Consider the following 72,089-nt stretch of genomic DNA (forward strand, 5'->3'; position numbering starts at 1 on the left):
AAATGTTAAGTTTGAACTTTTGCACCTGCTCATTGCTTTCAGTTTAGCAAAAATTGTTTTTTCTGCAATTTCGCGCGTTTTTTGGGGCGCGAATCCGTGCGAGATCGATTTCGGAAGCCGCGAATGCTTGCGAATACACTAATTTTTTTTGCGACGTGTATGTTCGCGTGCTTTTGCGCGTGTTCGCGAGGCGCTTGTAGCTATACATTTGCCAAGTTACCCTAGCGGTCGTTCACGGGCGCGGCCATCTTGTTTGCGTGACGTAATTCCGTTTCCAGCCGCTATGTGTAATCTCGCAAACTGTGCTGCTCGCTAGTACAATTTCGCGCGTGCTCGCGAGGAAAATCTCGCGCGAACTTACCCACGCGGTTGTGAACGGGCGCGGCCATCTTGTTTCTCATTCATTGCTATGGTTCTGGGCATGCTTTCTGTATCCTCTCTGAATCTCTGCCATCCTTTGCTTGTTTGAAGTTTATTTAATCTATTTTACTTATTATCTATCCCTCTATTTTTCTAGCTGTATATTTTTGTGTTTTCTGCTACTTTTAGTTACGTTTAAACTACTTTTTTAAACTCTTTTCTTTTCTTCTTCACTATTCTATTTCTTCTTTATCATTTAAGTTTATTTCTGCCCAGACCATGGTAAAGGGAGCCGGGAAGCACCCTGAGAAGGGGAAGGGTCCCGCACCCCGTGCCCGGCTCCCGTGCGGGCGTTTGAGGGGGGAGCAAGTGGTGCCACGGGAGATCTTCAGCGCGGAGGAGGTGGTCGCGCTCATCTTCCACGTCCAGCGCCGCCTCCCCAAGACGATCCTGGGAGGCGGCAAGATCGCAACTGGCTATGGCATCCGGGAGCGCCGGAAGCGGTGGGAGAAGGTGTGCCGGGCCATGTATAAGCTCTCTGGGGTCCGGCGCACATATAACCAGGCCACCCACCGCTGGACCGATGTCATGGACCGGGAACGGGACTTGCTGGACGCGCTCGGCGTAGAGGTCCCCGGGCTTGGTGAGTAGTAGTAGCTATTCATCACTACTCTGTTTTATCCGGCTCTGTTATTTGCAAATCTTTGTTCTTTACCAAGAGCAATAATGCTGCCGATTACATTGTAGGTAAATTATATTTCAAAATCTTCTATGCATTTCAGGTGCACTGCTCTCCTTCTCAGTAGCCTTGCTTGCTACTATGCTTATTTGTTTTGTAAATTGTGTTCATTTCATTGGCCTGAGAAATTATGTATGAGTGTAGTGTAAAGATAAGAACTGCGTAATGCTAGACACTAAGGGTCATATTTTCAATTACCGGCGCATCCCTGCAAAGTAGCAGGGATGCGGCAGTAATTGTGTGCCATGCCACCACCACCCATTGGCCCAAAACGTCACAGAAGCCTTACGCATCTGTGCCGTAAAGGCGGCGCATTGCTGGAGTTGCGTGCCAACGATGGCGCAGCTCCAACAATGCTCTGGGGTACCCTATCTCCCCAATGCTGCATCAAGCCGTACGTCGGCTTCAAGCTCGCAGGGTTTGACTCATGCATCATTGTCTTAAAAGTGACTGATTGACATCTTGTAGATTTCCCTCAGCCACTTTTAGGATTCGTTCCTGCGCAGGTACGCCCTCCCTTGCGCCGGAACGCCCCCTGATGGCGCAGGGCTTTACAACGTGATGCATCGCCCATATTTTTTTTTTTAATATATACGCTGCACCAACACCATGGCGAGTCTTTTGTTCTGCCGCTGCGTCACAAAAGTCACGCAACAATGGAGGAAAATGAGCCGCAAGGGACTTCTAAATCAGCCCCAACAGACTGAAGTCCAGTCCTTCCTTTAGACACATGGCTATAAGAAGAAATAGTGGTGGTGGTGGGTGGATTGATAGTTTGAGTATTCACTGATCTGCAAGCAGGATGGACTTTGTCTGTCACTTCGCGTGCTGCGGACTGCTGCCTGCAGTGCCAGGCCTAGGCAAACCTCTTTAGTAGTCTGTTTATTGAGTTACATAGGAACTTTCTAAGTCAACGGTCCGCAAATCAGGCAATACGAATAACGTAGTATACCACATGAGATAGATCCCGTGGAATAGTTGTCTATCTATTTGCTATTTCTCCAAAAAATGTTGTTATTGTTCTTTTGAAATGGTTGATTTGGTTGACAAATCTCATCCATGTTTTCTGGTCTTTCTTTCTTTCATGTTGTACATCAGCTCCCCCCAAGGGCAAGAGGACACAGGAGGAGGAGGGTGCTGTTCAGGATGTAGGCCAGGATCGGGCAGGCGAGGGCTCCTTTGCTGGCCCCAGTAAGTTTTAATTGTAATAAAGAGTACCTATTTTTTCCTAGCGTTCCTCATTCGATTTTTTCTAAATCGTCTTTGATCTTCTTGTAGACTGGATATAACTTCTTATCCTGGCTCGAATATGACTCCCTGTGGTATTAGTAGATTATTCTTATTAGTCTGTCTGTGTAGCTAACTAAGATTGGACATTTGGCAATTCCATTGGACTCCCATTCTATTCAGCAATAGCTCTATGCACTGTCTCCTTAGTGACTAGATAGTGTGGCAGAGTCATTCAGCTCCCGAGTCCCGAAGTCACCGATGATTGATCCCCAATGATCTCTAGATTATCGTACGCAGGACAAGAGAGTACGGAGTCACAGCACAGTCAAGAAGTGTCAGAGGCACTCATGCTTGCAAAAATTCCAAAACCTTTAGCTCATCCACTCTAGTCTGGAGGACCAAAAACCACAGAGTCTATTTAAGTTTAAAAGCTTTATTAAAAGTAAACACATTTATTAAAATCTACTTTGTCATAAAACTATTTAACTGAAAACGGAAAAGTGCTTAGTGCTGACGATTAATTGGACACATTTCTTGTGGTCGAGCCGAGCTCTCACCTGGTTTGAACTTGATCCTGGTCGTGTTCTTAGGAGTCAAGCTTCTGTCTGTTAGGAGAAAAAGTGGTGCGTGTTAAAAATAAAAAGCAAGCATTCATCAGTTGTGCATAAAAGTGCAGCAAGACAACAGCCTTCCCTGGAAAAAGGGACATTTTTACTTTAGAGTAGACAGTCACAAATTATTACATTGTATTCTGTTTTTTTAACATTTCTCCTAGACCAAATATTATATAGTAGTGAGTGGTGTATTCTAACATTCTTAAATGTACTTTGTAGGTGTAACATCTGGTGACGGGGCCAGCGCGGAGGTGGCGGTGTTGGGCGAGGACTCGGAGGACTCTGGGGAGGAGGCGGTGCAAGAGCCGGCGGACGGTCCTGTGGGGGTTCGCACGGTGGTGGCGGGAACAGGTAAGCTATATATTCCTTACTTATTGAGATTGAAGACTGCATAGTGTGCTTTCTGCACGGGTGTATTACAAATCAACGGGGTAGTAGCCTCCTCGAAATGTACTTCGACTTAGCTGTGAAGTTTTTGGTGAGAAGAATCCCAATAAGTTCTTAGACGAACGTGATGGATGGGATGAACGAAAAGCGAAAGAAGGGTGTAAGTAAGTGGGACGCGAAATTGTATGATGGCTGGCAAAGAAGAACGATATGTGTTTGCTTGGCCCCCGAGGTGGCTGGGAAGGAAAGAATATGGTATGGTGCATGGCTGGGTCAATGATGAAGCAAGGATGGGTGGAAGGACATCAGCCTGGGTGGGTGAAACAGAAACTGTATGTGTGCGTATACTTTGAATGAATGGATGCCTGGAGCATGGTATTCTCTGACTCTTAGATAGCACATGTGTATCTATAGAGAGTAGATGGTCGCTGGATGAACTAAGTGTTACCTTGAAGAGCATGTACCACCGCACCCGCACGTCCGTTCCAGTGTAGGGAAGGCAAGGAAAAGAAATTGTAAATGTGTCCAATACTACCATGAATAGTAGCAGTACTTTGTATTGCAACTGCAAGCACAGCATATATCTGGTTATTACGGTGGACACTCCGTACCTCTCTTAATAACTTTAGTTTAGTTGTAGTGCGTCATTCATGTGTGGGTGTATCACTGTTCACTCAATATTAAGCAAAGCACCTAAAGTCATCCCATATGTCATCAAATACGTCCCATGTGAAGTGATAGATAATCAAATTATTTAGCTTCTTCATTTTCCTTTTCTAGTACTCATTTGCACTGTAGGGTGAAAGGTAAATTAATTAAGCAGTAGCCCTTGTAACAGAGTATTCTCAGTGCCACCCGTAATAGAAAAGTAATAGCTTCACCACCCGCATGTACTGGACGGGTACAGTAACGCAAGTCTGTCTCACTCATCATGGTGTGCAACTGTTTTTCTCGGGTGCAAGTTCACTGTGCTGCCATTCTGCCGGCTTGCATAAGATAACGTACCAATTTTCCTAAACAAGAGAGAAGAAGAAGAATAAGACTGGTGTACTGTCATAGTCGACTGTAATGGAAGTCCATAGTGGTCGTAGAATTTGTTCATTAAACTACCACTAATGTTAGAGCAAGGATGCAGAAGTGGGAGGTTACATAGATACTGTCCTCAATAGTTATGTACTGTGCTTTCAATTTGCTACTTGTACTGTGACCCAACTTTCGGCTCAATCACTTTGTGTTATTAATGCTAAGGAGCATTGGTTACAGACTATGTCTTTCTTTCTTCATATAGTTGCTCCTTCCAAATCAACATCACGGAGGGAGCAGGCGCGAATGGCCCGGCAATGGAGGCTGGATGCCACTGTCGCCGAATATCGGCGGCTGGTGGCCCTGGAGGAGGAGGAGGACACGCAGTCGACCGGTGCAACAACAACATCCTCGACTGGGACCGCTGCATCCTCCTCCGTGACCCCACGGGACGCCAGCAGCATGCGCAGTGCTCCAGCGGGACCGAGCCGGGCTAACAAAGACAACCGCCACCGCCAAGCCACAGAAAGACCAGCTGCCCCCCACAGGAGCTGCAAGGCACGCCAACGCCGCCTAGGAGTCTGAATGTCCTACCTGGAGCAGGAGGTCCTGAACTATAAGAACTTGGTAGAGGGCCTCCGCTGCGAGCTTGCCACCCTCCGCAAGGAGTATGATGCCCATGCCGCAAAATGCACCAGGTCCAGCACCCTCCAGTAGTGGAGTGTCCCTTGCCCTTTTTTTATTGACTTTTGGGGGGTGGGATTTGGGAGTTGGGATCGTTTTGGGACTTTTCAAAGACAATCGTTGGGGTTAGGGTGGGTGAGGGAGATTATTTTGTTAGGGCTACATAAATATACATTTTTAAACTTTATCTGACCATACCTGTTTTTTACTGCTTTTCAGTCTGGTGGGTGGGGGACGGGGGTGTAACAGTAAGTTTGTTTTCCTGAACAGTCGTAGGACTTTAGTAGTACTACCGTCAATCTCTCGTCTAGTCCTAAATAATACTCCATTATACTACCTCCCACCAAACGCTTATCTTACCTGTAATTTGTGTTAGAAATTAGGGCTAGGCCCAGGGCTGGCTCCACGTGAAATGGGGATTAACGTTGGCAATCCTGGGCGGGTGAAATTTCCTCATTGCGGTGGTACTAGTGGTGTGACCCAGTGGCAGTTGCATGCCTATGGAAAAAAAGAAAACGAAACCTGTTTTGTCCTTACTGTAGCATTACAACGGTTACGGTACCATCGAGAATATAGCAGGTGACAGTACACTAGAACAGTGCCATAATGTAGCCTAACAAATGGTAAAGTATTTGCTTGCAAGTATAACTAGTACTTGCGTAGAATTTATTTGACATTGGCTCCTACTACTAGAAGATATAGTACTGAAGCTGAGTAAGTCTAGAAGATATCCTCGTATTCCTTCACCAGCCTGTTGCTATGACCTTATCCTCCCCAGCAAGTGTGTGGAATTATTGATGTCATTTTAGTCAGACATCAAGCAAAACAACACAGCCCGGGGGAAGAGGGTTAGGGTTTGGAAAATGGATGGGAATGGGGGTTTCTTTTTGGGTAGGTTTTGTTGAGAGAAGAAAAAAAAAGCAAAGCATGGACAAACAATAATTGAAGATAAAGAGAATCTTTGGGTACAAACTAAAGCTAAGCACATGCAGTCACACTCATAGAATAAAACAATGGATACTGTATCTGTATTGCGTATGTTGTTGGAGTTGTCCTGTTGAATTTGGTAAGTAAGTTGCATGCAGCAAACAATTCCTCTTATTGGCGGCACTCCTCCATTCCAGCTGACGCTTCGTCCATCAATGTTGGTGACCACTGACAGAAGACACCCTGTCCACTGCCTGCCTGGCGGATGTTGACTGAAACCCGGCCTGTAATTATTGAACGGAAAACAGGAAGTGCTATTACAATACCACTGATAAATAAATGAAAGGTATGTACGCTGTGTGGTGCAAAAAGTGACACTTTGATTTCCCTAATAGACAGTACAATATTTTTGAAATTGCGTGCTCTGTCTGAGTCACCTTTTTAAGGATAAATAAGTATGGCCAAAATATTATAGCGGATCTTTCCCCTCAAGGTAGGTGTACTGTAAACTGTGTTTTAGAACAAAATTTGACCTTTCCAGCAATGCTCCCACCAAGACCCTTACTAAAGCCAGTCGCAAAAATGTAGAAGACCCCCAATCAGATCTCCAAAAACGATGCCTAGCAGAAAAATGGTGACAAAACGTACTTTGAAAGTAACAGTAGGCCCAAATACAGACCGTGGATTGTATTCTAACCACTTGCAAGCAAGCAAAAGTATCCATAGCCAGCATCGCTCCAACAGTGCTCTAAAACCCCAGAACTGCGTTGCAATAGAACCCCCCGAAACACATGCAATCCTGCTGCTAGGGCGAACCCTAACGAACCCTAACTTACAAAAAGTGCCAAAACTGGTGTTTCCTTATGGATTTTGTCCAAAACACTTCTATCCGGTATTAGGCCTTCCCAGGAATGCCCCAGGCAAGACCCGCCAACCCACCTGCAAAAAACCACCCGACAACACCCCCAAACAGCGAAAAAGCTAAATCTCATACTTACAATATCTCTCGGCCTTCGGTCCAAACACGGCGCTGTGCAGCTAGGTCATCAGATTCATCACATCAATCATCATAACTCCTGTTTTCCACCACGGATTTCCTGAAAAGCAAATGCAATCAAGATTAGACTGTCGCAGCAGTGCTTCGACAGAGACCCCGGCCGCAACCCACCCACGAACAGCAGGAAGCCCCCAAAACGCTACATTGAACAAGATGTCAGAAGAAATAGCAAAAAAAAGGCTGTTCCTTAAGGATTTTGTCCAAAACACTTCTATCCGGTATTAGGCCTTCCCAGGAATGCCCCAGGCAAGACCCGCCAACCCACCTGCAAAAAACCACCCGACAACACCCCCAAACAGCGAAAAAGCTAAATCTCATACTTACAATATCTCTCGGCCTTCGGTCCAAACGCGGCGCTGTGCAGCTAGGTCATCAGATTCATCACATCAATCATCATAACTCCTGTTTTCCACCACGGATTTCCTGAAAAGCAAATGCAATCAAGATTAGACTGTCGCAGCAGTGCTTCGACAGAGACCCCGGCCGCAACCCACCCACGAACAGCAGGAAGCCCCCCAAAACGCTACATTGAACAAGATGTCAGAAGAAATAGCAAAAAAAAGGCTGTTCCTTAAGGATTTTGTCCAAAACACTTCTATCCGGTATTAGGCCTTCCCAGGAATGCCCCAGGCAAGACCCGCCAACCCACCTGCAAAAAACCACCCGACAACACCCCCAAACAGCGAAAAAGCTAAATCTCATACTTACAATATCTCTCGGCCTTCGGTCCAAACGCGGCGCTGTGCAGCTAGGTCATCAGATTCATCACATCAATCATCATAACTCCTGTTTTCCACCACGGATTTCCTGAAAAGCAAATGCAATCAAGATTAGACTGTCGCAGCAGTGCTTCGACAGAGACCCCGGCCGCAACGCACCCACGAACAGCAGGAAGCCCCCAAAACGCTACATTGAACAAGATGTCAGAAGAAATAGCAAAAAAAAGGCTGTTCCTTAAGGATTTTGTCCAAAACACTTCTATCCGGTATTAGGCCTTCCCAGGAATGCCCCAGGCAAGACCCGCCAACCCACCTGCAAAAAACCACCCGACAACACCCCCAAACAGCTAAAAAGCTAAATCTCATACTTACAATATCTCTCGGCCTTCGGTCCAAACGCGGCGCTGTGCAGCTTGGTCATCATCAATCATCATAACTCCTGTTTTCCACCACGGATTTCCTGAAAAGCAAATGCAATCAAGATTAGACTGTCGCAGCAGTGCTTCGACAGAGACGCCGGCCGCAACCCACCCACGAACAGCAGGAAGCCCCCCAAAACGCTACATTGAACAAGATGTCAGAAGAAATAGCAAAAAAAAGGCTGTTCCTTAAGGATTTTGTCCAAAACACTTCTATCCGGTATTAGGCCTTCCCAGGAATGCCCCAGGCAAGACTCGCCAACCCACCTGCAAAAAACCACCCGACAACACCCCCAAACAGCAAAAAAGCTAAATCTCATACTTAAAATATCTCTCGGCCTTCGGTCCAAACGTGGCGCTGTGCAGCTAGGTCATCATCAATCATCATAACTCCTGTTTTCCACCACGGATTTCCTGAAAAGCAAATGCAATCAAGATTAGACTATCGCAGCAGTGCTCCCAGACACCAAAAATCACCCACAAACACCCGGAACCCCACCAAAGAGCACCTCAAAGGCAAGCAAGTCAGCAAAAACGGCAAGAAATTTCCAGCTCATGGTCCAAAACACTTTTGTCCATTATTAGAGCTTCACAGCAATGGGCCCAAATCCGTCAACTCACCCGCAAAGAAGTACAACACCCCCACAAGTGCTGAGTCTTTCTTCATTGGGCGTAATCCAGCACTCTGCTTTGAGGGAAATCGCAGTCTGGAGGAGGAGGATAGAGGAGCATGTTCTTCAGAACTTGTGAACCTGAGGAATGTAGACTGCGGCACCTTCAAATCAATAAGCAAACAAGTGAAGACAGTTCTGCTGATGGTCTTGTTTTTGGGATTAGGTGATTAAAGTTTGAATTAAATTAACTGTGCAAAACAAAGAAAGAGAGACACACAGGAATAAAAGTGAATAAGGACGAAAAAGAAAGTTCTTTATTCATTGTCTCATTTTCAGGGCTCGGTGTCAGGGAATAAGAAGAAGATTTCGTCATCATACTCTGCGAATTCAGGCAGGATGAGGTCAGTGCCACCGAACAGAGAACAAATCCCCTCATCTACGTTGCCGTCCTCCTCGTCTTCATGCGGCATGCTTTCTCGTACTTTGTAATCTGGTGGTATGAGGTGCTGATTCATCTTGATCATTGTCAGCCGCTCCACATTTTTGGGCGAGAGGCGGCTCCGTTTGGGAGTTACAATGCCACCAGCAGCACTGAAAACACGTTCAGAAGACACACTTGCGAGTGGGCAAGACAAATAGTTTATAGCCAGGTTGGAGAGCTGTGGCCACAATTGTGTTTTGCCATGCCAATACTGCAATGGCTCATCATTAAGAAAGACCTCTGTTGAGTCATTCATATAGTCCTGCACCATCGACTCAAGGTCATCAACGGTTCCTCCACTTTGCTTACTTTTTGCTGTGCCTTTGACATTTTTTCGAGAACCATACCCAAGCAAACTTAGCCAATCCTCCTCAGCAGCCACTGTTAGTGTTGTGTGTGGTGCAGATGATCCAGTTGCCGGTGTCTTTAACGGCTGAGAGGTCACTTGTGCCCCAGCCACAGGTGCAGAAGTGGATTCTTGTGACTGGGGATGGCCTGCTGATGCTGATGTACTGTCTTCTCCTTCAATAACCTGCCGTTCTTTTTCAAACCTCTTGGCTGACCAGGCTAACCAATGTTTGTACTTTTAAACATCTGCATCAGCAAAAGGAAAGAATGCTTCGCCTGCCAGCGCCTTTTTGTAGCGTGGATCCAGAATAGTAGCACAAATGTAATGCTGATCTGACTTGATCTTTTGAAGACGTTCATCACCACGTAGGCGCTCTAATAATTTCTCAGACAAAATAAAATGGTCTTTTTTTTGTACATCTTTTTGAAACTCAGAAGACACCGCCATCAGTTGGTGCTCCAGCATGCACAACAATGGGATAGCTTTTCCCAAATTACAGTCCTCCTGACTGACTGCACGCGTGAAGAACTCAAAAGGACGAAGCATGTCTGTCAGGCTTTTAACTATGTCCCATTGCGCCGCAGCCATCCGCAGGTCCTCCTTCTGACTTGTACCCTCTGTTAAGAAATAGTGATCGAGTACCGTATACTGCTCATACAGACGCTCACGCATGTAGAAGGTTGAGTTCCAACGTGTTGCCACCTCCTGGATGAGTGCTTTCACTGGTATTCGACTTTGAAGTAGCAGCCTCCTCAGATGCTTCCGGGCCTTAAAGGAATGGCTGAAATGGTTGCACATTTTGCGGCAGGTGGCCATTACCGCGAACGCTGCACTGTCTCTATCACTCAAGAATTTTTGAACGACCAGGTTGATACAGTGCACCAAACACGGCACTCTAACATAGTTACCCAGCGACATGGCCTTAACTACATTGGCGCCATTATCCGTGGAAACATAACCAATCTTGCGTTTTATTGGAGATAGCATTTTCAAGACCTTTTTGTCAAACTCTTCCAAAATGTTTTCTGCTGTGTGACTTTTCTCCAAGCCAAACATGGCTAGTGTTGCATGTTTCCGAGCAGCTTTGAAAACTTTGTCCGGGTCAACACCTGCGATTAGCTTTGCTTTAACACCTGAAAAAGAGACCCAGTGTGCAGTGATGCACATGTAATCAGCGCCTGCGCCACTGGTCCACATGTCTGTTGTCAGATGTATTGTGTGAACAGCACTCTTCTGCAAAGCTGCCACAATCGCCTCCAGCACATCTTCATGTAGTGCTGGAACCGCAACTCTGGCAAAATAGAACCGGCTAGGAACCTTCCATTTAGGGCAGAGCGTTGCCACTAATTCTAGAAAACCTACCGCTTCTACAAAAGAAAAAGGGAGAAGGTCCACAGCTACCATTTTAGCCAGCTTAGTGTTATACAGACGCGTCAGTGGGTGGTTGCGTTCATATGGCACGTCTGAAGTAAGCATTGTTCTAATGTTGCCCCGGACCAAGCATTTACGGGCTGATAATGACTTCGTTGACCCAATTTTGCTCGCTGGTGAACTTTTGTGCGTTGGTGTCTCACTCGCTCCAACACTCTTAGTGTTCCTCACATTGGGTGTGCTGCTGACAGGGGTACTGGGTGTAAGGGAAGTGTTTGACACGTCTTCTTCCTCCTCGTCATCATCAGATGCAACATCAACGTTTCCTTGAATTCGGCCTTTCTTGATCGCATCTAGGTGCGCAAACCATTGGACAGTGTGCTGTCTCCTAAGATGACCTCTCTGGCCTCCGGTACCATAGTTGGTACCTGGCTTACCACGACTAACTGCAACCTTACAAAGGGTACAAATGGCAAACTTTGGATTTTTTTGACAAACAGTAAAGAAGTCCCAAACTGGGGACTTGAAGTGTCTGTGGGACCTGGAGGAGGCGGCGATACTGGTGGTGGTGGTCATGAAGCTAATGCCAGATGAAGTGGAGGATCTGGATTGCCCAACTTTTGTACGTTGTGCACTTTCACCGCCACTAATTAAGGTCGAGGTGGATGGAGGTCTCTTCTTGCCAGAAAGAAATATGGAAGCGGGACGAGTTGGTGTACTACTTAACTCCAATGATTGTGGTGTTTCCACTGCCTCCTCATCGACAACATCATCATCATCATGCTCAGCAGCTCTTCGGGCTAGGGTCAAAATGTCTGTTTGCTGCATGCCCGCTGGGGCTGCAGTGACCTTTATGATGACTGGGTCGTCGTTGGCAGAGTCTTCATCAGCAGCAGTATCCGCCACTTCTTGTTGAGCCTCATCACACTCCATAACTCTGAGACTTTGGACGAGCTTCCTTTTACGCTTAACTACCTTTGTCGGATCATGGTGTGCCTCACTCTCAGACGGCAGTGGTGCTGCTGGTTCCCAAGTTTGATCCGTATCATCAGAAGGAGGTGTGCTTGAAGAAGATGTAGACACCACCCTTGATCTCTTCCTTGCTAGGGGGGTGGAAGACAATGAAGGATCATCAGGAGGAGTGGCTTCCTCAAATGATACCTCGCCTTGATTGTCGATTTCCTGATGTGCCCCTACTTCGGGAGGAACAACTATTGTGGGCACTTGTGACCCTCCATGCACCTCTGCTTGCGCATCTCCTTGCGCTGCCTCTCCTTCCACATGTACTTGGGCTTGTACTTGCACATGTGATTGTTGTTGCGGCTGTGGTTGTTCAACACTCGTCAGATGAGCTACAACAACCTGTGTTGATTGAGGGACATTGCTGCTGCTTTCTTGCGATGAGCCAACATCACTGGTCGATGGTGATTGAAGAACTATACTGGCTGCCTCTGCAGCACTCAAGGGCTTGGACTTAAGTTGGTGTGGTGGTGGCACTGAGCCCAATGGAGCGGGGGTGCTGCTGCCAGCTTGGTCCCCAGCAGATCCCGCTGCTGCCGCAGGCATACTTTTTTTTTTACTCCCAAAAAAAGGGGCGGGTGGCACACCAGTCTCCTTGGTAACTTGCTTCTTCTGCTCCTTACTGGCACCTTTCTTGCTAGAGGAGCTACGGGTTACTTTTTTTGGGGCCATCTTCTTCAGAGCAGGTCAGAACAGCAGGCAGCAGTTGCACGAGTTGCAGAGTTGTCTGTGTCCAGACGTGACGTCGCGTGACGTTATGCTGCACACACACACCGCTGCAGGACTTCTTCCTGGCACTGGTGGTTCTCTTGAGTCTTGTGCACCTAAAAGAAATGGAAGACAGAGGAACATCAGTTCAGTTATACACCCCAAAAAATCGACAAAACACAGAAAAATCAGCACAATCCCATGCCATCCATGATGTTTACATTGAAGACACCCCACAGAAAGACTAGGGCCATGCAAGTATGCAACACTCACTACCCCTGGGCATAATGGATGAAAAGTAGGCAAAATAAGTGCAGGCCTCAGACACTGCCTCTCTTCAAAATGGCCCCTTACACCCCAAGCACATGTTGCCTGTACCAGCCAGCACTCAAGATGGCCACCACCACCACCCACATGGCCAGTCCACATCAACAGTACACCCCCAAAAACAGAAAAACAGCCAGAAATCACCACAATCCAATGCCATCCATGATGTTTACATTAAAGAGAGTGAGACCACACTACAGGCACACTCAGTCCATGCACCACTACCCCTGGGCAAAGGGCCCCACCAGCAGCCCCAAAAAAACGACAAAAAACAATAAAATCAGCACAATCCCAGCCCATCCATGGCCTCAATGGTGTTTAAATTCAAGAAGACACCCCTCAGAAACACTAGGCCCATGCAACACTCACTACCCCTGGGCATAATGGATGAAAAGTAGGCAAAATAAGTGCAGGCCTCAGACACTGCCTCTCCTCAAAATGGCCCCTTACACCCCAAGCACATGTTGCCTGTACCAGCCAGCACTCAAGATGGCCACCACCACCACCCACATGGCCAGTCCACATCAACAGTACACCCCCAAAAAACAGAAAAACAGCCAGAAATCACCACAATCCAATGCCATCCATGATGTTTACATTAAAGAGAGTGAGACCACACTACAGGCACACTCAGTCCATGCACCACTACCCCTGGGCAAAGGGCCCCACCAGCAGCCCCAAAAAAACAACAAAAAACAATAAAATCAGCACAATCCCAGCCCATCCATGGCCTCAATGGTGTTTAAATTCAAGAAGACACCCCTCAGAAACACTAGGCCCATGCAACACTCACTACCCCTGGGCATAATGGATGAAAAGTAGGCAAAATAAGTGCAGGCCTCAGACACTGCCTCTCTTCAAAATGGCCCCTTACACCCCAAGCACATGTTGCCTGTACCAGCCAGGACTCAAGATGGCCACCACCACCACCCACATGGCCACAGTCCACATCAACAGTACACCCCCAAAAAACAGAAAAACAGCCAGAAATCACCACAATCCAATGCCATCCATGATGTTTACATTAAAGAGAGTGAGACCACACTACAGGCACACTCAGTCCATGCACCACTACCCCTTGGCAAAAGGCCCCACCAGCAGCCCCAAAAAAACGACAAAAAACAATAAAATCAGCACAATCCCAGCCCATCCATGGCCTCAATGGTGTTTAAATTCAAGAAGACACCCCTCAGAAACACTAGGCCCATGCAACAGTCACTACCCCTGGGCATAATGGATGAAAAGTAGGCAAAATAAGTGCAGGCCTCAGACACTGCCTCTCCTCAAAATGGCCCCTTACACCCCAAGCACATGTTGCCTATACCAGCCAGCACTCAAGATGGCCACCACCACCACCCACATGGCCAGTCCACATCAACAGTACACCCCCAAAAAACACAAAAACAGCCAGAAATCACCACAATCCAATGCCATCCATGATGTTTACATTAAAGAGAGTGAGACCACACTACAGGCACACTCAGTCCATGCACCACTACCCCTGGGCAAAGGGCCCCACCAGCAGCCCCAAAAAAACGACAAAAAACAATAAAATCAGCACAATCCCAGCCCATCCATGGCCTCAATGGTGTTTAAATTCAAGAAGACACCCCTCAGAAACACTAGGCCCATGCAACACTCACTACCCCTGGGCATAATGGATGAAAAGTAGGCAAAATAAGTGCAGGCCTCAGACACTGCCTCTCCTCAAAATGGCCCCTTACACCCCAAGCACATGTTGCCTGTACCAGCCAGCACTCAAGATGGCCACCACCACCACTCACATGGCCAGTCCACATCAACAGTACACCCCCAAAAAACAGAAAAACAGCCAGAAATCACCACAATCCAATGCCATCCATGATGTTTACATTAAAGAGAGTGAGACCACACTACAGGCACACTCAGTCCATGCACCACTACCCCTGGGCAAAGGGCCCCACCAGCAGCCCCAAAAAAACGACAAAAAACAATAAAATCAGCACAATCCCAGCCCATCCATGGCCTCAATGGTGTTTAAATTCAAGAAGACACCCCTCAGAAACACTAGGCCCATGCAACACTCACTACCCCTGGGCATAATGGATGAAAAGTAGGCAAAATAAGTGCAGGCCTCAGACACTGCCTCTCCTCAAAATGGCCCCTTACACCCCAAGCACATGTTGCCTGTACCAGCCAGCACTCAAGATGGCCACCACCACCACCCACATGGCCAGTCCACATCAACAGTACACCCCCAAAAAACAGAAAAACAGCCAGAAATCACCACAATCCAATGCCATCCATGATGTTTACATTAAAGAGAGTGAGACCACACCACAGGCACACTCAGTCCATGCACCACCACCCCTGGGCAAAAGGCCACACCAGCAGCCCCCAAAAAACGACAAAAAACAATAAAATCAGCACAATCCCAGCCCATCCATGGCCTCAATGGTGTTTAAATTCAACAAAACAGTTGTATCATGCACCCCTAACCAACCCTGGTCCTACTGGATACTGTGGCTACCCACAATATAATTTATTTAATGTTCTGAAAAAGTTCCAAAATTGTACTTGCAGCAACTGTAATGCCCCAAACAAACTTACTTGTGAAAGTTGATTTCTAATCCAAAAGTGATCCAAAGACAGTCAAAAAGGCCTCAAATCCAAATATCCAGCAGCACCCACAAAAAGTAATCCTTCCAGCTCCAGATCCAAATGAAAGTGACCAGGAGATGGACAAAGCACTGGGAGGAGCCTGCTGGACAGGAACAGGAAGTTCGAGACTGTGGGGCACTTCCTTCCTCCCCCCCCCAAAAAAATGGACTCCTTGCAAAAAAAAAAGGCCATGCAAATGTCAACCTGAGGAGTGATTCTGATAAAAATCATAATTTTCTGAAGGTTTATCCTGTTCGCTGGTGATTTTCTTGTGCAGAATTGCAAAATCTCTATTTCGCGAGTGCGAGATTGTTCCTTTCCGCCGCAACTACGTGTTCGCAATTGCGAACTCTCGCGAGGTGTGCTGTGCAAGGTGGCAAGCCGCGATTACGTATTCGCGGGCGCCAAACTCCCGCGGGATCACGCAGCAAGATCCAAAATGGCGCGGCACTCGCAAAGAAAAACAACTCGGCAAAGGCTAAATGACGGAAAGTGAACGCCGTGCACCACGCCGCGCGCCGCAACCAAGCAAAAAATCCGCCGCGAGCGGATTCACGGATTTTCGACAAATTCGCGAGAGTTCGCGGATTGCGAATTTGCCGAAAATCCGAAAAATCCGCGATCGGAGCGGATTTTACGCCCATGCTTACTGATTTCCCTTCAGAGCACCTGTGCCAGGAAGTGCCTGTCCATGCTGAGGAAAAGTGTTTTTCTGATCGGCATAATTTGTACCAGGACTCCATTGTTTTTTCATTGCCATCTCGTGTCAAGCACTTCCACACGACCCACCTGGTCATTTCTGCTGATGCCTGAGGAAAATCTAAACTGACACGACAGACACCATCTTGCAGCCTGCATTTCTGCCCAGGAACTGTCGCACACCCAACCCCCTGTTCTTTGCAGTTCAACAGAAAGCCATGAGACACCCACGCCCTGTGTAAACAAGCTTGTTTTCCATCTCCTGCTCCCAGCCTGGTAAACATCCTTGACACCGTGATCAGGTTATCTGGACAATGGTCTGACTGTTGGGCCCTGATCAGGCTGATTAAACAATGACTTGAAAGAACGGCTTTGATCAAGCCGAGTGAACAATGATCTGTGTACCAAGCCTTGACCAGGTCACCAACTACAAACATCGTCTGGATCTGGTTATCAACTGCAAACACTGCCCTGATTGAACAATGGACTAACAACCAAAAGACTGGGACAAAAAATGTATAAATGGCTTGTAAGCTACAGAGTGAAGTAGCAGCCTCCTCTGTCTTGTCTCAGACTAGCTGAGGACTCTGTTCCATAGCCTGGGCTATTGAAATAAATCTGGGTTCCTCCTGCAGACGAAGGATCCTGTGTCTCCTTTTACTAAGTATGGAAGGTATGGAAGACTAGTGCGGTTCCCCCGCCGCCGAGACCCAGTAAGTGGGTTTAACCGGTTCTTCAAATGGCGCCTGAACAGGGACTCCACGAGCACGAAGGTCAGGCCCGGTGGATGTGAGGAGGTGCATGGAGAGACTCTGATGGAGGCGCCCTACCCGAGGGATTCTTGTATTCCGGTAGACCGAACGACTCGCCCGCTGTCCCTCCACACCCGGTCTGGGCCACATGACCGCGTTCTCGCTGGAGTCCCCTAGCAAATAATTTCTGGAGAAGGACACAGCCCTACGTCTGCAGAAGAGAACTATGTTATGTTATGTTATGTTAAAATGAATTTATATAGCGCACGGCTACTCCGACAGAGTGTCCCGGCGCTTTCCACAAACAACTCAGTGTGTAATAACATAACACGAAACAAGAAACAGAAAAGAAAGACCCACCCAAAGAGCAACTAGACATTAAAAAGCCATGTCTTCAAGCTCTTCCTAAATTGAAGCAGATTAGGAATACTGCGTAGTGCCAGTGGTAGGGAATTCCACAACTGAGGTGCCTTAAAGCCGAAGGAGCGGCCCCCAGTGCGGGCCTTCCGTACGCGAGGAACCACGGCGGTAAAGAGAGATTCAGAACGCAGTGAGCGAGCAGGGCGGTAAAAGATCAGCCTGCGCCGTAAATACCCGGCCCCGGAGCCAAACAGTGCCTTGTGCATCAACGTAAGGGATTTAAACATAATCCGCTTACGGATAGGCAGCCAATGGAGCTTCTGTAGCAGCCCCGAAGCTCGCGATCGCCTATGCAGGCCAAAAATCGCACGGGCAGCAGAATTTTGCGCCACCTGTAAACGCTGGACCAGGTAGTCTGGAAGGCCAAGGAAGAGGGCATTGGCATAATCCAGCCTGGACCCAATGAGCGCCTGCACGGTAATCCGCCTATGCTCCGCAGAGAGCAATGGAAGAAACTTGCGGAGCATCTTCAGAATACCGAAGCAGGTACCCACCAGACCAAGTACATGGGCTCTTAATGACAACTTATTGTCAAGTTTAACCCCGAGATTTTTGGCAACCAAGGATGACTGTGCCGGAGGGCTCATTTCAGCCGGCCACCATTGCCGCCACTCAGTTGTCAGTGGCACATCCAAAAAATAGAACCTCCGATTTACTGGAGTTGGCCTTCAGGTTGTTGTGCTGGAACCAATCGAATACCATGGCCAAGCAGGCCCGAATACCCTCTCCATCAAATGGCTGATCTTTGCCACATGTGAAGAGGAGTTGCGTATCATCGGCGTAGGACACGATCTGGGCCCCGTAAGCCTCCACCGCCGCCGCCAAAGGGGACATAAAGATGTTAAACAACGATGGGCTCAACACAGAGCCCTGTGGAACCCCGACCCCCAGAGGCGGCATCTCGGCGGAGCTCCGCGAGACCCAGATCGTCTGGCGGCGGCCTTCCAAAAAAGATGTAAACCATTTGAACACCGTCCCCCTAATGCCGATGTCATGAAGCCTGGCGAGAAGCGCCGCATGAGGGACGGTGTCAAAGGCCGCCGACAGATCCAACATGACTAACATGGCCTTGCCACCAACATCCAAAGTCTCCCTGATGATCTCCGAGACCTCCAACAGCGCCGTTTCCGTACTAAGATTAGGACGGAATCCGGATTGGGAAGGATGGAGCAGATGGTTAGTTTCTAAAAAGCTCGACAAGACGCCATGAACATGTTTCTCGGTGATCTTAGCCAACGCCGGCAGAAGTGAAATTGGCTTGTAATTGGCCAGGACCTCAGCATCAAGACCCGGCTTTTTCAAGAGGGGGATGACCATCGCCCTCTTCCAGGTGCAAGGCACCCTCCCCTCCCTCAGGGAAGCGTTGAGGATAGGATTAACCAGAGGATTCACCACCGCCGCCATCTCAGCCAAAAATTTGGCGGGGCAGGGGTCAAGTGGCGAACTCGATTTAAGGCTGGCAAGCAGCACCCGCGACGCCTCGCTCGTGACAGCAGGGAAGTCTGTCAAGACAGCGACAGGCGTGGGCGGTAGCTCACATCCCGCCCCGGGGCCGCAACCACTCTCCACAACGCTCTCCGAGAAAGAGGCTTGAATCGCCTTGATCTTGTGGGTGAAAAAGCTGGCAAGATCACATGCCCACGCCTCCGATGATACTAGCGGGGGTGCCTGGGAACTGGGGGTCGTGAACTCCTTCACCACAGTGAAGATCTCCTTACAGGAGTTCGCCGCCGCCTCAATCCTCCTAGCAAGGTATTCTTTCTTGGCCCCAAGGATGTCCCGGTGATAGGCCTTAATAGCCGCCCTGTAGGCAAGTTTGGCCTCCCCATTATACTGAAGGCGCCAGGCCCGCTCAGCAACCTTGCACTGGCTGCGAGCCACCCTCAGCGCCTCTGTGAACCACTGCGCAGATTGCCGTGCTACCGTGGACCGAGGGACTACTTGTGGGGCCAGATCGTCCAGCCTTTCGATCAACCACGACTGCAAGGCCTCCGTGTCTCTTTCCAGAACACCCGAGAGCTGACAAGGGTGTTCCACGAGCGCCTGCTCTAGCATATCAGCTGTCACTCTATGCAGCGCTCTCGAGGCTGGTCTGGGTAGCACGGGAGCAATGTTGTCCGGCCGCCCATTCTCCGACACAGAAAACTTGATCAGCCTGTGGTCCGTCCAGAGCACAGGCAAAGTTTCTACATCAGCAATCGGAACTGATGAGAATACTTGATCAAGGGTGTGCCCTCTCTCATGCGTGGGACCAGACACATATGGGACGAGACCCAGTGGGGATGTTATATCCAACAGTTTAATCGTGTCCGGGTCGCCTGTCACATCAAGATGGAAGTTGAAGTCGCCCGCCACTATACAATGCTGAGTGGTCAGCGCCAACTCGGAGGTGGCTATCTGCAGATCCTCCAGGAAGGAACCCATAGGGCCTGGCGTCCTATAGACCAGCAGCACCTTAAGTGCTTGGGCCGGGGACAGTCTAAGCGTGAAGGCAATGGATTCCGAACTCCCAATGGGGTTCGGAGGGAGAACCGAACAGAAGACTTTCTTCCTCACCACCACCGCCACTCCGCCGCCCCTACCCTTCTCTCTGTCCTGCCGGAAGATGTTATAAGCCGGAGGAATAGCAGAGAAAATATCCGGGTTCGACGCTTCTCCTAGCCAAGTTTCGGTAAGGAGAAGACACAGAGGGTTTTCCCTCACAAGAAGATCAAATAAATGCAGAGCGTGGAAGCCCAGCGACCTCGTGTTCAGCAACAAGCAAAGGTGTTTAACCTGAGCCTCTGGAGGTCTATGCACGTTGACCGGTGTCCAAATGGGCGACCAGCCACAGGCCGGGCAGCGCCGTTTACCATTAAAGCGCCCAGGGAAGACCGAGCGGCAAGAGCATGAGAAAGTCTGCATGGCACGCAACATCGCCGAGGTGTAGGTAAGAATCCTCCCTCCTCAGCCGGCCGGGCCGCAGTCCACCGCCGCCCCGACGCCTCCGGGACGCTGACGGGCGCAGACGGGCAGGACTCCGGCACGACTCAGGCTAAGCGAGGGCGTCCCCCTGCGCGTACCGCTGCGCGTAGGGGAGCGACTTTAAATAGGCTCTCCAGCAAGCCCTTGGCGCGCGAGTCCGCTCAAAGATGGCGGCCGCCTCCGAATCCCAAGCCCCAAACAAAGATGGCGCCCGAAATGGAGACCCGGACCCGGACCCACCAAAGTAGTGGTGCTTTGGAGGCACAGAGGTGCCCTTTTTACATGCAGTGAGGGGAGCAGGGCATAAGCTGAAGGCAGCAAGTTTAAAAGCAGGGGTAAGTTGAACACAGAAAAAACCCAAATACAAAATGAGGCAAAGTTAAAATTTACACAGCGCTAGTCCAGCGCGCTTACAGCAGTGTGGTAGGTGGTAGAGACCCCAGCCACACGAAGGACCGCCTTAAATAGGCTCTCCAGCAAGCCCTTGGCGCGCGAGTCCGCTCAAAGATGGCGGCCGCCGCCGAATCCCAAGCCCCAAACAAAGATGGCGCCCGAAATGGAGACCCGGACCCGGACCCACCAAAGTAGTGGTGCTTTGGAGGCACAGAGGTGCCCTTTTTACATGCAGTGAGGGGAGCGGGGCATAAGCTGAAGGCAGCAAGTTTAAAAGCAGGGGTAAGTTGAACACAGAAAAAACCCAAATACAAAACGAGGCAAAGTTAAAATTTACACAGCGCTAGTACAGCGCGCTTACAGCAGTGTGGTAGGTGGTAGAGACCCCAGCCACACGAAGGACCGCCTTAAATAGGCTCTCCAGCAAGCCCTTGGCGCGCGAGTCCGCTCAAAGATGGCGGCCGCCGCCGAATCCCAAGCCCCAAACAAAGATGGCGCCCGAAATGGAGACCCGGACCCGGACCCACCAAAGTAGTGGTGCTTTGGAGGCACAGAGGTGCCCTTTTTACATGCAGTGAGGGGAGCGGGGCATAAGCTGAAGGCAGCAAGTTTAAAAGCAGGGGTAAGTTGAACACAGAAAAAACCCAAATACAAAACGAGGCAAAGTTAAAATTTACAGAGCGCTAGTCCAGCGCGCTTACAGCAGTGTGGTAGGTGGTAGAGACCCCAGCCACACGAAGGACCGCCTTAAATAGGCTCTCCAGCAAGCCCTTGGCGCGCGAGTCCGCTCAAAGATGGCGGCCGCCGCCGAATCCCAAGCCCCAAACAAAGATGGCGCCCGAAATGGAGACCCGGACCCGGACCCACCAAAGTAGTGGTGCTTTGGAGGCACAGAGGTGCCCTTTTTACATGCAGTGAGGGGAGCGGGGCATAAGCTGAAGGCAGCAAGTTTAAAAGCAGGGGTAAGTTGAACACAGAAAAAACCCAAATACAAAACGAGGCAAAGTTAAAATTTACACAGCGCTAGTACAGCGCGCTTACAGCAGTGTGGTGGTGGTAGAGACCCCAGCCACACGAAGGACCGCCTTAAATAGGCTCTCCAGCAAGCCCTTGGCGCGCGAGTCCGCTCAAAGATGGCGGCCGCCGCCGAATCCCAAGCCCCAAACAAAGATGGCGCCCGAAATGGAGACCCGGACCCGGACCCACCAAAGTAGTGGTGCTTTGGAGGCACAGAGGTGCCCTTTTTACATGCAGTGAGGGGAGCGGGGCATAAGCTGAAGGCAGCAAGTTTAAAAGCAGGGGTAAGTTGAACACAGAAAAAACCCAAATACAAAACGAGGCAAAGTTAAAATTTACAGAGCGCTAGTCCAGCGCGCTTACAGCAGTGTGGTAGGTGGTAGAGACCCCAGCCACACGAAGGACCGCCTTAAATAGGCTCTCCAGCAAGCCCTTGGCGCGCGAGTCCGCTCAAAGATGGCGGCCGCCGCCGAATCCCAAGCCCCAAACAAAGATGGCGCCCGAAATGGAGACCCGGACCCGGACCCACCAAAGTAGTGGTGCTTTGGAGGCACAGAGGTGCCCTTTTTACATGCAGTGAGGGGAGTGGGGCATAAGCTGAAGGCAGCAAGTTTAAAAGCAGGGGTAAGTTGAACACTGAAAAAACCCAAATACAAAACGAGGCAAAGTTAAAATTTACACAGCGCTAGTCCAGCGCGCTTACAGCAGTGTGGTAGGTGGTAGAGACCCCAGCCACACGAAGGACCGCCTTAAATAGGCTCTCCAGCAAGCCCTTGGCACGCGAGTCCGCTCAAAGATGGCGGCCGCCGCCGAATCCCAAGCCCCAAACAAAGATGGCGCCCGAAATGGAGACCCGGACCCGGACCCACCAAAGTAGTGGTGCTTTGGAGGCACAGAGGTGCCCTTTTTACATGCAGTGAGGGGAGCGGGGCATAAGCTGAAGGCAGCAAGTTTAAAAGCAGGGGTAAGTTGAACACAGAAAAAACCCAAATACAAAACGAGGCAAAGTTAAAATTTACACAGCGCTAGTCCAGCGCGCTTACAGCAGTGTGGTAGGTGGTAACTACCCCTGTAAGGTAAGGGTGGACCGATCATCCTCCAAGTCTGTATGATTCTGTTATTGACTTTTGCAAAAGCCAAGTTGTTATTGACTTTTGCCAAAGCCAAGCAAGCGAGGTGTCTGTTCTGTATGATTCTGCTGTTATTGACTTTTGTAAAAGCCAAGCAAGCGAGGTGAGTTTTAAAAAACCCTTTGGTGTCTGTTATCTGTTTTTAAGCATGCCAGTCAGTAGTAAGTTCAAGAGATTATGTTGTTGTATGTGTACGCAGGACTCCCAGCTGGAGGCGGCCTGTCCGCTTCCTCTAGAAGGGACCCCTGGCCATATGATGTATGTTAAACATGGCCCTTCTGCCATAATGTTTTCCTCATTCTGGGTAAAATATACCAAATAAAAGTAACACGGAATTACAGTGGCCACTTTATGGCTCCTTTAATTCCCAAGTTCTCTCCAACTTAGAGGAACAATTAATGAAAAGAAAAACGCGCCCGTCTATGTTTGAATATGTCCGATTTCGGAGGAAATAGATAGAGCAGAGAGCTAGAAAACAGAAGGCTCAAGAAAGAAAACAGGAACGTATGTCAATGGCCGACCACGCCAGAGAAAATTTACAAAAATCAAATGACAAAATCAGTAGAAATAGCTGATAGGGAGCATGGGGCCCGTGTACAAAAATGTTATCCAGCCCATGAGGAGAAAGGAAAGGGCCATATGGAAGGGGGAGAAGAAAGTGATTCCTTGCTGGATATCATGCTAGAAAGCCCTCCTGCATATGCCCCAATGTGCCCTGACGCCTCACAACCCGCATGCCCCCCTCCACCGCCCACTCCTGTCCCCACTGCCCCTCCTACTGTTGTCCCTGTCACACCGACCCTCCCGACTTTTCCTATGACACCAACCACGCGCATTAACCCTGTCCTCGCTGCGGGAATAACACCAAGTCTCCATCCGCCCAACCCCTGCGGCCTTACCCCTACCCGCCCTTTTCCTACTTCCCCGTGGTCTACAGTTAAGCAGGATTTATATAAATTGTTGAATTCCCCCCGACTGGCCTCCCTGCGCCCTGCAGTCAGCTTTTCGTCCCTTCGAGAAAATGACCTACAGAAGCAACAGTGGGAATGTTGGATAAATAACGGGAATATTTATACCTTTAAAGAAATATGGTCCCCCTTTAATCAATGGACGATTATGGAACAGACCACCTGGGCTGAATATATGTGTACTTTGGTCATACAAAAATTTGAGAATGCGCTTATGCAGATACCCGCCGGATTAATGGACCTTAGGTCACAAATAAAAAGAGGTGATGTTCTGGGATGTTTGGCGCTATATCTGCTTTAATGGCTTACCGTGATATGACAGCCTTCCTTAACACTCCTCTGGAAACAGCTATGCCAATAAGAGAGGCGGCTCCTGTCTTTGTTAACGCACTTACCGATGCCCAAAATAATGGCCGAGGGGCTATTGAAGCACATTGGTGCAGGCTTTGGGTTCATGTTCCTTGGAAAAGGTCAGAAGTAATGCAGTTAAAGGGACAATTACCAGATCCCCGGAAGAATCCGGCTGCCTTTTACAGGGAATTAGGTCAGATTATATCTGCAGGTACTCTTGTTCTTGAGGATATAGATTTACTTTTTGGTACCGTTGTCCCCACTGAAATTTGGGACAAAATTCGACATGCTGACCATGAAGTAGCGTTGGGAGGTAAATGGGCTGACCTAGAGGCTATGGAAGAAGCAAGGGTAGGAGGGACTAAACCAGAAGCTGCCATCCTGACTTTGCCTGGTAAAATAATGAAGTTTATGAAAACACTTTTCCTGGAAACTGTCATTAACTGGGATCAAATAAACGCCTGTAGGCAGCGAAAAGATGAGAATGTGGCTGACTTCTTTACCCATTTTGAGACAGAATACAAGGGACACAGTGGTTTGGATTCCCGGACCCCAGGTTCTGGCCCAGTATTTGTCGATAAGTTTGTCAGCAACTTGCTTCCTGATATCTCCGCCAGGCTTAAGAAAGTTGAAAGTACGTGGTCTGCCCAAACTATGACTGGTATCTTGGCTATGACACAAAATCACGAGAATAGGGAGAATGAAGATAGAGACAGGGAAAGTAAGAAGGTTAGGGATCTTAAGACTAAGGCACTTCTGCAGCAGACTTACCCTCCCCGAGGTCCCGATGCCCACAGGAATTTTAGACCCCAACCCCCTCCGAGGGCTCGCCAGTCTACACCCTCCAGCCCTCAATGTACGGGAGCCCTCCAAACAGATCAGTGTGGGTATTGTAAGGGGTACGGCCATTGGATAGATGAGTGTCTCGTGTTAGCTGAAAACATAAGAACAGGGAAGACTCTGCCTTGCGCTCCTAGGGAAGCGAGGCCGACTAGGGACCATGGCCCACCCCATCCACAGGATAAAGAACGTACGCCCAGGGATGATGCTCCCATCCGGCCACGCCCGGCCAATAGGTTTGATGGGTACGAAGCAACATGCACTTATTACAATGATGATTATGACAAAGTTGATGAGACAGGATCCTATCAAGCATAGGACAGCCAGGAAAGGGGTATTACCAGAGTGCAAATTCCAGTGGATCAAAGGGGCCCATATGTTCAAATGTCAGTTGTGGGGAACGATAAGAATTTTCTTTTGGATACTGGGGCCACCAGGTCTTCTATTGCACGTCTGTCAGTCCCAGAGGCACCCCTTTCTGGCAATATGAATGTCTCCGTGGGTTTTGCAGGAACACCTGTAACCAGCCCTGTCTCTGAACCCCTCCCTCTCGATAATGGCCCTGCACATGTTGACGATCCCTTGAACCTTACTACAGGTTGCAGTGAAAACTTGTTAGGCATGGATTTACTGAAAGCTCTGTATGCGACCATATCAGGTAGTCCCCAAGGTGTATCCCTAACAATTTCCTCCACCGCTGCTTCCTATATGTATCTATCAGGTCCCCTCCCACCAGAGTTGCAGTCTTTACCTTCCTCCCTCTGGGCATCATCAGACACTGATGTGGGGTGTCCCAACATACCCCCTCATGTGGTACGCATCCAGCCAGGTGCACATCTCCCCCGCCTCCGGCAGTATCGACTGCCCACGGAAGGAGAAGTAGCCCTTTTAACAATAATATCTGAATTGATGGACAAGGGCGTAGTGGAGGAAACATGGGGCAATATCTGTAACAGTCCCATTATTCCTGTTCTTAAAAAGACCAATAGAAATGCTCTCTCCCCTAAAATATACCGATTTGTGATCGACCTGAGAGCCCTTAACAAAATAACAATCTCCCAATATCTTATTGTCCCCGACATTACAGCCCTCTTAACGATGGTCCCTTCTGACGCCACGCACTTCTCTGTCATAGACCTGAAGAATGCTTTTTTCAGCATTCCTATACATCCTGACAGCAGAAATGTTTTTGGTTTCTCCCTTGGTGGGCGGAGCTTTAGATTCTGCCACGCCCCTCAAGGTTTCACCAAGAGCCCCAGTATCTATAGTCAAGCACTAAAAAGTCAACTAGATTCCTTGGAACTCGCTGATAATTCCACACTATTACAATATGTAGATGACCTCCTCATTGCTGCAAATTCTGCCCAACATGTAAAGAAGCTACTCTCTGTCTGTTACGCCACCTTGCCCTCCATAACCACAAAGTCTCTTTGAAAAAGCTTCAGTTTTGTCAAGAGAAGGTGACCTACTTAGGTCATCTCCTCTCGAAGGAGGGAAGGCAGCTCATCACTGATCGTGTAGCCATTATCAATGCTATGACGGCCCCACAAACACAAAAGCAGGTGCGAGCCTTCATAGGCCTAACCTCGTATTGTGGACAGTGGATTTCCAATTTTTTGGCCATGGTCAAACCTCTTCTTGCCCTCACCACTAAAGACATATCAGACAGTTCCTTTCCATGGGCTACAAAGCATGCGCAGGCCTTCCAAGATTTGAAGAGCGCCCTGTGTACTGCTCCAGTACTCCTGACTATAGAAAACAATTTTTTTTTTTTTGTACATGAGACAAATGGCTGTGCATGCACTGTCCTGACCCAGATGTTTGGAGGTCACCAACGGCCATGTGCCTATTTTTCAGCCACCTTAGATCCTGTTGCAAGGGCTCTTCCAGGATACCTACGGGCGACAGCTGCGGCCGCTCTCATGGTCCGTCAGAGTGCAGGAATCGTCATGAACTCCCCCCTGACTCTGATGGTCCCCCATTCTGTAGATACCCTCCTTAATAACACCAAGACACAGTACCTCACTAGCGCATGACTTACAGGATTTGAACTGACACTCTTTGCCAGCCATATTAACATCAAAAGATGCACTGCACTAAACCCCGCCACATTACTCCCACTGGATACTCAGGATGCCCGCTTAGACCCACATCACTGTATATTGAGGACAGAGGAGGAGACGAAGGGACGGGTTGACTTACAGGATACCCCGATAGCAGAACCAGAAGGTACACTGTATGTGGACGGATCATGTCTCAGAAGGCCAGATGGTAACACCTCAGCCGCCTATGCCCTCACGACATTGGGGCAAGTAGTAGAAACAGCTCTGATTCCGCAGTGCTCTGCTCAGGCAGCAGAATTAGTGGCCCTCACTAGAGCCTGTGAGTTAAGCAAGGGAATAACAGTAAATATCTATACTGACAGTCAGTATGCCTTTGGGGTGGCCCACAACTTCGGGAGGTTGTGTAAAGAAATGAATTTCCTTACTTCTCATGGGACCAAGATTCAACATGGCCCCCTAATTCACCGACTGTTAGACTCCCAGACACTCCCCAGAAAGGTGGCCATTATAAAATGTAAGACCCATAAGAAAGTGACAGATGATGTTGGGAAAGGCAATGCTCTGGCTGATCAGATGGCCAGACAAATAGCTCTTAGGAAAAGGGAAGGAATGTATGTAGGAGGTCCCGCGAGGTGGGTGGCAGATGAGGGCATGGTTGAAAGCACAGTACAGAGTGTGATTGATATTCTGTCCCATACTACTCCTGAGGAACTAAGGGTGTGGAAGAACCAATTAGCAAAGAAGGGAATTGATGGTTGCTGGGTCCGTACGACTATGGAAAGACAATGGATGTTACCTGACAGTCATGTGCTAGCAGTAGTTACGATGGCCTATGGTCCTGCCCACATTAGTGCAAAAGGGATTTGTAAACTGTTGGAACCTACATGGTGCAACTCTAAGATACCATCATATGCTGACAAACTGGTTAAAACATGCATGATTTGCCTAATGTATAACCCAGGAAAAGGCACAGTTACTCCTAAGGGAGAATTCTCTCCTCCTACCTTCCCTTTTGAAGTCCTCCAAATGGATTACATCCAGATGGACAGATGTAACTATCTAAAATATGTCCTGGTGGTGGTCTGTACCTTCAGCCGATGGGGTGGAGGCCTACCCTGTCAAAGACTGCACCGCTATCACGACCGCCAAAGTACTATTAAAGGAGTACCTCCCACGATTTGGTTTGCCCCGCTTGTTCTGGAGTGACAATGGGACACACTTTACAGCCCAAATTATGGAATATGTCTGTACAGCATTGGGTATAAAACAAACATTTCATGCAGCTAACCACCCCCAGTCAGCAGGTCTAGTAGAGGTGTACAATGGCATCCTAAAAACGAAAATGGCCAAAATAGTAGCCGAGACAGGTGTCACTTGGGTTGATGCTCTGCCCTTAGCCCTACTGTCGACAAGAACAACGGCTCACACCAGGATAGGACTATCCCCCCATGAGATCGTGTTCGGGAGGCCTGCCAAAATATGGGGTGTCCCACGGCCTAAGAAACTGTCTGATGTTGAATACCCTGTATTAACTGATTATCTGAACAGTCTAACTAATACCTTTCATACTGTTTATCACCAGGTGCACAAGGCCATACCTGACAAAAGCGAGGGCCCAGGACACGTTATCCAACCTGGAGAATATGTCCTAATAAGAAATTTTCAATGGACCAAGAGCCTCTAGCCTCAAGCCCCACTGGACACAGCGCCGTCAGGTGTTGGAAGTAGAAGGTCGTAAGAATTGGGTGCATGCGTCGCATTGCAGGCGTGTGCTTCTGCCCCTCCCCTATGATCAGTGGGTAAGGGAAGGACAAGGAGACGCAGAAACAGAAACAGTCCCGATGTTTGTCCCGTTCAGCGATGCCAGACTGCATTCTACATCTACGGAAGCAGAGAGTGACAGCATACTTAAAGGAAGGGTGGAACCCTCCCTTAACTCTGCTCAACACCAAGAACAATTGTTTCCCGACCATACTGTCCCTACTTCCAACCAATATAACTTGCGCCCCCGAGGGAAGGCTTGCCCTTGACTTCGCCACGTACCGATAGGCTGTAGGGCTGTGATCTTTCCAGACGAGAGTAGTGCTGGTGTGTCAGACTAAGGTATGCCATAGGGCTCCTTGGCAACTGCGCCCAGTGAAGCAACCACCAATCACAGACAGCCACTAGAGGTCCCTGGCTTAGCACAATGGCAGCCGTCCAAAACACCCGAATTCAGAAACAAGATTTCAGCCTCCGACATAGTAGATGCTTCATGGTCACCGTGGTGACGCTGTTTGTCTTCCTCATCTTCCTTGCCTTGGGAGTAGCTGTCCTGGTCTCCTGCTGTTTGTGCTTTCAGTGCCTGCCAGTACTGAGTACAATGTGTGTCCAGACCATCAAGCCTCCGCCCTCTAACATTCACAACACCAATATGATGATGATGCTCCAACAAGAAACAGATGGTCTTATGAACATTGACAATTCTTAAAGTATTTCCCACTCAATGGCAAAAGGAGGGCCTGAGGAAAAGTGTTTTTCTGATTGGCATCATTTGTACCAGAACTCCATTGTTTTTTCATTGCCATCTCGTGTCAAACACTTCCACACACCCACCTGGTCGTTTCTGCTGATGCCTGAGGAAAATCTAAACTGACACGACAGAGACCATCTTGCAGCCTGCATTTCTGCCCAGTAACTGTCGCACACCCAACCCCCTGTTCTTTGCAGTTCAACAGAAAGCCATGAGACATCCATGCCCTGTGTAAACAAGCTTGTTTTTGGGGGGCGTGGCTTGAGGCTCGGCAAAAATGGGCGCACTGTAGTGCAGCTCTGCCCGCCACTTTAAGACATCCTGTAATTATCCTTCCCCAGCTTTAAGAACTCGGTGTTTTTCAGATGGGACTGCACTCCTGACTCAAGGAGCTGCCTGACGAGGTGCGACGAAGTGGTGGCCGTGCTGGAGATCATACTGCCACACAGAGCGTAACCGCGGAGTGACATCGACTAATGGCGGCCCAAGCCTGAAGACTGTGGCGATACTTCGCTCTGCCGGGAGCTCCCGGGTCACAAGAAGCAAGTTCATACGTGCGGAGAACGGCGAGGGGCGGTAGGGCGTGCATGAAGCGCTTAAAATGGTGGGGGCATACATCGAAGCGGCCTCGAGGCGACTGCGGGGGACGTCGGAACGCGTCCGCCGGGCGCGCAAACTATGGCAGCGCCCGGCTGCGAGGTGAGGAACAGGCCGACGTGCGCCACATTAACCGCAGCCACAGACATCAGCGCCCTAGCCGACGCTATTTGAGATAGCGCGACACCGTTGGCACACGAGACAGTGCCAGAGACCACTGCCCCGTACGAGAAGCCACGCCACTCTTGGGGGGCCCGTGGGCAGTGAATCTAACAGAGACAAAGGAGGTGCGCGTTCAGAGTCCACGACGGGACCGGATAGCGCGCTGAATGCCACCCTGGGACCATGAGACAGCTGACTGCGACTAATGGGGGTCCAGAGGAACTGGGTTTTTTTCTTTTTTGGACAACTGCATCTCTTGGCGCCCTAACGAACCCATATGCAGAGATAACATTACGGCCGCCATTTTGTCTCAAGGAGGCGCCAGCAAGGAGATAGTCACCCCCCTGTCTGCGCATCCACCACGGTGACACCAAGCCCGCAAGAGGCCCTACTAACTACGCAGCAAAGCCCACGTTTAAGGCCCCGCCGCCTACAGCACCCTGGTTGCTGTTTATAACGACCCGGAGCCTCGTGTACAGCGCCGCTACATACACTATCTGGACTTCGGGCGCCATTTCGCACTACACTGAACTCCAATCCCGGGACGCTTGGTGCCGAGACCGCAGCCTACCCTACAGGTACTAGGGGACACTACATACCAGGGCGAGCACAGCCTAATCATAGGACCGCTGGGACTGCACCGCTGACCAACGCCAGTCGCCGAGTGCTTGGCCTTGTGCGGAACCTTTTACAGTGTGCATTGCAGACATAAGCTATTGAGGACTGTGACATTCATCTCCGAGGACATGGGCAAGCCCGATAAGTCGCAGCCCAGGCTGACATTTGAACTGCGGAAGGGGTCTAAGCCTGGCCAAACAGCAGCATCAGATTCTGAATCGGATGCGTCGGAAAACCCTCCCACGGCCCTTGAGAAATCTCTGGCGGCCATTCAGGCGAGTCTGCAGGCCATAGATGGCAAAATAGAAGCGCTGAACGGCAGAATGGACCACTTTTCAAATAAACTTGACAAACAAGCGACGCGGATTGGAGAGGCCAAACAGCGTATATCGGATGCGGAGGAAGGGCTGCAACAGGTGGCAGAGAAAACCACAGACATTACCAAGTTATTGGTGGTGATTCAGGCCAAAAACGAGGACATTGAAGCGCGCTCGCGCCGGAATAATATGCATTTTGGGCCTACCAGAATCCACAAACGTGGGGCGCCTGGAGGAATACGTAGAAGGGATGCTCCGTGACATCTGTGGAAAGGACGAACTCTCCCCCCTATTTGCAATAGAACACGCGCACAGTTCACTTGCAACACGTCCGCCGCCTGGGACACCCATGAGACCCATAATTGCGCGGCTGCTGAACTTTCAAGATCGGGACACAGTTCTTCGCATCACCAGAATGAAGGGCTCCATCACTTTCCAAGGTAATGCCTTATCCGTCTATCCGGATTTCACGGTGACCGTGCAGGCAGCTCGTAAGGAATTCCAGGGCGTAAAGAAGGTCCTACAGAATGAACAGATCCAGTATTCGATGCTGTATCCAGCGCGACTGCAAATTGGCACCATGGAACACGGCAAGATATTCACCAGCCCCAAACTTGCGATGGACCATGCACGAACACTCCGGTGTAAGAAGCAGCTCTCACCCACATCCCAGACATCGGACGTTGAGGACTGAACAGTAAGATGGGTAAAGCGTGACCTTCGCACTGGTCCGCGAAGGCCCGCACGCGAGGGTGGGGGCTGGATGGAAATGTTATATATGCTATGCATTTGCCATATGTAGTCTCATCTACTTGTCCAAATTGTAATGTGTACATATGGCACCGAAGGATGAGCTGGGGGACACATTAACACCGAGGTGGCACCTTTCCCTGTTTCAACTGGGAAGGGATTGAGCCGCCGCGACCCTCGATGGGTGAACCCCGATGGGACTTGAGTTCACTGTTGTTGAGATTATTAAGGGAGTTACATGAGGGACACGGCTTTAGCAGGTTGGGAAAGGTGAAGTGGGAGGGGGGAGGGATAGATATGTTTGTTTCTTATATGCCAATGTCATATTCTGCGTGATTCATAATGATGCACGATTGCGACAGCTGGAGGTACTCCCGAGAACCTCAGACTTTATTATCTGATGCATGGCTGGGTCTACATATAATTGTGTCACAAGGAATGTCAGGGGGCTTAACACACCGAAAAAAATCAGACAGGTATTGGCACAGCTTGACAGGCACCATGTGCACATTGTGCTTCTGCAGGAAACGCAACTTACAGGGACGTTGGAGGGCAGAGTGGCAACCCGCTGGGCGTCCTATCACCTGGCCTCATCATATTCCACCTACGCTAGGGGGGGTATTATACTAGTAAAAAAAGGGGTGGCCTTCACGGCACTACGCACTCACACGGATCAGGAGGGCCGCTGGGCGATGGTTATGGGGTAACTGGGTCAGGTATTGGTCACAATTGTAAATTTATATGGCCCGGTCACCGATGACACGACGACCTATTCAAATATGTTCGGGGTATTGCGCGACTGGCCTGAAACTGATATTCTTATAGGCGGGGACCTTAATACATATCTTGATCCAAACGCTGATAAGTCAAACCCGCAGAGAGTACGAATGGTAAAAGTTGCTAAATGTGTGAATGATGGCATGCTAGAATGTGGACTGATTGACGCTTGGCGCCACAGGAACGCGGGGATTTTAGAGGGGATGCACATAACACCCGCGACAAAGGGTTGGTCCCGCCTGGACTACTTGCTGCTGAGTGAAGGAGCACACAACTGGGTCACAGACGTCCGCAACCTTCCCAGAACATTGTCAGATCTTAACAGTACATATCCCCCACAATCCACATAAGCCGTTTACATGGCGTTTTCGCGCAGACTCACTCCTAGATCCTGTATATGCAGACACCATAAAATCCGCCATAGTGCAATACTTTGAGAACAACACGGGATCGGTGGACAGCCAGGAAACACTGTGGGAGGCCTTCCAGGTCACAATTCGGGGCACGTGCATCAGCTCATCTGCTGGGATACTGAGGGACATAAGGGGCCGTCTTACCACTATAGAGGCAAAACTGCGGGAGCTTGAAACACAGTATGACCTCAGCCCATCGACCGCCCTGCTCACAGAAATACATGGACAGGTGGATGAGTACAACACGCTCGCAGAAACAGAGGCGAAATACCTCTCCCGGAGACACGCAGCCCGACGCTACGGTGAGGGGGGAAGGCCAGGAAGAACACTCGCGGGACGTTTACAGAGCCGGGGTTGTCAGCCCCCTATTGACAACATCACAGGCGCAGATGGGCAGTCACACTCTTCTCCCAATGCCATGGTGGAGCAGTTTCGCGATTTCTACTCCACCTTGTACACCTCCACCGGCAGGATGGATGAACCAGCTATGGACGCATATCTAATCGCTCCCGGGTCGTACGCGGAAGCAACCTACAGTACAAAGGTAAAAGACTTTGATATCCAAATACTAGCCGTTTCACGCAGGGGTTTAGATAACTTAGTGTACCAGACGTTGCTTTAGACTTTATTTAAAATAAGGGCTTTAGTGTGGCACCACCACAGAACATGTCTACTTATTGACCATCTCGACATGAGTTCCAAATGTGTCTCAATGCACCAATTGATTAAAATGTATACGTTTGCATGGAGAAAGACTGTGATTTCACATAGAGCCTTATACTCGTTGCAGTCTAATTCTAAATCCCTAATACCAATTAATACTAGCTTGAAGTCGTCATATAGACATATCTTGCATTGCTTTCGAAATATAGATACTATTCTATAGACAGCCTGTTTGAATACATCTCAACAGGTCGTGATCTTTTTTTTTATCTAATTGTATTTACAGCCTACTCCTTCATTTCCTATTTTGAATTACAAGACGGTCTTGGGCCCCACCGGGTCGGAAGTATCACCGGCAGAGCGGTGAGCTTGAGCACACGTTTTTCACACTGTGCTTGGATTTTTACATAGCAGGTGTCGAATACATTGTCTAACCGCTTATCTCACACAGATAATTTATTTGTATTCTTTTTTTCTCTTTATTCCCCTTCTCTGTTGTTTTCTCTTTCTTACCTTATATCTCCATGTTTGCTCAATCTTTTGATACAGACCTTTGGCATATACGCAGCCACCTAGAGGTATGTGTGGATATAAGGTTTTTGGTAAATACACATCACTGTGTTGGTCACTAGCACTTTGATCACCAGAATGTTTTGCTCAGCACGATGCCCGATTGAATAAATACACAGTCTAAATTCACTGCTCACTGCGCACGTATACTTCTATCTCGGATGCCAATCGTGCATGCCAGTTCTGGGTGATCTTTTACGATGAGCCAACCCACACTTACGTTGTGATAAATACATTTAAGAACATTCTAAAATCCAGCACAATGGTAATATTTGATCCACCATTATAAGAGCACCTTGTTAAAGATGTCTTTCTTTTATCAGCTCAGGGTTTTATGTGGTGTTCTTGTAACATTGGCAACATTCCCATGCTTGAACTTGTCGTCATCTTTGAACGTAAACACAGACTAGTTTGTGAGCACTATCTATAATGATATCCGTCTACAACAGTATTATTTTGTTGTTTCCAGCCCTGAAGATTCGCTCAAGCGATGAAACACGTGTCGGCTGGCTGTTGCTAAGCATCGCGAAACTAAAAAGAATCTAATAACGCTACCTGTTTCTCTTTCCAATTGTTTGAACAATCACTATTTCTCTGCCTAATTTTATGTTATAGAATCTGTTTATACTATCACCTACGTGTACAACATCACAGTGTGTGTGCATAGGGTACGTCTATGTTCAGCTATGGACGCATATCTAGATGACGTCGCCTGTGCGTGTCTGTCGGATGTGCACCGCAAATATCTTAGCCTCCCGATAGACGTGGAGGATGTAACAGACGCCATTAAAACACTCCCAAACGGGAAAGCTCCTGGTCCGGATAGACTGACTGCAGAATTTTACAAAGCACATGCTGACATCTTAGCCCCCCACCACCTGCGGATGTATGCTGAAGCATATGAATCGGGACATCTGCCTCCCATGCTGCGCCAGGCAATGATCATTACCCTGTTGAAAAAAGACAAGTCCCCTGACTGCTGCAAATCTTTTTTTTCTTTTTATTTCAACAGATTTTTATTAGCACATTTTTATATATACATACAGTACAGTGGCAACTTTGCCTCGCGGGCTCCGTAGGGGTTACAACGGGCTTGGCGGGCTCGCTTGTGAATTGCACTCTGTGGGTCATTGTACCCCTGTACATGGAGATGAAAAGAATAGGGTGAAAGGAAAGGAAAAGGAAGATAGAGACAGTTTGTCGCTTCATTCTGCTGTGCCAAAAAAACACAGGTGGTCGGCGGTGGGCTCTGGCCCTCTCAAGGGGGTTTGTAAGTTCCCAGGTGTCTGTCAAGGGGTGCCCACATTTCGTTTCTCGCAGTATGGTTGTGGGCGTGTGCTGCCGTTATGTTGTCTGCCCCCCTCAAAAAGGTTATCCAATTGACCCAACCCTTGAAAGTGGCTTTCCCTGTGTTCTTCCAATTAGCCAGTATAGTTTTGACTGCTGTCGTGAGGAGGAGGTCTATCAGGTCGTCGTCCTCTTTTGATTGGATGTCTGGGGCCATGAAGGCCGTCGCTAGTCCTACAAAGCCTGGCTGTATGTCCCTGCCAACTACTTCTGTAATGAACTGGGTAATTGTGGCCCAAAAGGATCTGACACGGGTGCAGTGGAAGATTAGATGAGCAAGGTCACCTTTCTCTCTCTTGCAGTTCCAGCAGGTGTCCGTTTCACTGACTCCTACCTCTGCGAGTCTGGCAGGTGTCCAGTAAGCCTTGTGTATCAGCCAGTACTTTGTCTGTGCGAGTTGGGGTGAAATTTTGTTTTGGGATGCGAATCTTATCGACCTTTATCCCGTATCAATCTAGATGCCAAAATACTCGCAAAGATCCGCGCCACTAAGCTGCAGCCCCTCATGCCACTCCTTGTACTACCCGATCAGGCCGAGTTTATCCCGGATCATTCCACCTCCCTCAATTTGCGCACTATATTCGCCATGCTGCATGTTTTAAATTCCGATCTACCTGCAGTCGCGGTCCTCTTGATGCCGCGAAGGCATTTGATTCAATAGAATGGCGGTACATGATGCACATACTCTGCAGAATCGGCTTTCCTCCGGTGTTTTTGAGGTGGCTTCAGATACTATATACGGACCCATCCGCGAGAGTCCGAGTAGGTGGAGACACGTCCGAGCAATTCGCGGTGGGCAGAGGCACTCGCCAGGGGTGCCCTCTCTCCCCACTTTTTTTCGCCATTGTCCTAGAACCGCTGGCTTGTTAAATACGTCAGATTCATAGGGCGGCGGCTCTGAACTTTAATAATCGTCCGGTAGGAATTTCGATGTATGCGGACAATATGGTCCTGTATGTTCTCGAGCCATGCACATACCTATCCCCTGTTCTGCGCGAATATGTTAAATTTGGCCTATTCTCCGGTTTAAACATTAATTGGGATAAGTCTGTGGTTATCCCCCTGACGGAAATAACCACCCCTCCAACAGTCGAATACCCATTGGTCTGGTCGGCAGACCCTGTTAAGTATTTAGGGGTGTGGATACATAGAGACCCCAAGACTGTGATAACCGAAAATTACGGCGCTGCGTATGCGGCACTGGTTGCGCAGATAGACAGATGGCAATGTCTCCCATTGTCCCTAGCGGACCGTATCTCCATCATAAAAATGGTGGTTCTACCGAAATTTTTGTATCTCTTCTGTAATATTCGATTCCGCTCACCATACACTTTTTTAAAACGCTACAGACTCAGCTATTAAGGCTCGTATGGGGCGCCAAGCAGCCTCACATCAGCTGGAAAACCCTGTCTTTAACGTTTGACAGAGGGGTATTCAACGCGCCGGACTTCTACGTCTACTATTTGTGCTGTCAAGCACACTACGCGTATTATTGGTATAAACCGCATGAATTTGTTCCACATGTCGCGGTGGAAGAAGGTGATGCCCACCCGATTCCAGTGCGTGGTATACTGACTCACACTCGCCGACACACGCCGGAGATCAACACACTCGATGCCACGGTGCTGGCGTGGCAGGCAATTGGCCGTAGGACGAACAGGCTCCCATTGTACGCCCCTGCCTTGCCCATTGAGGGACACGCAGAACTGTCAGTTGGAGGGGACCGGGGGTCTGTGCGGGCGCTAAAGGAAGCAGGCATCACACTCATGATTGATCTATTCCCGGAGGGTACATACATTGCGGGGGATGACCTAGCCTATATACAGAATCCAACACTCCTCTTCCAATTTACATGCTATAGATTGAGGCGCGCGATGAAAGAACACTACACGAGTTTCCCAGACGAGCCCGAGACTCTGCCTGCTTTGCAAATGATTATCACCACGCCCACGAAGCGCAAACTGGTCACTAAATGATATAAGGCCGTACAAAAAGACACACCACACAGCTCAGCTCACTGCCTGACCCGTTGGAATTTAGATATGGACACTAACATAACGGAGGAGGAGTGGAAGAAAATCTGCTCGATAACGGGACGCCTGTCGTCCAACAGCAACCTTCGCATCATCCACCTAAAGTTTTTACATCAAGTTTATCACACTCCTCACAGGCTGTGGAAAATAGGGCTGAGAACGACTGCTAGTTGCAAAAGGTGTGGAATGGGGGAGGCGGGCTTTGTGCATATGGCATGGCAATGCAATTGAGTCTTTCAATACTGGGAGAAAGTGTTTGCATTCCTTGCGAGCATGACTAGGTTGTCTTTAGTCAATACACCTGCTCTGTGTCTGCTGGGATACGGTCAGAACCTGAAGGGGACCATTGGGAGGTTTGTGCAGCTGGCTCTGCTCTTGGCAAAGAGGCGCACCCTGTTTATGTGGGACAGTAAACGATATCCAAAAGTGGACAATGGCTCAAGGACATGGAATACTGTAGAGACGAATTGGAAACTTATGCTGAAGAATTGCCACGAGCCTCACGTCCTAGGGACATATGGTCACCACTGCGTGAATACTTACTGACCCAGGCTGAAGTAGAATCAGACTGATTATGCCTACTCTGACTAATCTCTGTTGCAGGATGAACACTTGGGCAGGATAAGAAAAGCTGACCTGGGGTGTTTTGGAGGGGGGTAGCCTCCAGCGAGACATATTGAAAGATAAGTTGACAGACATGATTGTGAGGATATTTATGCAATGATAGGCGCATTGACTTACGGCACTGTTTTCTGTTGGTTATTTTTCTGATGTTTTGGTCATGTGAAGCAGAGCAAGGCATTGTACTACTGTAACAAGATATGATGCACGCCATCTATGTGATGACTTTATGCTTAATAAAACTTTTACAAACAAAAAAAACAAAAAAAAAAACAAGCTTGTTTTCCATCTCCTGCTCCCAGCCTGGTAATCATCCTTGACACCGTGATCAGGTTATCTGAACAATGGTCTGACTGTTGGGCCCTGATCAGGCTGATTAAACAATAACTTGAAAGAACGGCTTTGATCAAGCCGAGTGAACAATGATCTGTGTACTAAGCCTTGACCAGGTCACCAACTACAAACATCGTCTGGATCTGGTTATCAACTGCAAACACTGCCCTGATTGAACAATGGACTAACAACCAAAAGCCTGGGATGAAAAATGTATAAAAGGCTTGTAAGCTACAGAGTGAAGTAGCAGCCTCCTCTGTCTTGTCTCTGACTAGCTTGGGACTCCGTTCCATAGCCCGGGCTATTGAAATAAATCTTGCTTCCTCCTGCAGACGAAGGCTCCTGTGTCTCCTTTTACTAAGTATGGAAGGTATGGAAGACTAGGGCGGTTCCCCCGACGCCGAGACCCAGTAAATTGGTTTAAACGGTTCTTCAATGCGGTAGAGTTCTTTTTCTGCATCTAGCACGTCCATAACCATAGGCATTGCATTTTCTTTTCCATTTTCGACCAGGTGTATTACCCTTCTGATATTATTGTGAGTTTGGCAATGTTTTATAAATTCCGAATGGCTGAGATGTATGAGACATTTTCCAGCCACTGTGCCAGCATCTTTGTAAAGATCTTCCCATCTACGTTTAGTAGTGCTATGGGCCTATATGATGTTTCCCCGTGTCCTTCTCCTTCTTGTGTATTTGGGATATAATGTCTTCACACATCGTGAGTCACCCCTCCAGTTGAAGAGAATAACTCATATACCCGTGATGAACTTGATGACAATATTACTGCAAAGGTTTTATAGAATTCCCTCACGTAGCCATCAAGACCTTTGACCCTGCCATCAGGTAGGTTACCCCCCAGCCGCCACTCGGTCCTCCTGTGGCGCTACCCCGCTAGTGCCTCGCTGCCGCCTGCCGTCTGAGCAAGTTCGCTGTGACCCTGCTCACTGTTGGTCTCCTGTTGTCCTGCCCGTTTTGTCATTCTGTGCCCCTGATCTCTGTTGCCTCGTTTCTTTTGTGCCCTGTGCCCCCTCTCCCTGTTTTGTCATTCTGTGCCCCTGATCTTTGTTGCCTCGTTTTCTTGTGTGCCCTGTGCCCCCTCTCCCCATTTTCATTCTGTGCCCCTGTTCTCTGTTGCCACATTTTCTTGTGTGCCCTGTGCCCACTCTCCCCGCTTTCATTCCGTGCCCCTGATCTCTGCTGCCTCGTTTTCCGGTGTGCCCTGTGCCCCCTCTCCCTGTTTTTTTCATTCTGTGCCCCCGTTCACTGTGTTCGCCTTGTTCTCCATTGCCCTTGTGCCCCCTCTCCCTCCCCCGCCTCCCTCCGTACCACCATCTCCCGCCACTGCGTCCATACGGCCCCGCCCCCCGCTGTCCCCATTCGCCACCCCGCTCCTGCCCCCCAGCTGCACCTCCCTCCCACAGCCCCTCATATGGAGGCCGCGCAGCAGACGTGCGCAGCGGGCGCGCCGCTGGCGCGCTGAAGGCGTGCCTAAGGCAAGCCCGTCTGCGCCCGTCCACGCCTGGACCGCACCCAGCACCAGTACCCCTGGCCCCCGCCGCACCCAGAGCACCCGACTGAGATACGACTCAGCCGCCCTCAATGCACTCAACACCGGACGAACACCTGCCTGCTACCGGGCCACCCCGAAGCGAACCCACGGACCCTTCACCTGTCAAGCCTGCAAATACACCTGCCTCCGAGCCTGCAGACCACCAACCGGACCTTGCAACAACAACAACCACCTCAAGTGCATCCTCCTCAACACACACTCTGTCCACAAACACGCCGTCGAACTGTGGGACATCCTCGACACAACAGCACCAGACGTCACCTTCCTCACGGAAACCTGGATGAACGCCTCCTCGGCCCCCGACATCGCCATAGCCATCCCGGACGGCTACAAGATTACCCGGAAGGACCGCGTCAACCAAACCGGAGGAGGAATCGCCATCGTCTACAGGAACACCATCAACATCACGACCATCACCGAAGACTAACTCTCCGCCGCCGAACACCTACACTTCCAGATCCACACCGACCCCAAGACCACCCTTAGAGGAACACTCATCTACAGACCCCCGGGCCCACGCACACAATTCAGCGAAACCATCGCCGACTTCATCAGCCCCTATGCCTTAGCCTCACCAGAATACATCCTCCTAGGGGACCTGAACTTCCACCTGGAGAAAAACAGTGACAACAACACCACCACCCTGCTCGACAACCTCGACAACCTCGGACTCAAGCAATTGGTGAACACCCCCACCCACATCGCCGGGCACACGCTCGACCCCATCTTCTCTGACAGCCACCACGTCTCCTTCAGCCACTCCTCCGGACTACACTGGACCGACCACAGATGCATCCACTTCACCTTCAAAAAGAATACATCCCACCACCGCACTCAACAAATCCCCCGCAGATGCTGGAGCAAAATCACCAAAGACCAGCTCCACTCAACGCTGAGCCAGAACCCGCCAGCCGCCGCCGCCGACACCAACGACGCAGCCCACAACCTCGCACAGTGGATCACCAACTGCGCCGATGACCTCGCACCACTGAAGAACTCCCCAGGCATGACCGGCAACAGGAAAACCTCATGGTTCACAGACGCCCTCAAAGAATCAAAGAAATCCTGCCGAACCCTCGAAAAAACCTGGCGCCACGAACGAACTACAGAAAACATGACAGCCCTCAAGATCGCCACCCGCGAACACCACCAGCTGATCCGCACCACCAAGAGGACATCATTGAATGAGCGACTAGACAACAACACCCACAACAGCAAGGAACTCTTCAACATCGTCAAAGAGCTCTCCAACCCCGGCGCCAGCAACAACGACATCACACCGTCACAAGAACTCTGCAACTCCATCGCCACGTTCTTCCACTGAAAGATCGCAGACATACACGACAGCTTCGGACCCCAGACTCCACCTCCAGCCACCCAACCAGCGACCCCCACCACTACCCTCAGCGCCTGGACCCCCATCAGCACTGAAGACACCACCAACGTCATAAACTCCATCCACTCCGGCTCCCCCTCGGACCCATGCCCCCATCATATCTTCAACAAAGCGGACACCATCATCGCACCCCATCTCCGAAACGTCATAAACATCTCGTTCGCGTCAGCTGCCTTCCCCGAGAGCTGGAAGCACGCAGAAATCAATGCCCTGCTGAAGAAACCCACAGCGGACCCCAAAGACCTTAAGAACCTCCGCCCCATCTCTCTTCTTCCCTTCCCGGCCAAAGTCATCGAGAAGACCGTCAATAAACAGCTGACTGCTTTCCTCGAGGCAAACAACTCACTCGACCCATCCCAGTCCGGATTCCGAGCCAACCACAGCACCGAGACAGCCCTCATAGCAGCCACCGACGACATCAGGACCCTGATGGACAACGGAGAAACAACCGCCCTCATCCTCCTGGACCTCTCAGCAGCCTTCGATACCGTATGCCATCGCACCCTAATAACCTGCCTTTACAACACTGGGATCCAAGGAAAGGCTCTGGACTGGATCACCTCGTTCCTCTCTGACAGAACCCAGAGAGTCCGCCTCCCTCCCTTCCGCTCAGAAGCCACCGAGATTATCTGCGGCGTACCCCAAGGCTCCTCGCTCAGCCCGACCCTCCTCAATATCTACATGAGCCCCTTCGCCGCCATCGCACGCAAACACAACATCAACATCATCTCCTACGCCGACGACACCCAGCTGATAATCTCCCTCATCAAAGACCCAGCCACCGCCAAAACCAACCTACAGGAAGGAATGAAAGATGTTGCAGAATGGATAAAGCTCAGCCGCCTGAAGCTGAACTCAGACAAGACGGAGGTCCTCATCCTCGGACAATCCCCATCCGCCTGAGACGACTCCTGGTGGCCCCCAGCTCTGGGCTCCGCGCCGACACCCGCGGACCACGCACGCAACCTGGGATTCATCCTGGACTCCTCCCTCATGATGACCAAGCAAGTCAACGCTGTCCCGTCATCATGTTTCAACACCCTGCGCATGCTCTGAAAGATCTTCCGGTGGATCCCCACCGAAACCAGAAAGACGGTCACCCAGGCCCTCGTCACCAGCCAATTGGACTACGGAAACGCCCGATACACAGGAACCACCGCCAAACTACAGAAACTACTACAACGCATACAGAACGCCTACGCACGACTCATCCTCGACATCCCTCGCCACAGCCACATATCCGCCCATCTTAGAAACCTGCACTGGCTCCCCGTCAACAAGAGGATCACATTCAGGCTTCTCACCCACGCACACAAAGCGCTCCACAACATAGGCCCCGAATACCTCAACAACAGCCTCTCGTTCTACACTCCCGCCCGCCAGCTCTGCTCCGCCAGCCTCGCCCTCGCCACCGTTCCACGGATTCGCAGAACCACGGCCGGAGGAAGATCATTCTCCTACCTGGCAGCCAAAACATGGAACTCCCTCCCCGCACACCTACGAATGTCCCAGGACCACCTCACCTTCAGGAACCACCTCAAGACCTGGCTTTTCGAGCAGTAGCAGCACCCCCCCACACCCCCCTCCCAGCGCCTTGAGACCTCCACGGGTGAGCAGCGCGCTCTATAAATGTTTCTGATTGATTGATTGATTGACCAGGTGCTTTATTGTTTTTCAAGGTTTTGATGACCGCTTTAATTTTGTCCCCTGATATGGGAGACTCTGGGTCAGGTAATGATGATGATTAATTTATAAACGCTCGTAATAGCAAAAATTGTATTGGGAGACACCCTTTTAACGAAAAAGGGAATGGGTTTGTAATCGGCAAATATCAAAGGGATCCCTTTTCCTAGTTTTTAGTAGCAGCTGAGACTAAATGAATAGTCCCCCTGCTAAGCCTTGTTCTATGGTAACCGTATGAGTGTAGTCAATATTTGGAGTTATACCCCATAAAATAACAAATTTACAAATCTAACATTGGTCTAGACAATTCTAAGCAATTCTATGACAACCCTTTATGGTGCAACTTTCAGCAAGAATGAAGTAAGGAAAGGTTTTGCAGTTTATATTGAAAATTATTTATTATAAAAAGAAGAGCTGATCTGTTTGTTTGTCACAATACTGTTAAAAACAATTTTTCATACAATTTATTAAAACAAATAATTACATATTATTAAAAAAACAATTTGAAAAAATGGAAAAGGGATCCCTTTGATATTTGCTAATTTATAAACGCTCACATAATACCCAGGGGTGCCCTGGCGCTCAGGGAGGACGTAACAGACTAGGCGTAAGAGTAGCAATTACAAAGAGAAGAGAAGGGTCTTCAAGAATTTGAAAAAATGTATTCAAAGACCTAAGAGAACGGGTGAGTTTGTAAAAAACAAATAGTGTGACCATATACGTTTTGGATTGGAAAGGGAACTGTGATTTATGAAATATACCAAGTACTTTAAAGATAATATGTTTTGAAATAGGGAACCAGTGTAGAGAGTGCAGCAGGGGGTGTGACTTTTGATTGTTTAGGAAGATTAAGAATAAGACTTGCAGCAGCATTTTGTACGAGTTGAAGTTTATGAATTAAAGAAGCAAGACAACCAATGCATAAGGAGTTACTGTAGTCCAGCCTACTCGATATTAGAGACTGGACTAACATTTTCTTGGGAACAGGAGGAAGGATGGTAGTTATTTTCCTTTATTTTACATTCATTGTGTAAAACCAGGATGAGGTAAGGTTGGTGATGGGAGCCTGGAACGAAGGCTGGAATCGAAAGTCACTCCCAGATTACAAGCTGATTTGGCTGGAGTGGGATGGGTGCCAAAGGAGCTGGGCCAACAACAAGAAGACCAGAACTCATGCTTACCAAACACCATTACTTCTATTGTATTTAGACAAATAAGCTTAGGCTTTATCCAGGTGGCCAAAGTAAGCAGACAGGATTCACATTGCGTCTGTACATCAGATATGGATCCTTTAACTTAAAAAAAAAATAATTAATGTCTCCGTCTGTAGAGCAACTGGTGCTCAATGTAAAGAGCTCTACTACCTTCGGGTCTGGTTTACGCGTTGGCCAACGGCTGTGGCGGGCACTACCTCCGTAGTTCTGTGCACGTCCCTTGTCCGACACGGTCCCACCCACTCAATCAAACCGCCTCACCGCGACGGAATTGCCGCCACAGTTAAGCGGATAAAACTCCCCCAAAAAATATATTATTTTGGATGTCGTCAGCATAGTTGAAAATGACAGTCCAAATGATGTGACAAGGTTCACAAGGCAGGCAACATAAAGGTTAAAAAAAAGAGTGGGGCTCATGGATGATTCCTGAGGAACACTACAGATAGCAGGTTTGAAGTCAGAGCATGAAGCAGTCAGAAACAGCTTGTCCAATCAGAAATTAATCAAACCAATGCAGCACTGTTCCTGCTATGCCCGTTTCCCTCATCCTTGCTAGCAGAATATCATGTGAGACCTCGTCGAAAGCCGCAAAGAGATCGAGAAGAAAGAGCATGAACTGAGGCTCTCATTCAGTGTAAGCCTGATGTCGTATGTGACTGTGACCAACAAAGTCTCAGTGCTTAGACTAGGTCAAAAGATGGGTTGATATGAATTGAACATTGGAGTGAGATGAGATTCTACAAAGCTGATGAGCTGTTGATTGGCACATCTCTTTGTTATCTAAGCGTGGAATGCCAGTAAAGAGATTTGGCAGTAGTTAAATAGCTGTAGAGGGACCAGCATGGGTTTTTCAGGAGAGGAATTATTATTGCCTTCTTCCAAAAAGCTGTATATTAGTAGTTGTAGTAATTAGCTTTATTTCAATATAGTTCATATCATAAAAAGCAATGCATGTACATAAAAAACAGTAAAAACCAGTGCATGAGTAATAAACATACAATTAATACAGCAAATTACATAAGAAGTTACATAAAAACAATCTAAGATACATATCAGACAAGGTACAAAAGCCTGTTAGATCTAATACGCCATGCCCAGCCTAAAAATTTCGCCAATCCACTTGCAAACAGGGGCCGAGGGTCAGTTTATAAAATTCTTAAGGCCTCCTTATGGGATCTAGTCCCAAGTTCTCTGCAGAGTGGCTTCAGCCATCTGCGGCGAGGGACTGCGTAGGCCGGGCATTCGAACAATAGATGCGGAACTGACTCTATTCTGTTCAGGCAGCAAGGGCAAAAGGGAGTTGTCTGCGCCGGGACCTTCCAACTGGCAGTGAGTTTCCCCACTGGAAGTAAGCCTACCCTAAATGTAAAATATAGAGCCCTGTCCCAGGTGATTAGAATAGTATCCAAATACGGCTCGCAGAAATGCACCTCCTTGACCAAGAGAAATTCCACCGTGGACCTGCACAAGTTGGCATTACTATTTCTGCCATCAATCACCCAACTCCAAAATAGCTTCTTCAGGATTGACTTGGGCGGGGCAGTTCTAGTAATCCAGGCATCTTCAAGGCCCAGGTCTATAAGAAGGCGCTTGACTTCCCTTAACCAATGGACCTTAGCCCAGCCAGGCATTAGGAGGATCTCTTTTAAGCCTTCTGCGTAGCTGGACATTTCTGGGACTCTCCAAATACGTGCCCACAAAAGGAGTGGGCGCAACCGCGCCTGATCACTAATGGGGCGGGTGCCCATATCTAAAAGAAGAGGGAGAGTTGGTGTGCTGTGGGGAAGGCCCATTAGATCCTTATGAAATTTGCTTTCAGAGCGGGCCAACTGGTACACGTTCTGTACACCCCATAGTTCTACCCCATAAAGAGCTGCACTGGCACCTCGTGCCCTGTAGATATCGAGAACCGGTGCAATGGGTTTGAGGGAAGAGGCACGTTGTTCCTTAAGGAGGGCCCCCACCACCCTCTTGTGGGTCAGCAGCATCTTTTGGTGATGGGATTTCCAACTCATAGAGTCGCAGAGACGAATGCCGAGGTAATCGAACTCCTTGACCCTCTCGAGTGGAACTGAATCTAGGGTAGGTGGTTTAACGGACTTCTTCGGGGGATTTAAAACCAGGAACTTAGTCTTCCCTGTGTTTATAACTAGTCCCCTTGAGTCACAGAAGGTCTTAAAGCTGGTTAGGAGGCTCTGCAGACCCGCTGGTGTTTTGGAGATCAGGAGGGTATCATCTGCAAATAAGAGGGTAGGTATTCTCCTGCCAGCCAGGGATGGTGCGTCTGCTGGATGTTGCAGCAAGTGCTCCACCACTCCGTTAACATACAATGAAAACAGAGTGGGGGCTAGCACACAACCCTGGCGGACGCCTCTATTTACAGGTATTCATGATGTTTTTTGTCCCTGATTACCCCACCTGATCTGTGCAAAGTTGTCTGCATGAAACTTTATCAACATATTTAGTAAGTATGGGGGGATACCTAATGCATCGAGTACACTCCAGAGACGGTTACGTGGGACCAGGTCAAAGGCAGTCCTTAGATCTATAAATGCAAGGTACAAGCTGCCTTTGCCTAGTACAACCACTTTCCAGAACAGCATCATTAACCGAAATGCTTGCTCGATCGTCCCCATACCAGTTCTAAAGCCAGCCTGAAAGTCTGAAAGAATATGGTTCTCCTCAACCCACTGCAAGACCCTTCCTAGAACCACTTTGCCTGCCACCTTCTGCGTGGAATCCAAGAGGCTTATAGGGCGGTAATTAGCAGGGTCGTCCCGACTCCCTTTCTTAAAGATCGGGACGACCTCTGCTCCCTTCCATGAATCCGGGAGAGTCGCACCAGCCAAGCCAGCATTCATTAAGGAGGCAATAAGTCTCCCCCACTCGACTGGGTTAACGCGGAGCAGGTCTCCCGGAAGGCCGTCAGGGCCCGCTGCCTTGTTGGGGACAAGGCACTTAATCGCCCCTTCTACTTCCTTGGGTGTAAATAGGAATTCCTCATTAAGCTCTGTGAGAACTATGGGGTGCTGTTCCATCAGGGTAGCCTCGGAGCCCGCAACCATTGTATAAAGCTGGGAGAAGTGATCAAACCACACTCCCTCAGTTATATTGCATGTTATAAGAGAGTCCACGGGTTTGTCCCTAGCTCTTATTAGGTCCCAAAAACCCTTGGAGTCCTTCCTTGAGCTAGCCACCTTCAGATCGTACCAACACTGGTTCTCATGCTCGGCCCTTGCCTTAGATAAAGTCCTTCTATAATTACTCCTTGCAATACTAATCTGGCCCCCATCCTTTGCTTTCACCGCTTTAATTAGCTCCCTTTTGGCAACACGGCAGGCAGAGGAGACCCAGCCCACATTACCCATGGGTCTACCTCTTGCATTGCCCCTTATGCCTGGAGAACGAACCATAAACAGTTTGCCTAACGCGTTTATGGTTTCGGCAAACAAAATTGGAACCTCATGCATGCTAACTCCAAGGGAGTCTAAACGCAACGCAGTATTAGACATTATGGATTTTACACCCAGGATCTTTCCCTCGTTTGCAGCAATGGTATTCCATTTTAGACGCCTGCCACAATTAGAGGGGCATACTTCATGCGTTCTTTTCCACACGTGTGGGGTTTGGGCTGAGGTCACACCCGTCCATAAAGAGGACAGGGACAAAAATAAAGGGTTGTGGTCGCTGACAGTAGACTGAAAAACCACCATGTCTATCAGGTGAGCCCAAAGACTATAGTTCAAAAGAATGAAGTCAATTCGCGAGGAGTGACCCACTCTATTAAACGTATGTGCCCCTGTGGAATCTGAGTTTGATCTACCGTTGGTTGCCCTGAGGCATATTCCAAACAGAGGGCATTGAGGTCAATGGCACTTTGTGTCCAACTTCTGATGGGGGCTAGTGTAAGGGGGGGGATACCTCTCCTAGCATCATCCTCCCTAGTGCCCAATATATCCTCCCTAGCCAGGGGTTCAAATGTGCAATTGAAGTCCCCGGCCAGTATGACAAGGGAGTCAGAACCACAAGAACTAAGACCCTCCTCAATGCCCGTAAGGGACAGTGTGGAGGTCCCACCCCTTGTTCCTCTGACATAGATGTTAAAGAATACGAGCTTCCTCCCCCCACATGGCCCTCTAACTGAGATTCTCTGTAGGTCAGGTGATTTGGTGGCTATAGGCCTGATGGAGAAACCCAGGGAGATACTCGCCCAAATTAGTAGGCCGCCGGAGGGGCGGCCCTTGCCTCCAGGCGATTGTAACGCAGGCACAAAGTAGGTGGTATAGCCCACCTTATGGCATGGTTCCAAGCACCAGGTTTCCTGGAATAAGCAAATCCCGAAGGATTCAACAAATGAATTCCAATCGGGTATGTCAATATTCCGTGCAAGGCCCGCTATGTTCCAACTAAGCACCTTCAGGGCTTCGCCACCAACTCCTCCCAGACCTAACACACGATCACTCGCATGAGGGTCAGAAACAGTGATAGGGGCCTCATCCGGGATCAAAGATAGGGCTTCCCCCTCAGGGACCTCCGAGGGGGACCGGGCAAGCTCCCGCCCCATAATCAACAACAATAGCGGGTTGGGACTGCTGCCAGGAGATCCTTCATTTGGGGTGGCTACATCCGATAAAGGTGACACCGGAAAAGTCAACACATCGCAGGGCAAACTACATATTTCATGCACCTCCCTTTGAGAGAGATTACCCATCACACCATGTTCGACTGGTACTACCAAGCCTATCTTATCGCTGGAGAGCTTGGGGACTGTATCAATATCTAGACAGTTGGAAGCTCCCCCCCCCCTGTAATCAATTCCATACTAGCAGGTGGATTACTATTTTCATGGTTACATGGAATTAACGTGGGCTTAGGGCAAAATGTAGAAAATGTGCCATCAAAACAAGTTGAACAAGCTATCTTTGGGGTGAGTCAATCTACTTCTTCAAGGCAGCTAAATCTGTTGTAGGTTGGTGCCCCATTCCACCGACTTTGATTGCCCTGCCAGCCGTCTCCAGTCCCACCCCGAACATGATTTCTAACCGATGCCCAATTCCCCCCGTAGTTAGAGCATATTCGCGGGGGATAAAAGAAAGTAAGTGGTCTAGCTTCAATGGGCGAGTTCCCCCCATAGTTGTTCCATGAGCATATATGGTGTACCGTGTGTGGGTCTTCAAATGAGACAATAATACAATCACCTGGAATAGATTTATATGAAGTGCCTATCCATGGTACCCTTCGCACCATTAGAATTTTGCTTCTCAGATGATTGGGTAGCGGCCTGTTTTCATCCAGCCAATGTGTTACCTTATTCCTCAGTGACCAAAAGTTTTCCTGATGGTGGTTGCCAATTTCCGGTACTCCTGTTAGCACCACTACGTACGGCCTTGCATCTGGGGGAAGATCTATAAAACCCCCACGCTGTTTCTCACTAAATTTGACCCCCTGTAGATTCGATTGGTGTGTCTTAGATTCTTTAACCTTCAGGGCAGCGGTATCTTTCTGAGCTAATACAGATTGTGAAGGCAACTGTTTAGATACCTCCGTTACTGTGTTATTAACTTTGGTTTCGTAAGCCTTAGACCGGGGTTTAGGTATGGGTTTGATCGGAGGTGTTGTGGATGAAATGACAGTGGGTGCTGGTGTGGTTTTATTAACACCAGGTGTGCTGTTAGATTTATTTTCCACTATACTAAGGGTTGCTAAGGTTAGAATACTCTTTTCTGCGTCAAGCAGCTGATTTTCTATGCGTGATAATCTAACTTCCAGAGGGGTTAGGAGTTTTTTTAACGTTTCCCAAACAATTTTCAAAAATTCCACCTCTCTTCCCTTTACCACACATACTGGTACCCCGTCATTCTCACCTTCAATTACTAAGTCTTGCTCCCCTTCTGCTGCAACCAGGCTAGGCTCATCGGCATTCAGACTGTTTATTTCAGTAACTGGGGGTACATGAAGGAGTATACCACCCCCACCTCCTGCAGTAGGCTTCCCACCCTTGAAATACTGGGCCTTTGCTACTTTAGCCTTTTTCCTAGAGTAGGCAGATGTAGTGTTACGCTTTCTTTTTTGAATAGCACCCTCTTTAATAACACACAAATTCCTCCCACTCACCCCCTTTCCCTTAGGAGTTATCTCTATGGGTGCCCCCCGTGCCGGATCCACCCCACCCACGGGTGAACTTAGATTGATAGAAGGATGGAGTAACCCCAATTTAGGGACTGGCAAGGGGGAAGTTATATCCAAGGAACGATGGACATCCGCCTGCTTCATAATTGATACTGGGCCAGTCCGACGCTCGGGGTTTTAACAGATGCAATATGACCTAAAGATGATTTCTTAGCCATTGCCAACTCCTGGGACATTCTTCTAGCTGCATCTAGTTCCATAGAAACTCTCTGTTGCATTTTATTGATTTCTACATCTATAGCTGTATTAGTCCTGGTTATAAAATCGTCGAGGGTCCCATTTAACTGCTTCCCTTTAGCAGCCTTGCTTCTGCTTTCACGCATGGACATTGTTCCTTGGTTCCGGCGAAGAACTAATAAGGTCAGGACGATGATGATATTACAGAGCTAAAAGCCAAGAGGGGTGGCCCGGTCCGGTCTCACTCGGTCTCTAACGGCCTTAAACGGCCCGCCCTTTGCCCGGGCTTAGCCCCGGGCTGGGTCCCGCGCGCGTCCCGCGATGCGCGTTAGGAGTTTCAGTTAAGTACAAGATGGAGATAGAGGCGGAGCACGCCCGAGAAGAGGCACCAGCTGTGGGTGGAATGGAGAATGCTGGTCCTCGCAGTCCCGGGCGGCCGCTCGGTCTCCTTACAATCAGGAACTTTTCCCCCGTGCAGTCCCGGCCTCACAGCGCCCAATGTCAGCAACACAGCAGGAGTTAAAAGTGTCTCCAGGCAGGGTAGAACAAAATTCCAAGCGTCCAGCAACTGCCACGAGCTGTATATTGACCAGAGGCCAGAGTACGTAGAATGTAGAACAGATCGCATGAATTTCTGATTGAACGGAAACAGAAAAAGTTTTTATTACTTATATCTGAGAGAGAACCTGATGATATTATAGTGCGGTCACTCTTAATGCCATTCAAAGTTATCTCTTCAAGGGAGATTCAATTTGGTATGGTGGTAAAATCGGACAGAGGCATAGATGAGAGTTTGTAAGGAAGGTTCAGTTAATTTTGCTTTGGAAAAATCAGAGAGAGTGTTACAGAATGTCGGTGGATGGGAGTTTGTGGTCTCAAGATATGCATAGGATCCAAAAATGTTATAACTCTCCCTAGAGGAGTTAGCTGAGTTGTGATGTTAATGTGTCCTACATTATGTGACAAGTGCTTCTAAAGACGCTCCAGTTTTTACTGCGCCTTTTTGCTGTGCTTACGTCATCATTGGACCATGGAAACAAAGCCCTGCTTCTATGAGAACATATTAGTTTAAGAGGGGCAGTAAGATCAGGGGCATTCTTAATCCAAAGATTAAATTGGTCTGTCATTGTTGCTGCGTTACCTAAAAAGGGTAATCTGGTTGATTCAAGGGAATGTGTGAACTGTGTTGGATGCAATGACTTTGGCCCTGTTATGAGCAGACGAATGTACTTGGGAGCATGGAAAATGTGCCCTCGGGGTAAGTTTAATGTAGATGTTTGTTCAGGTTTGACCCACTATGTCTAGGCAGGTGTTTATGTATTGCTCTCGTAGTTTCTCTGGGGGATGCTGTGTACAGTTTGGACTAGTAATCATAAAAGGCTTTGTTCCCCCTCCTCTCTGGTGATTTTTTCACCATTAACTAAGAATGCCTGTTTCACAAATAGGCCCCACTTAATTTCCCTGTGCATATTACAGATGTCATAGCGTCAGTATTGATAGCTCTGCTTTATCCCTATCTAATGTACGTATTTGACCCTTAATTGCTAGTGTGATGGGGACGTCCTGTAATATACTTCTGTTTTAGGTTTTCTTATAGCTTCTCTCTGTTGGTGTCTCTTTTTTTATGTGAGACCCTTTACTAATACAGGTACACCCTTAAGGGCTGCCTGAAAGGTGTCCTAAAGGCTTGCCAGTGAGACATTTTCTTTGCCATTATTGTCAGAATAGTCTTTAGTTTATGTGCTTAGTTGTCCTCGCAACACTGGGCAATTCAAGAGGGAGGAATGAAAAATCCATCTTCAGCTTCTCCTAGATTTTAAAATTGAATTGGGGCCATGGATAGTTATGATTATTTTCTGTTTTCCCCTCCAGCAATCACTTGTCTATGAGATATTGATTCTCTTTCTCCTACTTGATATCAAGCTTGAAAAAGGGCATGTGTCCTTGCAGAAAAAAAGGCCACCCCATTATGTCTTGAAAGGCTCAAGGAGTAGAAGGCGTGGGAATATTGTTTGTATTTGAAATGTGTCTTTTCTAGTACTTTTAAGTGTGTCTTCTGAATAACAACTACGGCATATCTTTCATCTCATGTTCAGTGGCACACCTTTGTGCGTTTATTTGGGGTGTTTAATCCCTTTACCTTTAAGGATAATGTTTGATCCATTCTGGGATTTGAATGTGGCTCGATTCACTTTCGTCTCCTCTTTTTGATTGAGATATAGATCTGGATGGCATTTCTGATTTTAGGATTTCTCCTTAATTTGACATTCATTAAATGTTGTCAATGTGACACATTGTCTGTTCATTTCACCAATACGTAGCTGCCCCACTCTGTGCACTGTGTCTGGCCGGATTTGGCCCAGGTGCCGTAACAGGAGTGTAGAAAAAAGCCTTTTGCAAATGTTTCTAAGTCTGGTCTGTCTGCCTCCTCTCGCAAGCCTTGTGTTCGGATATTAACTGTATGGGCTCTGCTTTCAATGTCTTCTAGTTTTCTAATGATGGTGTAATTTTGCATGGAGAGTGGCACAGCTGTCCTCAAGCATCATGTTCTTTTTTTTTAAATGACTCTACTTACTCCCTGGTTCAACCACTCTGAATCCAGCTGAGTTTATATCAGCCCTTAGTGTCGCCATTTTTCTTGTCACATTCATTGTTTCTTCACCACTATCTCTTATATCTCAGCAATCTCTAATCTGTTGTTACTAGTTATCTGTAGTTCGGCGTCACATCTCTATGATGCGATTGTGGGGTAGGCTCAATTCTGTAAATGGATTTGGGTATATAAGAAAAGGTTGCGGTCTCTCATGGAGGAGCAACCCGTTGCCCCTCCATGAGTTTCTTCTTGGTCCGGGGGTATAGTCAGTCCGTCCCTGCCCAGTTACTGACCCCCAGAGTGACATCTTTGTCGATGTGTCCAAGGAATGTAGAGTGCTGGGGAGGTCTGCCCTCATCCCTTTAATTTTTTCTGAGCCCATGGGTCCTTGCTCCTGTGTGCTGCTTTGGCAGGGCAGGTTTGACAGGCTCGCTGCCTGAAGAAGCGGCTCCTGACATGCCTGCTTTCTATGAACAAACTACTGGTCAAAGATATAGCAGTGAAGCTGGGGGCCCATCATTTTTGAGAAGTCAGTCTCCCCTGCCTCTCCTCTCCTGAATCTTTCCAGACCCTGTCTCGGGTGTTATCAATATGCCTCCTTCTTTTTCATTTCTTGTGGGTTTCCCTGGGCCCGTGGTTGTGGATTGCTTCCTTGGCGGGAGCCATCTCGGGACTACATGGCCTGGAGGAGCAGGCCCCAAGATCGTCTTTCGCAGCCTTTGCCCTCTCAAAGTTGAGAACTCAGTTGCTAGTGGGTATATCGTATTCCCCCTCTACATTTCTAACGAGTCCATGGCATTCTTTCCAGCTCAACTCTGTCCTCCTGCACGGTCTGTCCTCAGAGCATTTGTAGTGTACGGCCATATTGGTCTGCGTCTCGTGACTCCTATCTTCCTAGCAGTGACTTTAACCTGTGTCATGCAGTATGCGCATTAACCGAATAGTGATTTTACAATCTTTCAATATGGGGGCACTGAACATTACATAGCCGCCAAGTGCTCCCATTTCATGTGTGACACTTCACATCAGTAATGATTTTTCAGCCAAAAGCACTTTGCATTCTGTGATTTATATAGTTACTGTTTCCATTAGCTCTACCAGAAGACTCCATGTTGCCTTCGACGCAATGCTTTATTAATATTATTTCTGGGACTTATCATATTCCTTCATATCGGAGGTGGGTGTGAGAGTTTATTGCCTTCTTTTTTTTTTATAAAGTAATCTGATTGCAGTGTATATAATAATTGACACTTAGGATAAAATGTACTGAGACATGGTCAATAAGGAAAGACATATACTGTAAAGCTTGTCATACGTAATGCAATAATATGATCATCCTTGCGAATTATGTACGTATGTAATAATTTTCTTTTTCCTTTCTTCTTAACGGCAAAACTTAATAAAATGTGTTACAAAAAAAATCATATTCCTTCATATCCAATTAACCAACAGTACCTACATTCCAGATTACATTGGTTTGTGCTATGAAAGCAGAATATTAGATCATGGAGTCCCTGATCTGTTAGTGTCATCTACTGCCATACTTAAAAAGAGAAAAGTACACTTATACGTCTCCGAATGCACACAGTGTTATTGACTTAGCATTCTTGGACTGTGCAGTGTGTTCTATTTACAGAGACCCATCTGCTAACCCTGTTTATAGTGGCAAACTGAAACTACATGTTCCAGAATACAAAGTGTTGCTGTCCTAAATTCCAGGAACGGCGCATTGTGTCAAAGTGACATGCAGTAAGTAGTCTGCTAACCCTGTTTATGATGGGGGAGAAAAACCACACGTCCCAGAATGCTAAGTGGTGTTTGTTAAGGAGTTCGGACTACATGAAAGTGCCACAAGGGACATTGCCCCTGGTGGCAGTTCTGCATATAATGCAATCTATCGATAGACATAACTCAGGGTGAAGGGCCCGTTGCGGCGGAATGGTTATTGGTCCTTGGGGGCTGGGGGGGGGACCTCAGCACTCACCCAGCTTGTTAACTTCCTCTCACACTGGCGGCAGAGCCCTCCCCGATCCGCTGGCTCATTGCAGTGACACTCATACAAATCTTTAATTGTTTAGTTTAAGAATTGTGTTTTGACCGCAAGGGGATTTTGGCTGGAGCTCAAGAAGTGATAATGATATTTCGCTGCCAAAACCGTCTGCTTGGCTCTCGGTATGTTAATGCGCACTTTCCAGAAGCGCCAATTAACTGCCTCAGCACTCGCGCCCGAGCGCGAGACACACAGAGAGATTTTGTCTTTTTGTGAAAGGAAAAAAAAGGAAAAATAATGAAACAGTTCGAGGAGTTAGTAGGGCTTAGTGTTTAACCCCTTCACGGCGCAGTCGGTCAGAACTCCGCAAGAAGCCAAACCCCGCTTTCCCGTCAGACCCCAGCTGCCCTTGTTGGTGTCTGTGAAGCCTGGCTTCAAGGAAACTAAAGCGCTACGTTTGCTCAACCCCTGAAAGCGCCTGTAGGCCAAATGATATCCACAGCCCTCACCTCACACGTTCTACTGGTAAATACTGTCTGTCATTGAAGGGGGCTCCTGATATCCCCCACTTGGCGTAAGTGGGATGAAGGGGGAAAGTGATGAGCAGTGAGTCTCATCACTGAGGTGTGGCGCCGCGGCCAGGGCGACTGACGCTGGAATCTGGGGACCACGGTTCGATCCCCGGCTCCGGCGGCAGGTTAGCCCAGCACCATGTGACTCTGGGCAATAGCTCGCTTAATCTTCCCGACGGCCCCCAGCGCCTAGAGACCCTTACGGGTGATTGTGCGCTTTACAAATGTGGACTTTACTTTACTTTACTGCAAATCTTCAAAATCCAATCGAGGTGTATAGATTTGCTTTATTTCTTCTCCCACAGCAAGAGGCATGATGCCCAGATATACAAGTGCACTAGTACTGTAGCAGTTCATGCACCACAGCAAGGGCATGGTCACCATGATGCCCGGATACACCAGTGCACTAGTATTGTAGCAGTTCATGCACCACAGCAGGGGCTTGGTCACCATGATGCCCGGATACACCAGTGCACTAGTATTGTAGCAGTTCATGCACCGCAGCAGGGGCTTGGTCACCATGATGCCCGGATACAGCAGTGCACTAGTATTGTAGCAGTTCATGCACCACAGCAGGTGCTTGGTCACTATGATGCCCGGATACACCAGTGCACTAGTATTGTAGCAGTTCATGCACCGCAGCAGGGGCTTGGTCACTATGATGCCCGGATACACCAGTGCACTAGTATTATAGCAGTTCATGCACCACAGCAGGGGCTTGGTCACTATGATGCCTGGATACACCAGTGAACTAGTATTGTAGCAGTTCATGCACCGCAGCAGGGGCTTGGTCACCATGATGCCCTGATACACCAGTGCACTAGTATTGTAGCAGTTCATGCACCGCAGCAGGGGCTTGGTCACTATGATGCCCGGATGTACCAATGAACTAGTATTGTAGCAGTTCATGCTCGACAGCAAGGGCTTGGTCACTATGATGCACGGATACACCAGTGCACTAGTATTGTAGCAGTTCATGCAACGCAGCAGGGGCTTGGTCACCATGATGCCTGGATGTACCAGTGAACTAGTATTGTAGCAGTTCATGCACCGCAGCAGGGGCTTGGTCACCATGATGCCCGGATGTACCAGTGAACTAGTATTGTAGCAGTTCATGCACCACAGCAGGGGCTTGGTCACTATGATGTCCGGATGTACCAATGAACTAGTATTGTAGCAGTTCATGCACCGTAGCAGGGGCTTGGTCACCATGATGCCCGGATACACCAGTGAACTAGTATTGTAGCAGTTCATGCACCGCAGCAAGGGCTTGGTCACCATGATGCCCGAATACACCAGTGCACTAGTATTGTAGCAGTTAATGCACCACAGCAAGGGCTTGGTCACCATGATGCCCGGATACACCAGCGCACTAGTATTGAAGCAGTTCATGCACCACAGCAAGGGCTTGGTCACTATGATGCCCGGATGTACCAATGAACTAGTATTGTAGCAGTTCATGCACGGCAGCAGGGGCTTGGTCACTATGATGCCCGGATACACCAGTGCACTAGTATTGTAGCAGTTCATGCAACGCAGCAGGGGCTTGGTCACTATGATGCCCGGATACACCAGTGAACTAGTATTGTAGCAGTTCATGCACCGCAGCAGGGGCTTGGTCACCATGATGCCCGGATACACCAGTGCACTAGTATTTTGTAGCAGTTCATGCACCGCAGCAGGGGCTTGGTCACCAGGATGCTCGGATGTACCAGTGCACTTGTATTGTAACAATCCATGCACCACAGCAGGGGCTTGGTCCCCATGATGCCCGTATGTACCAGTGCACTAGTATAGTAGCAGTTCATTCACGCCACATGGGCTTGGTCACCATGATGCCCAGATATACCAGTGCACTAGTACTGTAGCAGTTCATGCACCGCAGCAGGGGCTTGGTCACTATGATGTCCGGATGTACCAATGAACTAGTATTGTAGCAGTTCATGCACCGCAGCAGTGGCTTGTGGTACCATGATGCCCGGATATACCAGTGCACTAGTATTTTAGCAGTTCATGCACCACAGCAGTGACTTGTGATACCATAATGCCTGGATATACCAGTGCACTAGTACTGTAGCATTTCATGCACCGCAGCAGGGGCTTGTGGTACCATGATGCCTGGATATACTATTGCACTATTATTTTAGCAGTTCATGCACCACAGCAGTGGCTTGTGGTACCATGATGCCCGGATATACCAGTGCACTAGTATTGCAGCATCTCATGCACAGCAGCAGGGGCTTGGTCACCATGATGCCCAGATATACTAGTGCACTAGTATTGTAGCATTTCTTGTACCACAGCAGGGGCTTGGTCACCATGATCTGCATGAGGTGCTCGGACAACAGAATATCTGTGGTTTCTGCATTGCAACAGGAGTCTGAAGAACTTGCCCACACGGCTGCTAGAGCTTTAGTAGGGCAGTAGGTTCTGCATCGTGTAAGGAAACTGATGACAATAAACATTGGGTAAAGTGGGGTAACTAGAACATTGGAAATAAAATATGTTCCTGCTCCATAGAAGAGCTTTGGATATGGCACAAATTGGAACAAATGGGGCTTTGGGGTTTGCTCATATGCGAACGACACGCAACTCCGCCATCACCATTGGGAAGGGGCATGAAGACACCAAAAATGAACTCACCAGCTGCCTAACTGAAATGGCTGACTGGATGGCAGATGACTGTCTAAAACTAAACGCGGACAAAACCGAGATCCTGCTCCTCGGTGAAGCCAAACTTGTTTTGGACTCTTCCTGGTGGCCCTCCTCTTTAGGAGACGCCCGACACCCAAGCACTGTGCCACAAACTTGGGTGTAACTATCGACGACACATTATCCATGCAGGCCCACGTACAAACTCTATGTGGGAAAAGTTTCGCTACTTTGAAACTCCTAAAAAGGCTATTCCCATGGATCCCCCTGGAAAGCAGGAAGACAGTCACACAGGCCCTGCTAGTCAGCAGGCTGGACTACGGCAATGCCCTCTTGATGGGCATGCCAGATTACCTATTCAAACGCTTACAGGTAGTGCAGAATGCTGCAGCAAAACTAGTGTGTAATAAAGGTAAACACAGCTCTGCAAAGGAATGCCTAAAACAACCACTGGCTGCCCATGCGTCAAAGAGCCTGTTTCAAGCTCCTCGGTCATGCCCACAGGACATTTCACAACACAGGTCCCACGATCCTTAAAAACAAAATACACTTCTATACCCCCGCCAGACCACTAAGGTCGCAACACCTTGCTCTTGTTGAGACAAAAAAAATAAACAGATCTAGAACAGGAGGCCGTTCTTTCTCTTACCTGGTGGCACGGCACTGGAATGAGCTTCCAGTTGAACTTAGGCTGACTACAATGCCTTTAGGAAAAAACTTAAAACACATCTATTCCCAAAAGTCTGGTCTGGTCCCTCAACTTCGTCCACCCACCTGTTACCGCAATCCTTAGCGCCGTGACATCCTCTGGGATAAATGTTGCGCTCGTTAAATAAATAAATAAATAATAATTTGTGTGCTAGTTCTAGGCCAACAAAGGTGCCCAGCAGTGACTCCCACTCCCCAAACAGAACCGTAGAACATGTTCACTGATTTTTTTAAACATAAGGACCTATTTACTACATATTTACCAGGCATGTATCAAGCGATATCACATCCTTCTTCAATTCCATCCATCGCTTTTGTGTACAAAATATTTAAGGTCATCTAGACAAAAAATGGTGCTAAAATGCTCCTTCTCTGAAATCCTCTTAATGCACAGACCTCTTCGCACCTATTGAGGAATAATACTGAACTGCTAAGCATCCTTGCCCTTGCACCGGAGGTGAGCCGGCCACCAGCGCAAATAGCAACGGGCGCTCTCGGCTTTTCCACGCGGCAATGCACCCGACGGCGCTGCCTCACGGCCGCCGTGCCTGACCTCAAGATTGCGGCGGACCACAAACGTTGGCGCAATTTAACTCCCGCTGGCTGCCCGGCGACCTGGAGGGGCATCGCATTCACCCACAGGGGGTTGCTTGTGCCCGAGTCCTGCCTGAGCCCTGCCGTTGCACTGCCCGCCCCCGCCCGTCCTGCTTCCTCTCACCGGTCTAGATGTGGAGGACCTCCTGAGATGGACAGACCACACTTGCGCGAGGAGCGCTGCAGCGCGACACCGGGAATTCGAGACGGCCCCCCTCCCACTCAGCCCCGGATCGCCGGATGTGACATCCCCAGAGGAGGCTGAGCAGGGAACATAGCGGTCTCCAAAGTTCACTGAGGATCGCGGAACGAGCTCCGGAGCTTCTTTCTGATGTAGCCTGACCCTAAGTTGGCTGCCATAATAAACACACTCCTCACCTCAAAGGATCCTCACCTGTCCCTGCTTATAGTTACCACCATATGTATCCACTGGACTTCCTTATGTGAACTCTCCCTCTTCAGCTGAGACCTAGCTATTTTGACTGATGACCGATGGAGCTACTTTATTTAGCTATAGGGGTGATGGGCTGGGGACTCCCTCCTCGGATGTCACCTACCCAGTCGGTCTTTGGGCAGACTTCCCTTTGTCTCTCCCACCTTCCTTTCCCTCCCTCCCCCTGTCACACTCCTAATTCCTATAATTATTTCACTCTTGGAACAAATGTAACTTATAACCTGTAACTCTGATCCTCATGTAAATACTGCTGGTACCTGCCTAAAATGACGGCCATAACAAACCCTCCAGCGTCTCTTCTGACCTTATCTCACTCTCCCCCCTACCCTTCCCCGCTCTACTCTTCTCCACTTTCCTGCTTCTGACCTTTGCCCTCACCTGTCTGGGTCCTTTAGCCCCCCACGTTCTATCTGTGAATTTTTCCCTCGTCATTTGAGATCTAGCTATTTTGTCCTACGCCTGATGGAGCTACCTGGTTTGGTTTAGCTATATAGGAGACAGGCCGGGGATTCACTCCCTGGACGTCACCTTCCCAGTCGGTCTTTTGACAGACTTCCTTTCATCTCTCTTGTCGTCTCCTCTCGCTTCCTCCCTCTTTTTATTTCTCTCCTTCTCTCCTCTCTCAATGTATTGAGACTGACCTATTCTGTCTGATGCCCAATGGAGCTACTTGGTTTAGCTATTGGGGAGATGGGCCGTGGATTACCTCCTTTGGTCGTCACCTACCCAGTTGGTCTTTAGACAGACTTCCTTTCGTCTCTACTGTTGTCTCTTCCCTTATCCTCACTTTCTCACCTCCCCTACCCCCCCACTACTTCTCTCTCAGTTCTTTCTCTCCTCTCCTATTGTTTTGCTGATTGTTTGATATAATGTGTAATTGTTGATCTTTTTCTGTTATATTGTTGAACCACATTGTTGCACTTCCTTTGTTTCTCCTGTCGTCTCCTCCCGTATCCTCCCTCTATTTATGTGTCTCCTTCTCTTTTCTCTCAATGTATTGAGACTGAACTATTCTGTCTGACGCCCGATGGAGCTACCTGGTTTAGCTATAGGGGAGATGGACCGTGGATTCCCTTCTTTGGTCGTCACCTACCCAGTCGGGCTTTAGACAGACTTCCTTTTGTCTCTCCTTGTTGTCTCTTCCCTTATCCTCCCTCTCTCACCTCCCCTGCCCCCTCCACCACTTGTATCTCTCCTTTCCCACCTCTCCTAATTGTATTGCCTATTTTTTGATGTATTGTGTAATTGCTGATCTTTTTCTATTACATTGTTGATTCTCTTGTAAAGTGCTCTGATACCTTCGGGTCTAGCCAGCACTATATAAAACTCTTTAAATAAATAAATAAACATCCTGCCCTGCAGTCCCGATCCGCCCTTTGGAGCTGGTGTGGCAGACAAGGCCTCACTTGTAACCATCAGCCAAAATACCTGGGAAATATATTGCATGCAGATCTTAACATGGGTATCACAAATTTCCGATGATGAAAAAAGAGTCCCTTGGTGGATGATGAGGTTCTAACCAGGACATCCCTCACCACAGAGAGAATTCCCATTTGTAAACTCTCGATCCCCACATCACAGGAAGACTTGGCAAATGAAACCACGTTATTAAACCACCATGTAAGAATTTTGGTCTCCAGTCACTCCTACCTATTGTTATTGATTTTTAAACACAAAAATACAGCATTAAAAAGGACATTCATCTTGCAAGCCACAAAAAACAGGGTGTGGTAATCTTCGGGCGTTCATCACTGCTCAACTCAAATCGGTTAATATAAAACAGAATGGCAACAATTCGGTTTTCAGAAGAAATACTACTGTGCTCTCCAAGGCTGTGACTCAATGATCATTTCGTTGCAGTACCCACTTGTTCAATCATTTTTGCCCTGGTGTCAGAACCCCTCCCTCAGCAAATGCCTGTACCTGCAGCTCAGCTCACTATTGTGATGCAGCACTCTTTGGTACCCCTTAATGATGACGTAAAATGGCTATGCTCCAAAACATGAACATCAAGAAAAACAAATGTAAGATAATAAATCACTGAAAGATGGGAGACCCTGAGCTTAATGTTGCCCTGATTTGGACCAAAATCCCTGGGACGTAAGATACAGCTTTAAGTTTCTGGGCGTGTTTTAAGTTTCACATACTTTCAATTCTGGACTGTATCTGAACAATGAACATAAAAGCCTTTTTAAGAATGTCTTGAAGTTCTCCTATGACTGTGGAGGATATAGGTAATATCTCTTCAATATGGAGGATATGTAGGACTTGGATTCCTGTCTGTTTAGCCCCTGATCTCCTCTGAGATTTAAGTGCTGCACTCCCACATTCTTCGACCAAAACAAAACTGCTTTGTAGTGCTACACTTTAAAAAAAGATTTAAGCGAATCGTAAGGCCCCCTAAAATGGCAGTGGAGTGGCAAATAATTTTTACTCATTTTTACACCGCTAACTTTACTATAAAATAAGTGCATAATTTTGCCATATAAAGTATGGTAGTTTAAATACTGCCCCGAATAACACTGAACGAGCGAACAGAGCCTGCAAGCTTGACCTCCCCCAGGCGTGTTTGGAAGGTTTTTCCCTTTCAAGCAAACCTGGTAAGATTGGGCATCTAGGGCGTTTTACAGAAGTAAAACACAATTTAGCATGGATCACTAGACTCTGACAAATGCTGCCTCCTCATTCTCCATGACCTCTCGGCAGCATTTGATACGGGTGACCACAAACTCCTCATAAGGGCTCTCCAAGAAAGAGCTGGTCTTGGTGAGGTATTTCTTAAATGGTTCTCTTACTTTATACACAATCGCACGCAACAAATGAAAATCAAAAACTTCACCTCCGAAATCCAGCAAGTCAACAAGGGCGTCCCACAAGGATCGGTGCTCTCTCCACAACTCTTCAACATCTACATGGAACCTCTTTCCAAACTACTCAGAAAAGCCAACATCCGCTTCCACCTCTATGCGGATGATACGCAGATCTATCTGGAAACTACCTCTCTCAAAGACATTCAAAGACTAAATGATGTCCTGAAAGATGTACAAGACTGGCTGACAAGCAACCACCTGAAACTAAATCCCGACAAGACCGAGACACTCCTCATCTCGAACAAGGAGGATAACCCCCAAATCAACAAATGGTTAAAGGCTATCGATGCGCTCAAAGGGAATCTCACTCTAGCAGATTCTGTCAATTCTCTAGGCATCACCTTAGACGCAAAACTGAACATTATGAGACACATTAAGAACTCGGCCAAAAGTGCGTTCCTTAACCTCAGACTACTGAACAAAATCAAACCCTACATTCCAACCAAGGATCTTAAACTGCCCACCCAATCGCTGGTACTATCTAGACTGGACTATGGGAACGCAGTCCTAACAGGTATCCCTAAATCACACCTGGCACCCATCAAAACAACATTACATGCGGCAGCCAGAATGATCACCGGCATCACAAAATCTGATCATATCTCCCCTGCACTCAAAGAACTCAAATGGCTTTCGGTAGAAATGCGAAGTAGCTTCAGAACAGCCTGCCTAACCCATAAAGCCCTTCACACAGGCAAACCCGAGTACCTGGCGAAAAAACTCAAAAAAGCAGGCCAATCCAGGAATCTGAGAAGCTCTAACTCCCTCCTACTCATCCCACCTAAAACCAGAAGGAAAAGAACAGCGGAATGCTCTTTCACTGGAAGCGCCCCCAAAATTTGGAATTCCATCCTCCCGCACATCAGAACCTTGCCTTCCTTTGTGGAATTCAAAAGACAACTCAAATCCCTGTTCCTCGACCGCTCCCTAGGAAGTGGATAACCTGGGACAGACAGTAACCATCGAGTTATGCTCCAATCCAAAGACTCAGAAGAATCTTGGAGCCAACAATGCTCTGTACTACAACACGCTGCTCTTTACTCTGACACTCGTTGGTTGTTACATGGCTCCTATGTCATGTATCTGATGATTATTTGCTATGCTCCTACTGTAAAGCGCTCTGATACCCTTGGGTCTGGACAGCGCTATAGAAAACTTCTTAAATAAATAAATATCAGAGCAAGCATTGTAACAAGACTTAGCATTTTATCATGGATGCCAAAAATATGCCAAGAGTTAACACTATTCTGCCAGGGTCAGTACGATACAAGAGATGGACTGCAACTCACCATGGATGCCCACAAAATGCCAAATTCGGGGATTTTGCCTGACAAGTGTAATGCAAAATAACTGAATTTACGCAAGAATGTGCTGGCATAAGTGAATTTCACCCTTGCCTAAATGTATCATTTCCCCTCTTTGCCTACTATCGCTGGTCGTCTTTCTTCTCTCTTTTTTGCATTTCCCCGGTCTCTCTCTTTTTCACTTGTGTCCAAAATGGGGCACCCTTCAATAAAACAATATACAAAAAAAAACCTCTCTCCAATCATTCCAATAAAAGTTTCCATGAGCACACTATACTCTACAGGTCCCTTGTTTGATTTTAAACTAAAGGGTCACTCCCCCTGTCAGGGCGATCCTAGAAGAAAAAGGGGTGCTCCAAAAACAAGTGATAAAAATAGGAAGTGCCTCTCATAGCTAATCACCACAGGCCTGTCGAAAGGTGCTGCGGACTGTCTAATATCTCATCATTGCACTTTCCTAATTGTGCAGGAAAATATTTCTCTCCTTTAGTCTTATTTTTGGAGAAGGCTTAGAACATGTATTCAAATGCATTAGTACCTGCATAATAAGAGGGTCCTCAAATTAATGAGAGTTCTGTCCTCACTCTCTGAATCACAGATGACCCTCAAATCATGGTAAAAATGTGTCCAAAATACCCAGAACACAGTTTTAATGTGATGGGCCTTTGGCACATGGTTAAAAACACCTTAGGCCTGATTACAAGTTTGGTAGTGTGGGAGTGGACCACTAAGCCTCGCCTAGTCCCCACACCACCAAACATGTCCACCGACAGCCGGTCAGATTAGAAGTTTTCACCGGGACTGGTGGGTGGTGCTTTGGCGGCCGCAAGCAACTTCCTGCAGACCATGGACTGTGAATTCCATCCCGTGCACGAATTGGGGGTGCATGCAGACAGGACGGGGGAGCAACATGTCTCCCCGTGCATGCATACCCTGGCCCAGAGACAACAGGGGGCTCTGTTGGGCTCCCTTAGTTTCTTTACCACCACCCTTTTCATGACGGGCTCATCGCCATGAAAAGGTGGATGTAAGGAAACTTGTAATATGCTTGGCGGTACCGCAAGCATACTACGGACTCATACCGCTGCAACACCGCCGAGGGATCATGGATCCCTGGCAGTTGCAGTGGTCCTTTGGCGGCCCGACCTCCAAACTCGTAATAACGCAGCTGGACCGGCGGTGCCCGCACCACCACTATGGCTACGGCAGTCCATCGGACCGCCGTAGTGATAATCAGGCCCTTAGAAATACTCAGCCCGTAAAGTAAGAAATGATTGATATGCAGGGGCGTAGCTTGGTGACTAGACTGGGGGTGTGAGCATTCAGATTTTCCGATATGGACAATCACTCTGGTGTATCATGTTAATTATTATATGAGAAGCATGAGGGGGGCTTAAGGGCCAATGAGGGCAGATTGTGAGGGGTTCTTAAAACACAGTATTTTGTAAAATACCCATGTTTTAAGACTTTGGAACAAAAGAGTGTGTGTATGTTTTTGTCTGAGTGAGTATTTAAAAATCCCAGGCGATATTCCACAGACGCCATACCATACTCGACTGAAACTCCTGTACCCAACTATTTAGTAAGTAATATATTTATTATGGGTGGGGGGGCGGAAGAGAACCACGCTGATGTGATGTCCATCAGTATACTGCACCACATCGCCATCATGTAAAGTCCTACCAGTGGCCACAAAGGTTCATGTGGTGAGCCCTAAAAATACATTGAACCCTTTGGTGCCGGGCTTAGAAATTCCATAAACGCTCATGCACTGTTTGTCAACCTGCTTTATAATTTCTTTCGTTCTCCGCTCTCTCCGTTTTGCTTTGCTCCCCAATCTTTCTCTCGCTCTCTCACTTAAATGTCTCTTACACTCCTGACTTTGTATAGCCTCTCTGCCTCTCCCTGCTCTATTGGTGTGTCAGTGCTATCCTCTCCCGGTTCACTTCTCCTGTTTTTGCCTCTTAGTTCACTGTCATTTTTTCCCTCCTTCACATGTTCAGGAACAGAGTTACAGGGGCACTTTTTTGGAAGGCAAAATATATCATAGCAATACATTAGAAATATTGCAACTTTGTTGCTTTCTTCCGACTCCGAGGACATTGCACATAGCAGGTGGTTGCCAGACAGCAACAGATACCAATTTATTAATTGGCTGGATTGAGCGTTTACTGGATAAGTGTGCAAGTGCCCCCCCACTGGTTCGGGAAGCCTGGGGGACCCCGTGGGGGCAGTGGGGCCTTGCGTTACGCCACTGCCTTTGTGTCTGTGGGCAGTGGACATCAGCCTGCATGGACCTTGGTCTCTGGTTCTGTGTGCTCAACTCCAAGGAACTTTTCAGCATCATCCAGGAATTACCAAACCTCCCAGCGAAGCCACAGACATCACCCATTCCCAGGACCTCTGCGACAAGCTTGGATCCTACTTCCACCTGAAGATCAAAAACATATACGACAACTTCAACGACCATACACCTGACTCCGCAATCATCCCGCCTACCGGCAACGCCAGCCAGCCCACCATCTCCTCCTGGTCACCGATCACTACTTTCCCCGACAACTGGAAACGCGCATAAGTCAGGCCCCTGCTCACGAAGCCCTCAGTGAATCCAACAGACCTCAAGAACTACCGCCCTATCTCGCTCCTCCCCTTCGCTGCAAAAGTCGCAGAGAAAACCGTCAACGCAGAACAGACAAGGTTCATCGAGGAGAACGTCATCCTCGACCCTTCTCAATCCAGATTCTGCAGCAACCACATCACCGAGACCGGCCTACTCGCTGCCACAGATGACATCCGCACCCTCCTCAGCCAAGGCCACACCATGGCCCTGATTATACTCGACCTATCAGCAGCATGCGACACAGCCTCCCACCGCACACTCGCCGCCAGACTACACGATGCCGGCATACAACTGGATCCGATCTACTGGATCCGATCATTCTTCCCAGGCAGAAGCCAGAGGGTCAGACTGCCACCCTTCCTCTCTGAACCCACGGAAATCAACTGCAGAGTGACCCAGGGATCATCGCTCAGCCCAACCCTCTTCAACATCTACATGGCCCCACTCGCCGCCATCGTCCGACAGCATGGCCTCAGCATAGTATCCTACGCCGACGACACCCAGCTCATCCTCTCCCTCACCAAGGACCCCACCACCACCAGACTAAACGTCCAGGAAGGAATACAGGATGTTGCAACCTGGATGAGCAACAGCTGTCTGAAGCTCAACTAAGAGAAGACAGAAGTTCTCGTCCTCGGAACCACCCCATCTGCATGGAACAACACCTGGTGGCCCACCGCCCTCTGCAGCCCCCTAACCCCCATGGACCACGCTAGAAACCTCGGCATCGTTCTGCACTCCTCCCTCTCCATGAACCAGCAGGTCAATGCCGTATCCTCCAGCTGCTTCAACACCCTTTGCATCCTCCGTAAGACGTTCAAATGGATCCCCGCGAGGTGAGGAAGCCAGTCATCCACCCACTCATTACCAGCAGACTGGACTACAGAAATGCCCTCTACACTGGCATAAACAAGTCTCTACTCCGCAAGCTCCAGACGATACAGAACACCGCTTCCAGACTCATCCTAGGTATCCCTCAACATGAGCCCTAAGCCAACTTCTACGGAATCTCCACTGGCGCCCCGTCGAGAAGAGAATCTCTTTCAAGGTACTCACTGACACCTACAAAAGCCTTCACAACACCGTCCCCCAATATTTCAACGATAGTATTACCTTTCATGTACCCAAAAGGAACCTCTGATCCGCCAACCTCACCCTCGCCAAAACCCCATGCATCCACAGAGTCAAAACAAGGGGAAGAGCCTTCTCCCACATCGCTGCCAAGACTTGGAACGTGCTTCCGATCGACATCAGACGCGCCCCAGAAAGGCTCTTAAGACCTGGCTCTTCGGAACTGCTGACCCCGACACACCCCCCCAGCACCTTGACACCCTCACAGGTGAGTAGCGTGCTTACAATGCCTTATTGACTGAGTGTAATTGGATCCATTCTGCAAAAAGTATTGAGAGGACTTAATTTACCATAATGCATTTGGAGGACATAATGCATTGGGAGGAAGGATGCAGCCAGGCAGATGGTTCTTCTCCCCATCAATTTAAATTTGTTGGGTTAACTAACCCTGCTGCTTCACCTTTATGCTTGGAGTGGTACAGAACCTGGAATTCTGAAAGTGGCTTGTCATAACTCCCACCCCCTAACTAGATTGCTTCTTGCTGATGAGTGCCAAATAACGACAAGACACATATCCGAGAATATCTAGCATGGGCTTTGCCAGCACAAGGTGGCCAACCCTTGAGATACTGAGTATCAACATTATTAAGGACTGCATTTATCATAATGTCGTGGGAGGACTGATGCACTATCAGCCAATGTGTACAGACGCAAAAAAGAAACTTGACAATCGTGGAAATTCCAGACTTTTATAATATGGCCAATTTATTTGTTTTCTTGTTTTTTGTAGTCACAATATTAGAACTTCAGATCTGAAAGGACTCAGCCATCACTTTCTACTCTACCTCTACCTTCAGTTGGGCAGCAACCATCACTGTACTAATTTACTAGGAGCGCTACATCTTTGGATCATTGTACCCTGATCATTTGTGTTGCAGCGGTGGATGGCACTTTAGTATGTCTTCTGGAAACTGAATTGTTGTTGACAAGAAATTCTGTTTTACGATGATAGATTTCGTTTAGATTGAGCAGTGACAGTGAGCAAACATAACTTAGTCCTGTCTACTTAGTATGACTCACGGGGTGTAAGTTTCATTAGGTTTTCTCTTTAATATTTTATTATTCGTATTAATAACAATAGGTAGGAGTGAGCGAAGGCTAAAATGCCTTCTTAGTGGTTGCATGTAACAAATCTTGTTCATAAGGTGGTATTTCACAGTAGGGAAAATGAGAGAAGAATTTTGCCAAAGAGGGCGAAATCCCCACTTTCCACAAAAAACTGGCACAAAGCCATAGTATATTAAAGTAATTTAGAAGTTTTAAGCAGGCTGCCGTTGTTTGTTTAAAAATCCTGCATAATATTTATAACTTTAAACAAGCTAGGCTTGTTTGTTTAAAAGTTATAAATAACTTTTATTACATTAGAACACCATGGTTTCAAAGTTATAAGCATTTTTATTTTAATAGCATTTTTGCGTCACCTCTCTCAAGAAATATTCCACCTGCCAGACACACATATCTAAACGAACGTCTCAATTTTTCCGGGAGGGCAAAAATAGCTAAAGTATGTACTTTTTTTGAAGTGTGATATTGAATGTTGTCACCAACAATTACAGCGAATTTGAAGGCAACAGTAAGTAAGACACTGGCAGAATCTGCTGTTACCTCAAAATAGTTGTTCTAGAAGAGGATGAGGATCGCTAAAAGACACCTTTATGTTGGCTACAGCACAGGCTATGGAGAAGGGGAACATGTACACTTGATGAACCTAGTTGAATGTGCACAGAGAGTACTGACCAACTCTGGCGCTCACCGTAGCACACCAGAGACACCAGAGCAAACTCTCTTATGAAACATCTCACAAAAATGGATATCTCAAAGTATGTCCAGAACCTGGATCCAACTGCCTGACTGATGGAAAACACAGCGAGCCAAAGCACTCACAGTAGCCATTAGGGATTATAGAGCTCCCAATGAGGGGCGGGAAAGTGCACCTCTTACTATACTACTTTTGAGGACATGGGAACCCTGGCGTGGGTCCTTGAACAAGCATTATCTTGAAGCAACCCAGCAATCAAGGTACTTCTTGCGCACCCGCACTCGAGTGCTAGAGTACCCATTGAGTGCGTGATACCTTACATGGACATGAAGGGCGCCCAACGCCTTACATGCGCATAAAGGCCTGTACTGTATCGGCATTTACCTTCATGCCTGCTTGAGCTCGGAAAAACACATTGTTCTCACCTCATTGCAGGGGCGGCTCTAGTCTCATGGTGGCCCTGGGCACGGAGCGTAAGCAGGGGGCCCCGGAAGAGGGGGTCCGGGCGGGGCGGAGCCCCCCGGAGCCCAGGAAGGTGTTTTAATAAAACGTCCAGAAAAGGCGTTAGATGACCAGTACCTGCGGCTGCTCCAAACCTTCCGAATTCGTGCATCAGCAGTACTCTGGCCGGAGGATTCTAAATCTTTAGGTTTCCCTTGAGTGATAAAGTTCAGGATTGCTTCTTCCTGTGATGCTTCGAAAGCCTGCTGAGCCGACTTTCTCTTTCATTTCGAATAACCAGATTTGTGTACTCGAATTCTCTTCATTTTGCTTGCAATGGGTGCGCGAATGTCGTGTGCCCCCTATCCCACCAGATATTAACTATGACTATTGCGCTAACACCAGTACTTTATAAAAACTATAGATAAACTTGTAAGACGACTCGCCCGCCGGGAGAGTAAAAGGTTATAGTTGCTTTCACGCAAGAGTAACAAGGAATGAAAGGATGGCGGAGGCCGTGACTTATATACGCCTGTACCAGCGGGTCAGCAGTGGGTAGGGGAAAAAAGAAGCCAATCAGGAACCCGGAGGAACGCAGGCGCGGAGGCCAGTGAAGGGGGGGGTCAGGGTGTTTGGAAGTGGAACAGAGCCGGAGGCCGCCAAATCCCAGCCAGGGGCTGCCACGCAAATATGTATCCATCCTCAGAGGATTATTATATTAAGGATATATATTGGTGTGGTGGCCCCTGGGGTTTGGCGGCCCTGTGCAGGTGCACAGCTTGCACATGCCTACGGTCGCCCCTGCTCATTGGTACCTATGACCTCTCCTCAGATAGTTTAATGATTTGATGGAAGAGAGATTGATGCACCCAAATGTAGCAAGCCGTCTGCTCGGTAAATACACCAAGAATAATGGATGGCTAGAAACCCACATAAGGATTGAGACCCTCACACCCAGTATTCAGGAGAGGCCTCTTTACTCACCTACTAAACAGTCCCACCCATTCAATATGAGCTCTGGCCTCTTATCTTCTGTGACAACTAACAGCCCCATACCTTCTGACATCCTTTGATAGCAAGTTCCCTAATAGGTTATTGGGCTTATGCTAGCGATATCTCCACTGCGTCCCTACCCTGAAATATGTTACCTTATCTCCACGCTAAAAAATCTTTCCATTATGAACCACAATGTC

This window comes from Lissotriton helveticus, chromosome 5_1, assembly GCF_964261635.1.
Source record: "Lissotriton helveticus chromosome 5_1, aLisHel1.1, whole genome shotgun sequence".
Taxonomy (NCBI): domain Eukaryota; kingdom Metazoa; phylum Chordata; class Amphibia; order Caudata; family Salamandridae; genus Lissotriton; species Lissotriton helveticus.